Source organism: Artibeus jamaicensis, unplaced genomic scaffold (assembly GCF_021234435.1).
Source record: "Artibeus jamaicensis isolate MK-2021 breed Jamaican fruit bat unplaced genomic scaffold, CSHL_Jam_final contig_1028, whole genome shotgun sequence".
NCBI classification, from domain to species: domain Eukaryota; kingdom Metazoa; phylum Chordata; class Mammalia; order Chiroptera; family Phyllostomidae; genus Artibeus; species Artibeus jamaicensis.
In genome coordinates, this window is record NW_026521201.1 from 541,230 (window position 1) to 607,820 (window position 66,591).

The 66,591-nt window shown below is 38.4% G+C and overlaps 1 non-coding gene across 1 annotated transcript; it reads right to left on the reverse strand.

The window, feature by feature from the left end:
- Window positions 1–35,306: 35,306 nt before the first annotated feature.
- Window positions 35,307–35,411, reverse strand: LOC119034759 (U6 spliceosomal RNA). The gene has a single exon (XR_005079624.2). It is a non-coding gene; the product is annotated as a U6 spliceosomal RNA (small nuclear RNA).
- Between the last annotated feature and the right edge of the window lie 31,180 nt (window positions 35,412–66,591).

Consider the following 66,591-nt stretch of genomic DNA (forward strand, 5'->3'; position numbering starts at 1 on the left):
CCCACCATACCAAGAGGATCGCAATGACAGGTTACAACAGCACGTAACCTGTCATTGTTTATTTTGCCTTTCCACCTTCTCCTTGCTTGCACACCTTCCCCTATCTCTGGAAGAGCCAGAAATCACATCAGGAAAGTGGGAAAGATACAGAGAGGAATCCAACCTGACCTACCTCCTTTCCTGGGTTTCCAACCCAAGTGATGACAAAGCTGTGAGAGAATACAGAGCTAAAGTTTACCTGGATTAGACTTTCTATTAAACTAAACTTTTTACTAGCTTACAAAATTTTATTTTCATTTAATACCTGTTGGTACTCAGAAAAGCCAATGGAGAACTACCCAGAGTTTTATTGGTTAGTGGAACTGAAGGATTTGGGATGAATAGTCAAAACATTAGGTTTGAAGTTGCAGAAACACAATAATAATTGCTTTTTTATTTGTAGCCTAGAAGGTCCAGCTTATACAGTAAACCAGTTTTAACTCAAATACATGAGTGTTTCTCTGGTGCAGATTCAATTTAATCAGGGTACAGTGTGATGTCACAGTCATCTTTCCAGATTTTCATCCCTATAATCAGCTTTGCTACATCAAAGATATATTGTGTTGTAGAAACATTTCTGCAGGGTGCTGATGCTTTTTCCCAAGAAATGGGAAAAATAGACTGGTAAAATCTAGTTCACTCAAAAAATAAATACGTCTTCTAAGAGCCTCTAATAGTTTAATATGTGTTTTAAATCTATAGAATAGGATGCAGTATACAGCATTTTCAAATTCCTTTGTCCGTAGAATGTTTTCATTCCTCAAATTTCTGGCTTTCATTTAATAAATATTTTCTGAACACCTGCTATGTGCAGTCATGAGGGATGGGTCTTGGGGATTAATTGACCACAGAAGATATTGTTTCTTCTCTGAGAGACTTTATATTTTAATGGGTTGTTTGCCTCACTCCCTTGTTCTGTAGAACTCTCTTTGGAGAGATCTTCCTCTATGCTTGCTATTCTTCCAGACTTCTGCACCAAAATACTGTTCGTTAACACATATATACAAACCACATGAGAAGAAGTTGCCTTGTAAGACAGATGTTTATAAAACATAATAAACACTGGTATTCACAACCAAGCATAAAAAAAAATGCTTTGATTGCCTTTCACTCTGTCCTTGGTCAGTTTCAGCTAAGAATGGAAAAATTTTTATAAAGTCACAAAGCCATCCACCTGTTGGATCTCACTCCTCCCCCTGTATCATGCATCAGATCTTCAATTTTCCTTCCTCTGCTCACTCAGAAAGGATCTGACAGCAGCCATTTAAATTTGTTTGCACTTCCTATGAGAAATTTCCTGAAACAAAGTTTTCAGTTATATGTTGGTGATTGGTAGGCAGATTTTGGCATGTAACTTTCTTCTTCCTCATCAGCCTAACACACGCACACATACAAGCATGTACACATGCATGTGCACACACACAGACACTCAGTCTCTCCCTTGAAATAGGGCCAAATCCAAGGTCTTCTTACAGGTAAAATCAAAGTCCTGTGTTAAGCGACAGAAATTTCTCTACCTCATGGTTTCCTGAAGGATATTCTCATCTGGGTGTTTCTTATGCTATGGCTCTCCTCTATGCCTAGGCAGGTCTGTATCCGGTTAACTGTGGCATCTGAATCTTGATGAATGGTGTGAAGGAAAACAGGGAGAGTGCCACTGGGAAAATTCCTCCTGGATCCTGAGAAAGACCGAGGATGTTCAGCTTTCTGCATAAATTGCATTAGCAGGGACTTGGTACCTGAAGAGCTGTGAACTTATCAGCTGTCAAAAGGAAATGGCCCACTGGGCCTAGACATATATAACTTCCTCTTCCATTCCAGTCACCACGGGCTCCATGGAAATTTCCATTCTAGGAAGAAATCCAACTATTCAGCCACTATGCCGTGAAATGCAATCTCTTCCTCCACATCCTCTGTGAATTGCTGACTCCATTCTCCCAAGTCCTACACCAACTTCCAGTTCTCTGCCCAGTGTGGGCCCTGAATCTGGGGATCTCATCCATGAATCCTTGTAGGCAAGAGACAAAAACGTAGGCTGGATCATACACTACAGCTGGATTCATAATTATCTGAATCATCAAAATCAGTCTACAAAGTCTTTTTAAGTTATTTTAGGACTATGACCTCCTCAACATATTTCTCAAATATATCTCAACCCCTTCCACCTTTTGTCATTATATGTATGTATATGTATACACACACACATATAATCATTATATATGTATTTGTGCCTAGGCCACCATTACCTATGACTACAATAATAGGTGTCAACTAGTCATCCAACTTTTACTTTTGTCCTCTCCAACTAATTTTTCACATATAAGAATAAATGACCTTAAAAATAAATCAGGGCTTCTACTCTGGCCTAAATAGAGTAACAGGACTAACTTGAAACAATGGGAGGACTAACTATTTATAGATAGTAACAATTTATTTATATGTATAAATTTATATATAAAACAATTTTCAGATGTTGACCCAAAGGTAGTATAGGACTGTGGTCCAGCAAACAGACAATATGACTAGAAGTAACCGACCATCCCAGCTTGCATGGGACTCCGTGGGTTCCCAGAAAGTGAGACGTGCTGTGCTGAAACTGGAAAAGCCCCATCTAAATAAAGAAGTTTTTCATCCTAAAAGCCCTGTGATTTCACCAGCTGACTGCTGGTGGTCAGGAACTTTCTACCTATATAGGAACTTTCTAAGCTGTAGCACAGAACTATATGAGGTCTGTCTGGAAAAAGTCCAGCCATTGCTAATATAACAAAAACAGTTTGTGCAACATGGATGTAACCTGGCAGCCAAGGAACGTGAGCTAGAATGTGCATACATGAACGATGATGACTTCACTGTACTAGTAGTCACTGGGGGTGGAAGATGCCACTGAGTGAGCATGTGTACTGTGTGGCTGTGACATTCAAAATGACTGAGTAGAGCAATGGCTCTTCATCAAATTTTGCATTAAGCTTGAACATTCCTTCATGGAAACTACTTAGATGATTCAGAAGGATTTTGGGGATGATGCAATGAGAGCAGCACTAATAAAAGTGTGGCACAAATGCTTCAAAGGTGGTTAATAATCTGTTCACAGTGACCCACATTCTGGCAGGCCTGCAACATGCAGAACACCTGAGAATGTTGAACGTGTATAGGCTGCGGTCAACGAAGATTGGTGACTGACAGTGCAAAAACTAGAAGCTGATCTGGGGATTCCAAAAATGACTCTGTGCGAGATTTTAACACAGGATCTTGGCATGAAATGTGTCATGGCAAACTTTGTTCCATGGCTTCTGCTACCAGACCAGAAGGAACACTGTTCTGCACTCGCTAATGACTTGATTCAAAGCACTACCAGTGAACCAGATTTCCTCAAAAGGTCATGACTTTGAAGGAACTGAGGCATCATTGTCTTGTGTACAATGTTTCTTGTATCTTGTATCTTTTTCCATAAATGTATCTATTTTTCATATTGCACGGCTGGATACTTTCTGGACAGGCCTCATATATGCAAAAATGTACAAATATTTAGAAATTGACCCATAAATAAAGAGAAAAATCACAAAATACATTAGCAAATGTTTTGATCTGAGCAAAAGTAAAAACACAAAATAGCAAAATTAGTGTAATGTAATAAAAACACTATTTAGAGAGAAATTTGTAACATTAAATGGTTAAGTTAGGAAAAAAAGATTTATATATCAATAATCTCAACTTCTACTTTAGGAAACTTAAATACGCAAGAAATTAAACCCAAAATAAGAAAATAAATTAAAAATAAAAGCTACCCCAATCAAACATTTACTATGACCCAGGCATTATGTTCAGTATTTTCTAATCTGATTATATGTCATGATTATTATCCTGCTTTTCTGTTCATTTATGAATATATTAATTGCTGTTGGGATTCCATATTATATTTACATCCGGTGTACATCATAGTGGTGAGACACTTAGACAACTTACACAGTGATGCTCCCTTAGTAAGTCTGGTACCCCCACAGGCATTGCAAGATCATTGACTATATTCCCTATGCTGTACTTTACATCCCCATGACTATTTTATATCTGCCAATTTATACTTCTTACTCCCTTCGAGACTTGCTGGAGCTCACTAACTTTTCCAAGATAAGAGTCAGAGGTTTAATTTAAACTCAGGTCTCTGTGCAGCATCCTGCAGATTTAATTGAGCATCTTTATGCTGTTAAATACATTTTATCTTCAAGCTTGATATTTCTATGTTTTAAATATACATCTATCTATACAATATAAAATAGACATATCAAACTTTACATGTACGTACTTTATGTATATAACATATACATATTGTATATATTTGTTTACAATATACAGTAGAAAATATTAAAAAGAAAAACATCAAACTTTATATGTGTGTACTTATGTGCATTATATTTATATGTATATAATACAAAATGTACATATAAAACATATGTGTATGTATAATATGTATGTACAAATATATGTACATATACTCTGATTCTTTATTAATCTAGAAGGAGAGGGCCCCATTCTCCCAGCATTTGGGAGAAGAATTCAGAGATGAGCCATTGCCATCATCATCTCTGAAAATCGTTCTGCCAGCAAAATGATCCACCATGAAGGCCATCTGTGGAAACCCAGTCTGTGACTAGAGCCCATGAATAATCTCCATTTGTTCCTGCCAGTCTTTCAAGCTCTGTGTCCTTGCATCACAGAGACACAGACAGGCAGCTGAGAGTGTCACAGTGCACTCCATGGCCACCATTACTCACTTGTGTTGATATCTGCCCAGGAGATTAAATCCAGTCTCCTCAAAACATTGGGCAAACAAACTCGCGTTCTTTCCATGAAAAGCCAAACGCATCTCTCTCCAAGCACAAAGCACTAAAGAGTATTGCATGCCCGATTCCTGTTTCTGGGGCTGCTACATAATGACTGCGTCATCTTAGACAAGTCACTTTTGGATTCTCTGTTTTCTCATTAAAGATACTCAGGGTTGCTTCGTTTGTTTGTTATTTTTAGTTGTATAATAGAAGAAAGGAAGCATCTCTAATATCCTCTTGTAGGTGATCATTTTCTACCCCTTCTCTCCTACATAGCAATAACTTTGACTTCCTGCTCAGTGTGGCACCTGCATTACCTGTTCCCAGTCTCCATACAAGTCACATCATAGTATTCACCTGCTCCAGATTCCCAGGGACTTTCCATGTCACTATGGTAAACTCTTACGCCCTTACAATGACCTTACAAAGGCCCCACAACATAATTCTCCTTCATTCTCCATGCCCAAACTCCTCTGTTATTTCCCTGAGTTTATTTACTACTCCACCCCCTTGCATTAGTTTTCTAGGACCACCATAACAAAATGCCACAGAATGGGTGACTTAAACAATGGAAATTTATTTTCTCACCATTCTGGAAGCTGGAACTTCAAGATCAAAGTGTCAGTAGATTTGTTGCCTTCCGAGGTCTCTCTCCTTGGCTTGAAAACAGTGGCCTTCTCACAGTGTCTTCACATGGTCTTTTTTCTGGCATTTGTTCTATGTCCAAATTTCCTCTTCTTATAAGGATGTCAGTAAAATAACATTAGGTCCCATACTAATGGCCTCATTTCACTTAATCATCCCTAAAAGACCCTCTCTCCAACTACACTCATGTTCTGATGTCCTGGGGGTTAGGACATCAACCCCAATGTAAAACTTGGGGGAACACTCACTATTCAGCCAGTAACACCCTCAATCTGCTCCTCTGGAACCGGCCTTTTGTATGGATTTTAAATATACTCTTGCCTTTGCACTCCACCTCTGTGAAGTGAAATAGTGTCTGTTGCAATCTTGTCCCTTTACAGACGCTTCCATACGTAATGAATATGTCAGCCCTTGGCTAGAACACTATGTTTGTAAGATTTATCCCAAACTTCTTCTGGTCCACTTGCTTCTAACTCTTTTTCAGTTTGTTCCCTTTGCCTCCTGAACTTCGTATGACTTCATAGTTTGGCTTCCCTTGTTTCATTTAGCTCAATCAGAGTATGACTTTTATCTTCACTTCTGGCATAGCTACCATATTAGATCATGCTAATTCATTCATTCAAAAAAATGTACCAGGTTATGTGCCAGTCACTGTTAGAATCTAGGGATATACAGAAAAACATTAAGATTAGGATTAACAAGTACTAATGCATTCAGAAGTGATATACATAGGGTACTGTCAGATCCATGAGAAAGGACATTCAAATAAATAGGCATCAGGAAGTCTTCTAGAAAGAGATGACAACAGAGTTGAGGTTTGAAGAATGAATAACAGTTAATCAAGCATTTAATGGAAAAAGAATTGTCTAGGCAGTGTTAGCATCATGTGTGAAATTGTGGATGCATGAAACAGCGTGATAAGGACAAAAGAAAGGGCATACTGAAAAGTGTGAGATGATGTGCCTTTGTTGACATGGGGCTGGAGAATAAAAGTCTTATGTGCTGAGATACTGCAACTTGAAAGCTCTAGGGAACATTAGCAAATTCTGAACAAGGAAATGATTTCGTCAGACCTCAAATTTAGGAAGTTTAGTCTGCCATCACTAAAGAGGATGATTTATAAGAGCTGGTTCTGGACAAAGGAAACTAGTTAGGGAGATATTGTAGTAATTCTGCTGTGAAAAAAACTAAGAACCAGAATCAAGGCAGAGGCAACAGAAATAGAATGGAATGTATGGCTGCACAATAAATTAAGAAAATTCAATCTGCAGGACTGGTGTTGAGTGTAAACATGGGAGTCCACACAGGGAGAAAAATCTAAAAGAACTGCAAGGTTTCCAAGTTTGGCAATGCAAGAGATAATTACGGCATTCCTTATGAGGAAGAGAAACAAATTCAGTTGCAGACACATCAAGTGGTACCCACAGAAGAGAAGCTGTATTTACCATTTTTTGTAACAGGGCATGTATCTGGATCTAAGAAAACTTCAATCGGTTAAGGCCTGCCTGGTGGCCTTGCTCTACTTGTAAGAGTTCTCTGTTTTTCTAATCACACCTAGCAGTCCTCAACAAAAGGAAGAATGCTGGAGTTGCTTTTTTGTAAGACCAAGTATAACTAAAAAGATAGACTACAATCACAACCCCTCCCCATCACTGCAGCATCTCCTAGGGCACAGATGTCCCTTGGCTCCCCAAAATGTGGGTAAGGGACTCCATGTGACACAGCAAAAACACTGAACACATTACAGTTCCCTCGTAGTTATCTCATGATCCCTACTGCAAAACAAAATCTACTTATTAATGCAAAACTGTGGTGCTCAAAAACTAACAAAGTGTTTCCTTTTGACTTCAAAAATCTAGTGAAGGAGGCAAAGAGACAATATTTTTTTGGTTTTCATTTTATTGATGAAGCCACTGATGACTAAAGAGATTAAGTGACTTCTCCAAGGTCATCCTGAGTCTGTGGGGAACATCACACAGGTTGTTCACAAAGAGCACACTTACAAAGGATATATAATCTGTTCCCCATAACAGTTTAACTGCAATAGCAGTTTAATCTTCTAGGTAATCAACCCAGGCTTTTCCACTTACCAGTGAAATCGCAGGTGGAAACTATAGAACTTGAAACTCTACCTTTTGCATTTTTGTATTGATCCCATGTGATGGGCAGTGGTATTAAGGGAATACTCGGTAGCATCTCCTGTTTCACAACCAAGCCCTTCAAAGCAGAGTAACCCTCAGCACAGAAGGTGCTAAGTTCTCCTCTCAGCTCTACAGGGTCATTCCATCCAGTTTTCTCTTTTCTGTCTTACTGCTTAGGACTAACTGGCTTTCATTCAAATAATTATCACCATTATTATTTTTATCCACTCTATTAAGAATCCCCTAAATTTCTATGTAGTCCAGAATACCTGCTGAGATTATATTCTTAGGGTAGTGTCATAAAATATCATGTGTGAAACAGCAATAGTTCAGAAGTTGTAGTTCTCTGTCAGGTTCACTACTGTAATAACATAAATTGCTACACTGTGAGGCTTTTTTAGAAAGCTAAATATATAACATATATACGATTAATCCTGCATTAATTACTTGCTTTTGAGTGCTGTGGTTTCTCAGGATTGTGATTCGCAGGGTTTACATGAGTGTTTTTATTTAGTGTGAGAAATTAAAACGTGACTCTTTTGTAAAAAGGAGACAGGAGAATAATTTTATTCTCTGAAGAGATGTCAATATATTGGAAACAGCATGAAATGTCTTATCTTCATACTAAAATTTCCAGGCTGAAAATAATAAAATTACCTCTACTCTGTAAACGGTTTTACCCTAACAGCATTATATAATTATCCACAAAAGAATGTGTCACGTTACACAATCACTACCTTTCCCTCAGCTAGAGATTTCAAGGATAAATAGATGAGAAATGATGCCCCTTAAAAGGAAAATCAGAAGTTCATCTGGACAAACTTCTTTGTATCTAATAAAAATTATGTACTTCATTATGTGTGTGCGTATAAACTTTAACTTCTCCCACTCTCTTGACAAGGCCCAGGAGGCCCCTGCCGCATTCTCTGACCCTACCTGCTTTCACGTTCCCCAGCCACACCGTCATCTTCTCAGTTCACAATATTCTCACTCCTCGGGGCCTTTGCACACTCACACCCTTTTTCCTGCCTGCCCTTCACAACCGCCATGGTTTATTTGAGATGGTGCCTACTACTTTTTTCTCTATTACTTTACATTGTTAATTTATAGTGCTTATCAAAATTTACAAATCAAATTTTTAAGAGTTACTTTTATCTGTCTTCCCTAGCCCCATTTGTGCTGATACAATGTCTATTTTGGATGTTATGTATAGTCAGTCAGTGGCTAGTACCGTGGCTGGTATATCACTGGTGATCAATGTATGACTTATTGAATAAATGAATGAGAAATTTCTACTCAAATATTCTGTCGTATTCTTATATACTTACAAATTCATCTTATACCTGTATATGTTGAACTCAAGCATGTTTCTGTAAGTAGGGGAAACCTCACCCACAGAAACAGCTCACTAAGGCTCTAAGTAGAGGAGCAATAACTGAACTTTTTGAAACTTAGAATCCAATTCCTAATAAGTTTCATGAATGTTATTAAAATGGAGGCGAGGCATGAAACTATCGGTGTGATATGGTTAACAAATATAATCATGGAATTTATTGACTGTAAGAGCCATGCCCACTTGGTAGAATGAAATGTAGTTTCTATACCACTTCCCTACCTTCCTCAAATGATTTATTCCTTAGGTTAGAGAAAAGAAAAACTACAATTTAAACATAAAGGAAATCATTAGTTTTCTAACTTGAGTAGCATCCAATTTAATACTATTTCTTTTGTTTGGTTTTCATTCACAATGGAGAATAGTCCAAACTTTTTCTTTAAAAACAAAATTTATTACTGAGTTTTAGAAACCATTATTAAAATACTAAATCATTTCTGAGCCATCAGTAGCATGAGTTTCTCAATCCCAATAAAAAAAGTTAATGTTTTTTGACATACAAGACATGCATTAAAACTGTTAATGCAGACCCAGGTGTGTTGGCGGGCTGAGCAGGGTCTGGGTACGGACGGGGGAAGCACTCATGGTACCCACAGTGACCTCACCAGTACTGATTCCACACGAGCTCATTAGTGAGGCCTCCTCGTTGCCTTCCCTTTCAAATGCACACACCTGACTTGCTGTCTTAGCTGGGCCCATGCTGGGGAAGCTGACAGAAAGTAGTCATCATACTAAACAGGATTGACAGACTCTTTCTATGGAAGGGCAAGATAGTGAATATTTTAGACTTCATAAGTCACTCCGTCTTCATCATGACTACTTAGATGATACATAAACAGATGAATAGGTGCATTATAATAAAACTTGATTTATAAGAACAGGCCGGGGGCCAGTTTAGCCTATAGCTATAGTTTGCCAAGCCCTGTATTAAATGATCACTACAGAGATGGCTTGGTAAGGGGGAGTCAGCCACAGGGCCAAATCGGAGTCCGCACACATTTATTAAACACCACCTCAGTGCTTAGGCTTTCAGATGGTGTCATACCAAAATCTCCACAAGTGATCTGCACTTGGTAGGCGTGAAAGCTGAAACTGCCCGCTCTCGAGTGGTGGAGCCAGACCACAGATCCCTTCTTCTTTTCCAGGATTTAGGACAGCCTGGATTCAAATCTTGCCTCAGCTATTCCCTAACAGTGAGCTCTGTGGAAAATTACTCAACGTTTGTGTGTCTCAACGTTTTCACCTACCTCATGCATCAGTTATAAAGAGTTAAGAAAAAAACCACAAATAGTTCTTAGAACAGCATCCTGTGCTCGATGAATGTGGCCAGCCTTAAATGCAATTCTGTAGACACCTTAGGTTTCGGAGAGTTCTTTCAAAGGTTCCACAAATATTTGATAGGAACAGTGCTGTTAGAATACTTCTCACTATTTTTAAAGTATATTTTATTGATTATGTTATTACAGTTGTCTCAATTTTTTCTCCCCTTTATTCCCCTCCACCCTGTACCTCCCACCCTCCAGCATTCACCCCCACTCCCATTGTTCATGTCCATGGCTTGTACATGTAAGTTCTTTGCCTTCTCCTTTTCTTATACTATTCTTAACCTCTTCCTGCCTATTTTGTTTCTACCAATCATGCTTCTAATTACCTGTAATTTTCCCCCTATCTTCCTCCCTGCCCCTCCCCACTGATAACTCTCATGGGATCTTCATTTCTATGGTTCTCTTCTTGTTCTAGTTGTTTGCTTAGTTTGTTTTTGTTTTTTAGGTTAAATTGTTGATAGTTGTGAGTTTGTTGTCATTTCACTATTATAGTTTTTGATCTTCTTTTCCTTAGATAAGTCCCTTTAACATTTCATATAATAAGGGCTTGGTGATGATCAACTCCTTTAATTTGATTTTATCCAGGAAGCACTTTATCTGCCCTTCCATTCTGAATGATAGCTTTGCTAGATAGAGCAATTTTGGTTGTAGGTCCTTGCCTCTCATGATTTGGAATACTTCTTTCCATTCCCTTTTTGCCTGTAAGGCTTCTTGGGAGAAATCAGATGATGTCTTACAGGAACTCCTTTGTGGGTAACTGTCTCCTTTTCTCTTGCTGCTTTTAAGATTCACTCCTTATCTTTAATCTTGAGTACCTTAATGATGATGTGTCTTGGTGTGTTTCTTCTTGGATCCAACTTCTTTGGGACTCTCTGAGTGTCCTGGACTTGCATGTCTAGTTCCTTCACTAGGGGAAGTTTTCCTTTATTCAAATAAGTTTTCAATTTCTTGCTCCTCCTCTTCTTCTGGCACCCCTATGATTTTGATGTTGGAATATTTAAAGTTGTCCTAGAGGTTCCAAAGCCTCCCTTCATTTTTTTTTGAATTCTTGTTTCTTTATTATTCTGGTTAAATGTTTATTTCTTCCTTTTGTTTCAAATCATTGATTTGAGTTCCAGTTTCCTTCTCTTCTCTGTTGGTTCTCTGTATATTTTCTTTTATTTCACTTTGGATGGCCTTCACCTCATCCTTCATTTTTGTGACTGAGCTCAATCAATTCTGTGAGCATCCTGATTACCAATGTTTTAAACTCTGCATCTGATAGGTTGTCTATCTTCTCATTGTTTAGTTCTTTTTCTGGAGTTTTGATCTGTTCTTTCATTTGAGCCATATTTCTTTGTCTCAATGCACCTGTTACATTGTAAGGGGCAGAGTCTTAGGTATTTGTAAGGGTGGGGCAACCCACTTTGCTGTGTTGTGGTGCTATCTGTGGAAGAGGGTTCAGAGAGGGAACAATGCCACTTGCTTGCTTGCTCAGCTCTCACCCCACTCTCTGTCACTTCCCTCGGTTCCGGAAAGCAGACTGTGCCCTTTCAGGTGCTGGGTGGGTGGGGCTTGTGTACCATCTAGGTCCCTGTGGGCCTCTCCAATGGACTTTCCTCTGTGACTAGAAGTTTCTTCCCCCACTTCAGTCCCCACAGGTGTTTATAGCCAGAGATGTTGAGGCTTTAGTTTCTCACTCTGAAACTCTGGGTTGTGCATCTGTCTTGCTCCTCAGTTGTTCGTCCCGGCTATTTGCACACAAATGTGGGACTACCTGGTCCCCCAGCTGCCATGTTACCCACCCAGTTTGCTGCCTTGCTGAGCATCTTCTCTGCCCCTGCTGCCAGTCTCTGCCCCTCCTACCAGTCTAGATGAATGTCTCTTCTTTAACTCCTTGGTCATCAGAGTTCCATGCAGTTTGATTCTCTGGCAGTTCTGGTCGTTTTTTGTTTTTAAATTGGTTATTATCCTTCTTTTGGTTGTGCATAAAAGTGAAGCATTTCCACCTATGCTTTCATCTTGGTTGGAAGTCTATTTTTCACTATTTAAAGTACTATGGTGGAACTTATACTCATGTAATTTATTCCAAATTTAACGTACTTCTTCCTCTACGTATTAACTTGTGCTATCAGTTAACTTTTTGTGCTCAGGTATTGGATCAAAGCTTTTCCTATGATTTCTGTTTATTTGAAGATTTTGCAGAGAATTCAAGATAAGCTCATTAAAATAATTATTACCATGTTTAACTACTTAGCTATGTGAATTAGAATTATCTTGACCTCGTACAACCAAAGTAAAAATTTAATTGGAGGTTGAAGTGGATATAAGTTTCTCATTTCTAATTTTGTACTAATCGGAAAAACTTCACTTTTCCTATTGACTGATTCCATAATAAGTAAATATTATAACTTATTTAAAATCTGTATACTAAAAATGATTCACTTTTTTAAAATATATATTGAAGGTTCATAAGTTTTCATTTGGAACCAGAAAAAAACATAACCCTAAAAAAAACATTTAACTAATATTTAACTAGATCAGAGCTACTTTCTTACTTCAAGGCTTTTTTAGATCAAGGCTAAAAATTTTTAGCATGAGAATGGTACTTATATATATATTTTAAAAATCTCTCCTGGATAACAAGGACAAGGCAAACAGTTATGAAGTGAAGTTCTTCATTCTCCCTCACTCTCCCCCACCATCATCATTAGGCATTCGTGACCTTAAAATAGAATTTCTCTTTTGAATCTCCTGACAATCCTCTGTGTTTGCCAGGCAGGTAGTGTTAGTCTTATTTTTATAAATGAAGAAGCTGAACGAGACTCAGAGATTATAAATGATTTCCCAAAATCATACCATTAAGCAAGTGACAGGAGACTTACTACTACTGGTCCAGGGCTTCTTCCCACCATTAACGACACAGAAGTGATACTGGGATTTCAGAGTGGGACTTCGGGAGTTCAGAGGTCAACCTTACCATCTCCCACACTCATGCACACACAGGTTCATCAAGCATGTCTTAATGCTTGATTATTCTGCCGCATACTGCCTAGGCTCTCTAAGGATAAATAGGCAGCCTAAACACTTGTTTTTAACATATTTTCTGGACTCTGTTCCTCTTTCTACAAGAGTCATTTGAAATAACACTTTGCTAAAAATGAAATTTGCTTATAGGTCTTAAACTAAGTCCTGGTTATGATCTCCTAGAGTTTATGAAGACAAGGGCAATATTGGGTATTTATGTCTATAACACATATAAGCACCAAAATTCAATATCATATCTGTGATTAAATGTATGATGGAGTCTAGCACAACCCTAAACTCTTTTATATCTCTTTTCTTTTTGCTACCAGTACTTATGGGCTACTTATACAAGAATGTTGTAGCAAGTTCCCAAGGGATTATTTTGAAATTTTCATTCTACTTACCTCAGATTTTTGTCTGCCTGCCACCAACAGTGTAATCTCAAACCTTCAATAAGGTTCCTCTTGTGCCTCTCAAAACAAGACAAGATTCTCTTCCTAGGATTCAAGTTTCTTCATATTACGGGTGTATCATATTAATATCTATCATGCACTGTCTCTGTTCCAGTCTTGTCATCCTCCCCACAGTCCATAGACAGGGCGTGTTCACTGCTGCTGTGTGCCTTTATCACTGCTTGTTTCATTTCTCTCTATAGATCCAAATCCTACTCATGATTTCAGATTTAACCTGACCTTCATTTTCCATGAACTCTTCTCCAGTTATTTTAGTCCTTTAGAATTTTCATAGCAAAAATGTTGTACTTGATACATATTATTGTATGAGTTATTTCAAATCTCAATGGGAACTGTAGGTAACCATGTAAATTGTACCCTGGTACTTCCCTGCCTCCTTCACTGTGGATATCCACTAAATTAGAGTAAATGCTCACTAATATAATTTGTAGATTTATTAAATTTAAATCCTAAAGAATAGGAGCAAAAAATGTATTTCTGATACATGTTCCACCTATGGTCTCTGCTTATCTCAAGGAAATTTCCACTGTATTTTTAATGAAAAAAGAAACCTAAATTATAATTTTATGCTTTGTTTTGTCTCCTTGAGCACAGTCATTGTTATTGATATTTATAAATGAAATCTGCCAGTGAAGCATGTATAAACACCCAAGAATTAATTATAGCAAATATTTAACAACTGACTGCCTTCTATTGGTTAAACAACATGAGCCATTCACTAGCTAGTCAGACTCCTTTCACCTGGAAAGATCTCTATTGATTTCCTTTAGTGTTCTCTAGAAGACTTGGGAAAGTCTAATGGCATGTTAAAATATTTCAATGAGTGGGACATAATTCTACCTCTCACATATACTAACTAAAAAGAAAAACTAAATACAAAAAAAAATTCTCTTGAGTAAATTTCTCTCTGTGATTCTTTAACATTTATGTGTTTTTAAAAAACTACAGTATGAATGAAAGACAAATTTTACTCGTCCTTAAGAAGTGAGAAGAGAGGAGTTGGAGGTTGTTTTTTTTAATTTTTAAAAAAGATTTTATTTATTTATTTTTAGAGAGAGGGGAAGGGAGGGAGAGAAGGAAAGAAACCCCAATGTGTGGTTGCCCCTTGCACACCCACAGCTGGGGACCTGGCCCACAACCTAGGCATGGACCTGACTGGGAATCAAACAAGGGATCCTAGGAGCTGCAGGTGGTATTATCAGGAGATGTATTGTACCTATTACAGAAGATAAATATATACTTTTGTCTTGGAGCCAGTCTGCAAGTCAGGTTCCTTTAGAACAGGCAGTGGCTAGCCTGGTCTGGCTGCAGCCCATGTGCAGGAGGAGAAGGTGAGGAAGAGAGGGCTACCACTGGCATAGAGTTTTATCCACCCTTTTATGAAAATACTCTTTCTCCACCTGAAGTTGATGTCATAGTGATTGGAAAACAAGAACTTAGTTGACTGAACCGAGGCAATTTGTCGTATTCTGTTCTTTGAACCCAGAGATAATCAAAGACTTATTTGATTTCCCGGCTGACCTAACTTTTGAGTGGAAAATGAGTTAGGAATGTGAAATAACTGGATAATTTAAGCATATTTAAAAAATCAATATGCCTCTTGAATTGGTCAGAATTAGTTGATATTATTTTTGTTCTCTTTATTAGTAACTTAGAGATTTTTTTCTGTATTACAGACTACTTTGTTGCTGTGGGATTGAATAAATTGGATAAGAGTAAATGACTTAAACTATAATCATATTTTCCAATAGCACAGAAAAGATGTTAGGGCTGTAAACAACATACAATTATACCCTAGAGTAGGACTTGGCTAGGCAAATTGGGACAGAACTCTATGAAAAGTTAAATGTTTTCATTGAATTCCTAATCAGATATTGCTACTATTTGTGTTGCTGTTCATTAGTCATTTAAGCCTTGGTCATGTAGATTCTATTAACTCTACTCAACTCTTGGGGCAAAGAAGAAATGTTGAGTGCACATGCCGTTTAGGAGAAAGCAATGAAAGTTCAAAAACCTAGGTTCTAGTCTCAGTACATCCCTATGTAACCCTGGACAACATCTTCATCTCTCTGATCTATCATCAAGGGCAGGGGTGTCAAACTCATTTTCACCAGGGGCCACATCAGCCTCATGGTTGCCTTCAAAGGGCCAAATGTAATTTCAGGACTATATAACTGTAACTGCTCCTTAACAGTTAAGCGAGAGTCAGGGCTGCCGTTGGGTAGAAACAAGCTGCTGGGTGGATAAAACAAGGTGGAGGGCTGGATTGGGCCCACAGGGCCTTGCATTTGCCACCTGTGAGCTAGAATAAACAAAAAAGATTGAACCAGGATTGAATTCCAAACTATGTTCAGTTAGTGGGTGTAGTGGGTAAGAACAAAGCCTGCCTCAGGATGTTCACAGTCTCTTTTCGGCTTGCAAATGTTCACCATGCCTAGCTCCACCCACCGCGCTCTGCACACGACTCTTCCCATCACATCATTTAGTTCTCTGCTGAAATGTACTCCCTTAACAGTCCATTGAGACAGACAATGCTTTCTTTTGCTTTCTAATGCTTTCTAATGCTTTATTTTCCAATCACTTCCTATCCCTTACCCTGCTTCACTTTTCTTCTTGGCATTTATCACTACTTAAAAATAGATATATAACATTTTTATATATTCCCTATTTTGCTCGCTGTCTCCTGCCCTGGAATATAAGCATTATAGGAGCAGAGATCTATCTTGTATGCTGTATATATGCTTTAAAAGTACCGATGTGCAGTGAGCACTTAATAAATATGTATTAAAGGAATGAATGAATCATTGACTCCCTGTCTGACAAAGGCAACAATATCCTAGAAGGGAGTAGGGTTGCCTCTGTAGGAACATCCACTTTGCCACAGTCTCCACAACTCCTACTGTTTTCCAAGCACTGAGTTCATTTCATACTGAAGCTTCTTTTTTTATGCCCCACTTTTCCTATTGACGTTCCTGCTTGTTCAATGTAAGTATTTTCATTTACGACATGATACCCCTGGTTTAAGATGTTTCTGGGGGGTGGGAAAAGACTGCTGCTAAAAATAATTTAAAAACTCCTAGACAAGAGGACCTTTCAAATCTCTTCTAACTCTAACAACCAGTGAATTCATGCTTCACAGCCATTCAGATCTAAAAGTATGAAATACAAGATGCACGTATTCAACTTTCCTTCATCGCCTTCTTTAAATGCGCTTTTTTTTTTCTTTTTTGAGTCAATCCCCACGGGAGCAGACCATGTGAGCCCATTAAGGGAGCAGTTCATTCCCACCTGCCACCTCGAGCCAGCCAACAATCTCAGCTACACCACTCCATTCTTGATTATGGAGAGCCATTCCGATCCTGAGTGGCAGGATTTGCAAAAAAACAGCTGTTGGACTCCACAAACATTTGGAGGAGGGGAAAATATGAGGTAGGTTGTGACATTCTTCAACTCCCTTCTCCTGAGAGAAGCAGCTGTGATCTTCCCTTGTAAGAGAAAGTAAACAAAAGCTGGCAGTGCTCAGCACCATTCAGCAGCAAGCATTCAAATGGATTTTTCCCCACGGAAGTCACAATCCCAGCACTAAAGGCGAGGCTCTGTTCCCCACCCCACAGCACAGAGGGAAAGCCAGGTCTTTGCATGCTCTGTTCACTTGATCAAACAGTGTGCAATTCAACCCAAATGAAACAAACGAGAGTCAAGTCCCTTGACTCACTCAGCATTTCATTACTGGTTATCACGTGTGGTGTTGTCAAGTTTCAGCAACCTGTTGAATACACCAGGCAAAAAAAAGCCATTAATCTCTGAGAGACAAGCTCCCTTAGGTTCAGCAGCACGAGTATCTGTGCGTCTGGGTTGAACTGGCTAACGGAGAAGTGGATCCCTAAATAGGAAACTCCAGGTTTAGAAGTGCTCTCTCACTCAGCTGGGTGGCTCACTCCTTTTGTTTCCTCTTCCCTTTCATTCACTTAAACAGAAAACAGGGTATTCATGTATTCCTTTTCCCACCCCCATTCCTCTTAACTGCCAGGGCCATCTGTTCATATGAAACTGTTTTTGGTTGCACAGTTTTGAATCCAGGTGACGATCAAAATGAAGAAGTGATTGTCCCTTTATGTTTTCTCTGAAGAGATTAAAATTTTTTAGAGGCTTTGTGTTTGTTTCACATCTCCAGCTGGAATCCCGTGCTCACTGAATTGCAAGGAAGGGAGCCTGTGAGCAGCCACAGCGCTGATGGAAGGTCAGCGTGTCCTAACTCAGCTGGAATTAAACAAATGCTTTTAGAACGATGGGACTTGGATGCTTAACGTGGTTATATTTTCTATCTCTTCTCAGCTTAAGGCAGTTTGGTTGGCAAGTAAATGCACTGAAAAATGAAAAGTGAAAGAATTCTTTTGTGCCCAGATTTTTGTAATTTAACATATCCAGTATATCCATACACATATGGTTTTTAGACCAAGGCATAAGGAATTTGCCTGCAGGACTCCTTTATCCTGTGATGCCTCATATCACTCTTGTGTAACTATTTTTTTACAAAGCCACTGCTTCTCTAAGAAGTGTTCTTGAGTTAAACACGTGCCAAGTGAGAGGAAATGATCAATGGATCACTTCGAAGCATTCTCCCAATGGAAGCTCTTCATTTTTATTATCTTAAAGAGACAGATACAGGTGTTGAGAGAAGTTAAGACTTGACACACTTCATTCATCTTTTTTCCCTCTCATGTCCACAAATGAAAATTTAAGTTAAGGAACATTGTTTCCTAGGTCTCTTTCTTTATGTTCGCACATTATCATCACCTTTCGTTGGGGGAGCTGAAGGAACATGAGATGACCCTCCTCAAATACCTGGCTTTCAAATTCCGTTCACATCTCTTAAGTGAATTGGGTTTGGCCAGCAATGTCTCACTGCCGTGTGGCCCCTGGAAACATTATCAGCAAAGGCACTCACCTCAGGAGAAAACAAACACAGATGTCTCCTATAAGCCCATCTTCTCAACCATCTCTCAGACTCTGGCAGCCTTTCCTGAGCCAAAGATCTCTTCTCTAAAATCATTCACAGTCAGACTATTTTGTGACATTCAGAAATGGCTGAAATTCTTATAAATCCCAGGTGGGTTGGGAGCAATACCACTGTGAGTTAATAGTTTTCATGATCTCTAAAATTCAATAAACAGTATTTCTTAAAATGGAAATCAGCATACAGCAAGTTCAGCATAGGACCAATTCAAGGGGAATTTATAACTGAAGTACCACAAAGGCACTCATCACAAGACAGGTTCACCTGAGGGAGACCCCCCAGTAAGTTTCTCCAGCATTATTGCTCCAAGATCAGAGCATCTGCAAGGCCAGTGCCTGAGCCATTGTATCTGACCATCTTGCGATTCAGAAGAATGATGAGCACCATTTGCAAAGGGAGCCCTTGGTGCCAGGAGTTGGGCTTATATGTGGTACCTTTAATATTTAGAAGTATGAAAGGTAGGAACTAGGTGCATTTTTCAGATTAGGAATTTGAGCCATAAAAATGGGAAAAAATGCAATTTGATAGATACCATTAGAAAGATTAGTACAGGTAATATAAAAGAACCATCTTTCCAAAGAAGTCATATAGACTCATAGTGCCAATTTCTATGCACTATGGTTCAATACAATCCTGATAATGAGGATTGGGGGAGGGCTAAATTAATTCCTTGTTATATCCTAGATACTGTTAGGTTGGCCAAATAGTCCATATGCTTTTTTCCATAAAATAAAAACCACATTTTTCATTTTCACCAATAACTTTATTGATCTGGATATTTTGAGTATGTTGGTTGTCTCACACATAGTAAAGCATTGATTGTTCTCAATTGATGACTCGATTACATTGCTATCAACTTCAACTGGTCCACCTGACTGTAGGAAAATCCCCAGCACAAAACTTCACAAACCACTTCTGACACGTTAGATTAGTTACAGTGCCTTCTCCATACACTACACAACTCTTTTTTTGTTTTAGTTTTTTGTTACTTTTCTTGAAATAATAAAGCATAATATGCCAAAAATGTTGCTTATATTCTTCCATCTTCAATATTAAAATGGCTACACAAAACTTCACCAATTTTGATGGATGTTTTTTGTTATTATTGTTCAATCCATGCTGTTATGACAACTTTCACAACACATCTAATGAAATTATTTCAAATGAAGTTAAAGACAACCAAGCACTACTCGAGACATCTTACAGAAAAAGACAAATGAATTTTCTTGGCCAGCCCAATGTTAATGTGTTCTTATGAGTGTCATTTGTTTCATGTACTAAATACTTATTTGTAAACATTTTTGCCCTATCTCATGTGAAAATTTGTGGGTAGAAGTTTGTATATTTGGGGAATTTATTTCATGTCTCATTTTTTATTCAGGAAATGAGAGCCAGATGTTTTGGGACATTTGCTATTTATTTTAAATAGCTTAGGTTAAGATAAGAATTATATTGATTGGCTGCTGTATCTTCCTCTGGAGAAAGTGAAACTTTTCTGGTCCTATGTTTCATCATACCTTAAAACTTTAGAACAGACTCTAATAAAAGGAAAACTCTTTGAATGTTCTTTTATTTGTAGGTGGCAGCAATGGGAAGGTGCACTCAATTATATTAACAGAGTTCTCAGTGAATGTAAATTCCAAGTGAAGGCACCCCAGAGAGACAGGGACCTCGAGCTAAAACACTTTCTAGGAGTGCACATGACAGGTTCAGAGAGAGGCCACGGCCCTCCTGCACTCTGGAGCCAGATCCTGGGATTCTATCTCAGGCAGCAACACTCCAGGAGTAAGAGGAGCACACTGAGGCCTGCGCATGTGTATCTGCTGGCTTGCCTGCCTGTCTGGCATCTCTGCACTCCTCCCCTTCTGTACTCCCTTATGTGACATTCCAAGCCAAACAAGCTGTGCTTCTAAATATGACCCTAATTCATGCAACAGGCTGGAGGTAAGAGCAAAATAGACTGAGCTCATAGGAACAGTATTAGCATTGAGCCCTTTTAAAAATATCATGAAAAGATGTTTTAAAAATTCATCTAAAAACTTTTTAAAAGATTTCATTCATAAAGATTGTTGAAGAATTTCTTAGAGTTTCATTCAGTTCAGCAGGTTTTTTGGGAGCTGTGAATGCCCAGTTTATTACTTCTCCTTCTCCCCGTCCCTGAGCTTCAGGAGAACTAGAGAGTCTGGGCAAGGAATGGAGGCTCACACCTAGCTGCCCACACTTTCTCTTAGAGATTCCCACAAGGTCTCCCGCCAGGCTCTGCAGAAGTTTCCCGAAAGAACAGACAGCCCCCATATTTGTGAGGGAACTGGACTGTGCTTTGAAGACTTTCTGTCTTTACTTAACCTTGAAATTGTCTTCACTCTGATCTGTGAATCAAAGAAGTGATCTATTATACATTTAGGAAAACACCTCAAAATCTGTTTGGCACAGTTCCTGCTTTTTCACATAGTTTTTTTATGACTTAGGGGACTTGGAAAGAACTCTGTTAAACAACTGGGTCATGGTGAGTTCCTGCAGAACAACCCATTTCACACTAATGTCACTTTCTTTTCTTTCCTTCTTTTTTTCCTTTTGGTAGTTAAATCACAGCAATCCCCAATGTGTATTGTGTCTTGTTGTCAGCAAAGTACACAATGAACTGTTCCTGATGAAGAGTTATTTAGCAAATTTAAAGTCAACTTGGAGAGAAGGGGCTAATAGGTGCAGTTGAGCTTGGTCCTCAGTCCTGTACCTGACTGGAGATAACAAAACAGAGAAGAATAGGTGACATACCTGAATGACAGGATCAAGATTTTGACATATCTTAGGAGCCTGGCATGGGGGCTAAATCCAATATAATAAAACTTAGCAATATTAAGTAATTATGAAATTCTGCATTTAAATTAAAAAATTTGCCCTGGCCGGTGTGGCTCAGTTGGTTAGAGCATCATCCCATAACCTGAAGGTTGTGGGCTCAATTCCCAGTCAGGACACACACCTGTGTTGAGGGTTTGATCCCTAGTATGGGCATGGATGCATGCGAGCCCCAGTCCAGGCATGGATCCTCCATCTGTGTGCGTATTAAAAGCAATCAATGCTTCATTCTCTCATCGATATTTCTCCCCCTCCTGTCTTCTCTCTTTTAAAAAAAAATTTAAAAATTTTGATACCATCAATTTGGTAGGAAAGGCTAAGTTTAATACCAGTTAAAAATATATTGGAGATTTTTATTGTCCATCTTCAAATATGATGTAACCTCCAAAATACCCCACGTAATCTTAATCTGAATTAATAATAAAAATAACACCTAGTATGTGCTAAGATAACAAACTTATAGTAATGATATAACTATTTCTAATTTACAGATGGATAAATGAAGGAGGTTAAGTAACCAGCACTGGATCAAAATGGCTAGCAAACAGCAGAGCCGAGACTGCATTCAGTCAAGGATGGAGATGGTCATTAATGAGAACAGTTATCCAACTTTACACTGGCTATTTATATCACATACAAAGAATGATATTCATCTTAAGGGACCAAAATTTTATAAAAAAAACCAAAGACTATCTAGAGAAAGTAGATCAGGACAGTAAAGAGTCTGTAAGTCATGTAATAAAAGGCACAGTTAAGGAGATGATAAATATTTAACAGAAAGAATGAGGATTTTGGGCCCTGATCAGTGTGGCTCACTTGGTTGGGTGTGGTCCCACAAAGCAGAGATTGCTGATTTGGTTTTTGGTGAGGGCATGTGCCTGGGTTGCAGATTAGGTCCCCCATTGGGGCACAAGAAGCACTGATTGATGTTTCTCTCTCACATTGATGTTTCTCTTCCTCTCTTTCTCCATCCCTTCCCCTCTCTCTAAAAACAAATAAGTAAAATATTTTTAAAAAATGAGGATTTGGAGGGGTGTGAGCATTATCTTCAAATACTAAAAATCTAAGATCATGTGGAAGCTAGAAATTTTAACCCCAAATAAATTTCCAACAATAAAAGTTTTATTACAAGCAAGGAGAAATACAGCTTCTAAATGGATTGAGCCTTTTAGTCCCTAGAAGTCCTCAAGCAGATGCTAACAATGCTAGGGTTGTTTCTGAGTGAAATTCTGCCTTTGGATACATTTGGCCTAGTTGAGATCCATGGGTAAACTTCATAAGGTCTTTGAATCCCTGGAAATTGTGTACAAAATTGTGTGCGTGTGTGTGTGTGTGTGTGTGTTGCCCACTCCCCAAAGATAGTCCATGTATTTCTTAGATCCTCAAAGCAATTCTATATAATCTGAGAACCAATAAATAGTCCCTTCCAATCCTGCAATTTCATAATTCTGTTTTATAAAACTAGTCTACCTTTCATGTAAGTATAGCCAACAGAATAGTGTGATTCATTTAATGTGAGAGACAAAAGAGAATGAATGACTGGGGAAAACTTCAAGGTTTTGAGCCTCATAACTGAGAAGCTATTGGTACCATTGAGAAAGAAAGAAAATTAAGAAGCAAGAAGTCCTTTATCAGTGGAAGATAATTAAGTAGGAGTAAGTGGACGAACTAAAACCTGTCTAAGAGCCCAGTACTGAGTGTACTGAGTATATAATCTAAATATTCTTTTACATCATGGCAGAAAAATGCTGAAATATAGAGAGATAAATAGAGGAAAAGACACATTAAATTTAGAACCATGAAATATTATAACTCTGGTTTAGAGATCACTTATTTCAACCATTTAATGCTACAGTTAAAGAAACCACATCTCAAAAAAACTGAGACACACTCTCTACCCTGGTACCCTTGTGTCAGTATGAATCTATCTGTAAATTTAAGGGGGAAAACAGTCCAGATTCCTGAAAACATTTAAATCTTGAATATAGATAACACTTAAATTTTTTAGGAAAAAAGTAGCTAGTCTTAACTTCAAATAATACTCAAAGGTCCACTTTGTTATAGTATGAGGCAAAACCGTAACGCTGCCTTCTGAGAGTTTTGAAGTATGAATTCTACTGCTCAGCATGCTTTGGGATTTTTTCACAGTATTTTTAACCTTGATCTTCATATTCCGATTTACTTCAGAAAAATTACACGGATTTTTAAACTATAAAGAAAGAAGCACATGTCTGTGTTATTTAGTGTGTGTGACTTAGGCCCACAGGTCTTTGGGTTCCCCTTTAGATGTTGTGTTGCCAGTTACTAAGATGAGAGAGAAGCTAGCTCTAGCAGCGCTCATGCATGAGGCGGTCTCTAGTACCATCTCCCCCTCTGACGAAAAGATTCAATCTATTCTTTCTATGCCATGTGAGGATCTCTCAGGTCCAATTCTGAGTCAGCAGCCCTTTAATATATACATGTAACATTTTCCACTCCTTCATTTTTTAAAAAATCCATCTGACAAGGTTAAGGTGGGGTTAAGACAAGAAAAATTTGGATCTACTCCCATTTGAGACTTATTTCCTGAGAAAAATAAACTGCTTTTCATAATCTGAAACTTTATGGAAATTTAAAAACTTGACATGCAAGTTTTATATGTGGGGTGGGGGGGAATGTGAAATAAAATTTTGGTTGGGGAGTTGCCGAAATGACTCAGGTGTCGGCTACTATAACTTCAACTTTAAATATTAAACCCAAACACAGGCTCCATGTTCCAATTCATACTTAAGCTTTATAATATATGGCCTTGAGCAGAGGTATAATGATCCCTTGGGAGAGGTGAGATCCAATTAAAGTTTAAGTTTGCTGTCTTTAGGAAAGACATAAGCAGTTATATATTCTTTGAGAGGGTCTTGGGAAAATACACACCTGAGCTTTAAATGGCTACTCATTTGACTATGAAGTTGTGTTTCAATTCATCTGGGAGTCAGAGCACAGGAAAGAATTCAAATAATGACACTCTGAGATTTCCTGGTGTGTTACCAGGGAGAAAAGAGCTCCTGGAGCCCGAGTGCCTTACACATTTGCACATACTACCAACCACTTATAAAAACAAGACTATTGTTATGCATGAAAGTCATTCCTTTTAAGGGAAGCCTAAGAGAGAGTTGAAGTGTGGCTGACATTTCTACCACAAGATACATTTTTTAGAATATCATGTTTAAGTTCTCTTAGTTAAAAAAAGAAAAGGGAAAAAATCTACAATCCAGTACTGAAAAGCAATTTCAGACATTCCACACAAAAAATAACTCACAGGAAGACATTATACTTCAAAACACAAAAGCCATTGGTAGTCTTTTCTAGTTCTCTTTTACTGCAGTAAGAGGATAATCACCTCTAATTTGAACTCCTATATATTGTTTTTAAAAGACAAAATACACAATGGATTGAACAGAAAACATGTAAACTAACACATTCTACTTCATTCATTCGTTGGCTAGTAGGATGAAATACCCCAACAGTGTACCAGAGCTTCCCCATCCCCACTTCACTCCCTGATTCTTTTGCTTGCTTCTTTTCACACCAAGGGACTGGTGGACTTTGGACAACATAAAAGGGAAAAGCTCCTATGTGCCTCAGAGCTATCTCCATCTCACCGTCATACCACCTCAGATTCTAATTAAAATCAATATAGCCCTTTCAGTCTGGGACTATAGACATATTGATGCAATAAGGTCAATGATTTTATCATATATCTGCATTTAGGTACTAAATGTCATTGTATTAGGATTTAATTATATAGTCCATTTATTTTTTTCAACAAAGTTGTTGAACAGCAGTGTTAATTAAGGCAATGCAAGTTTATATAATAAATAAACCCCAAATTCAGTAGCCAAATTTTAATACCAGAAAGATTTCATTTTCCTTCAAGAAACAGTACAATAAAAAGTGACTTGTAGGGTTCAGGGAGCCAGAATTTCCTCCATCCTGTGTCTCTGCCATCTTCCAGAGCCTCAGAGTTCTCTGCATTTATCCAGATGAGGGAAAAGAAGCTTGAGAAGTCATCTAGATGCAAGATGGTTGAGAAATGAATTTCCCGATGGCCACCTCCTAGTCACACTTCACACTCTGGAAGTGGTTAGTCGCAACACCTGGAATAAGGTACTGTGCTGAGCATGAAGGGATCTAGTGTCCAGTCACAGGCACTTCAGAAAACTTTTCCAAGTGCCCTATTTCCTTACCAGTAATAACAGTTAATTTATATTAAAAGCTTGTTGCATGTCAAGCTCACTGTGGCTCCAGAGGATGTGTAGGTGGGATTTCTGGACTGAGACCCTGGTGTGTCGGTGTTCATACCCATGGCCTCATTTCTTGGCCTCTGCAGTCTTCTGATCACTTGAGGCTGGGGCTTAAGTCTGGCTCTCCTAAAAGTTCCTACACCAAGGCAGAGCCCACATCAGACAACAAATGAATGTGTATTACACTCAACAGAACCTTAGCAGCTACTGCCGAGGTAGCTATTGGTCATATTGAAGGCTCAATTTCAACTTATAAAAAACTGTACTTCAAAACACAGTTACCTATAAAAGAAATTTTTGTAAAATGTGAGTTATCTATACTAAAATATTGATTAGTCACTTAAAAAGAAAACCTGAATCACTGGAAATGAAAATGTTAATTTATTTGAGTAGATAGGCATATGAGTGTTAGTGGGGGGAAAAAACTCACTGAAAAAAGTACTCACAAAAGAGAGCAAGATGCCCAAGGTAGGCCAACATAACACTTTAACCAGAATGTTCTACCATATTCTCCCTGTGGATACCCTCCAATTTGCAGGGGAATCCAGTAGTCAGATGAAGGAATAACAATCAGTGCACCAAGGTGAATATTCTTCTGCTAAAAAAGAAGAGCCAGACAGATAACGACTTCAACAAAAAATAAAAAGTAACCTTGCAGAAATTTTAAAAAGCATGAAAATAAGTTTCTAGCACTTAATAAAATGGTTTTTAAATTTAAAAACTTTAATTCATTTAGGGGAAGGATGGTTCTAGATGAAGAAGGCTCACTAACATTGCGAGACCATAGAGTATATGGTAAATGTCAGATAAATAGTTTGGCTCTAAAATTGAGCCAGCTGATCATTAGACTCACCTGGGATGCCTATTAAACAGAGATTTTTCAAATCACCCAGCCCTTGTAAGTTGAAAACTTTGGAAGTAGAGACAACTGCATTTTTGTTTGAAGTGGGCACTGGTTTTGTTTAATGAGCACTGGTTATAGGGAAGTGTTGAGATTGGAGCCTCCTATTGAATGAGTTAGGTCACCAAGTCCACAGGAGGTGGTTGGAAGGAAATGGAGTGGGCTGTGAAGGGTGGGGAGCATTTACAGATCATGGCTTTCCAATAGGAAACAAGGATTGGTGGATATTTAGTTTGCATGATCCCAACTTTTCATGGAGTATAACCACCAACATTTGCCATGGTTGTAGATCAAAGAGCAAGTCTAAAACTTTCATATGTATGAGTCTAGCTTTAAATAACACAAAACACATTAGAGCAATAACAAGTTGAAATGCTTCAGTTTTGCAAATGTTAAAAAGCCTAGGTTCATCCACTTCACATTTCTCTCACTGCATGTATGTGTTTAATAACTAAAATACACGGGTTAAATTTTCAGTTTTACTTTTCTAACCCCAGACAGTAACAATGGTCCATTTTGCTCCCAATGTTCCATTTCAAGAAAGATGGATCACCATTTGGCAAGGATTAAGGGAGCAACAATAGAAATAAATGGTGTGCTTGGAAGACAAATGTGGAGGGGTATATGCAGTTTGATGGAATCACCCTTGCATATTTTCCTCCTACATTTTCTGAGCTACTCCCACTGCAGGAGACAGCACAGTGTTTCTTGGCTTTTTCCCTTCAAATGGCTGCTTCAGAGTCAATGATGTGAAATAACAAAGGACTCATGGATCATGAAACATGGTTCCCAATAACTTCCACAATGTTATTCCCTTGGAGCTGTTTTTTTCCAGGAAGTTGTGATAAATTTAAACTAGTGGATTCAGAGATGGTCACCTTCACTCTTATTCCCTGAAAGCAGCCAAGCTCTGTGAGGCTGACCTTCCTACAGTTCTGAGACCCACAGCATGACTATTTCCTCAAGAAAAATGAGTCCAATATTTCCCTGACTCAGAACCTGGAACACCAGTCCTACACAATACTCTACAACAAATGAAAAGCATTCTGCCGTCAAATTTGGGATGAGATGGGGATGCTGTCCCCTCTCAACCTGACAGAGGACATGTTAGCATGTTTGACCTTCTGAGGGTCTTGCAGCAGAGAAACCATCTTAACTGAATAACTTAGGATTGCTAAATCTTGTTTAACAAATTGCATTAGTTTACTAAGTCTGTCTTTACAAAGTACCCCATATTGGATAGTTTAAACAGAAGCATTTTGTCTCACAGCTCTGGAGGCTAGAAGGCTGAGATGAGGGTGTTGGTAGGGCTGCTTCCATGGAGGTAAGGACCTGTCCCACACCTCTCTCCTTGGCTTGTACATGGCCATCTTTATGTTCACATGACATTCTTCTTGTGAATCTGCCTGTGCCCAAATGGACACCAGTTGTATTGAATTAGGGTCCATCCTGATGACTTCAATTTAACTTGATTACCTCCATAAACACCTCATCTCCAAAGATGTCACACTCTGAGATACTGGGTGGCAGGGCTTACATATAAGTTTGGAAGGGGTGAGCACATAGTTCAATCCATTACACCCCTGGGCCTCTTGTCCAAATGTCACTTATTTGTAACCTGCAGCACACGTGTTCAGAAGTGTTACTGCGGTACCACACTCTACCTCAGGAGTTCCCAAGTGTCATGTGCAGGTTATACACAGAGACACTGGGGGTGCTTTTTAAGATTTTAGATTTTTGGTTCTCACCTCCACTGGTCAAGATCCACTAGATCTAGGGAGGATCTCAGGTATGCACTGTTGTATTGGGTTGGCCAAAAAAGTTTGTTTGTTTGTTTGGTTTTTTGTAAGATGATTCTAGTAGCACTTCATTGTCTTCAACTTTGTTTGAAACAACTTTGTCACATTGTATTGTGACAGCTATCATATCGGTGTGCATTTAACAAAAAATTATCAAAATTGGTGAATTTTTATATAGTCATTTTAATATCAAAGATGGAAAAAGAGACACAACATTTTTGGCCTATTATGCTTTATTATTTCAAGAAAGCTAAAAACAACTGAAATGCAAAAAAAAAGTTTTGTGCAGTGTGTGAAGAAGGTGCTGTGACTGAATGAGTGTATCAAAAGTGGTTTGTGAAGTTTTGTGGTGGAGATTTCTCACTGGACAATGATGGTTCCCCATCAGATAGACTAGTTGAAGCTGATAGTGATAAAAAATCAAGACAGTAATTGAGAACAATCAACATCATACCACACAAGAGAGAGCCAACATACACAAAATACTCAAATACCATAATTTTGGACTATAAGATGCACCCCCCCAAATTTAGGAGGAATAATGGTTGTTAATGCTGCTGTTGAGTTCTGTTTACATTTACATTGGTGAAATATTATGTTGTTTATGTTATTAAATATTTTACCACATTTTTTGCTTCAAAAATATTTACCTATTTTCCTCCTCTAAAACCTAGGTGCATCTTATGGTCCAAAAGTATGGTAATAAATTTATTGGTGAAAATAAAAAATGTGTCTTTTATTTTATTGAAAAAACCATATGGACTTTTTGGCCAACCCAATAAAACCTTCCCAGAAGATTCAGACATATAACCATATTGGATTTCTCCAGCAAGTTAGCACTGCCTTATTATTTTTAGACTTGATTTGGATCAGAAATCTCAGAATAGCTGAGGTAAAAATGGAATTGTACTACTTTCTAAAGTAGCATGAACCTATGAATGTTTCCTCATCTCTGTTTTTACCATATCTTGTCTTTGCCTCTGTCATGTTACAAACCCCGTGATGTGTGTAAAGAGACACTGGTCTTTTCATCCTCAGTGCCCGCACAGGAAGTTCTCGATGTTGATATATATCCATTCTTGAGGTATTTCATCTATTCCTATGATTTTAAATCATCTCTTGTAGCTTTTCCCCTCCTTTGACCCCAGCCTCTCATTTTGGGGATACTTTATAGCCTCGCTTCTGTGTTGGGACTCCTCTCTGCCCTCTTGCCCTACCCCACCCCCAATTGCCACCATTATTTCCAAACTAGTATTTTTTTCTTGAACTTTCCTTCAAACTTGACATGGCAGCCTATTAAACATTTCTTTAAAATACCTTGGCTTTCCACAGAGACATTGATCATACTTGTAACAATTAGTTCAATGGCTGCTTTCCTTGCCAGAATTAAGCTACATGTGACAGGCTTCATGTCTATCATGTTCATTTTTGAAACCACAGAAATGTAATGGAGTACGAGCTCAAATGTTGATGGAGGAGTTGTGCACTTTTGGTGATGACATGCCACTCTGCACCATTAAACTGAGAGTGTCTCTAAAGTGGAGACTAAGTTTAATTCATTTTCTACTTTTGCCTGAAAGGTAGGATGTTTTTCAATAAATTTTCTTAAAATTGTTAAGGTGTTTGTTCATTTGTGTATTTAGTTTTGCCTACATAAAAGAAAGCACAGGATAGAAATTTAGGACATGGGTAGATGTTGATGAAAATATAAAAATAGATTTATTTTTTCTTATTATTACAATCCAAACTTAAAATATATTTATAATTTAAAAAATTAGAAAAACAGATAACATTTCATGAACTCAAGACAGCCCAGACAGCTAATTGCTTCTGAAAAACAATAGATAACAATAAATAAATGAACAGTTTATAAGTCAGTTTTCGGACTGCCAAAAGATTATTTTAAATACAGCTCTGGTGGTCACCTTCTTTCTGAAAAATTGGAGTTGTAGAATGGTGGTTCTGTCCGGTCATTGTTTCTAAAGATAGAGAGACACCCAAAGGACACAACAGCTGCAGCGCGGCAGGACCAAGGCAATGACCACGCTTCCGTTTGTGGAAGTGATCAGAGCGCTACATGGCACACGTCTCTCTTCCTGAGTACGCCCCTCGGCTTCTTAACTTTCTTGTGATATTTTATTCTTTCATTAGCAACCTGCAAAGGACAGTTTTTTCTTTCCAGGATATTGAAAATTGGTGTCTTGGTAATTTGCTGTCCCTTCTTTTAGGCAATTAGGTAAGATAAGGAAAACAGGCACCTATTTTTCTGGGGAATGTGGAAAGGTGTTTTTTTTCTTGTCTCTTTCCAATATCTTCAGTGTAAGTGGCCACAGGAAGTGGAAAGAAATTTTACATTAGAAAAAATTGCCTCCTTAGAAGGAAAGGGGTTGTAATCTCATTTGTTTTTCTTGAAGATTAAATAGATTTCGACATCCTTCATGAATGCGCATAGTATCAACTGAAATCTCTTGGCAATAAAAAGAACCTAAACAGGGGGCTTTCTCTTAGGGAAATTGGGTCCAGAGTGGCGATGAAGCCTCAACCTCAGGGCTTGGGGGTTCTGGCAAGAAATGGCTAAGGTGAGAGGCATCTCATGATATGTAAATATGACAGCCTTAAGAAGATGGTTCAGCTTTTTGAGAGACCAAGTTGACTCTTATTTGCATAATCACCAAGACCCTGACCCAGCAAGACCACCATCACACCAGCAAATACTTGTACACCAACTTCACAGGTCTTCCACCGAGATGTCATGGACCCCTCAGCCTGTCTATCCCTGGTGGGTCAGAGTCCCTGCTCTCTCACCACCTGGGGTTTCCAAGCAGCACTGGCTCACCTTTGTTTTAGATCGATTCCTGGGATTCTGAGTTGACGCGAAGAGAAGAAAGTCTCAAGGGAAAGAAAAGTGAAAGTTTCAATGACTGATTATTTCTTTTTTAAAATGTTAGCTTTCTTTTTTTAATACTCCAGGCTGATGAATGGACTGTTTCAACCACAAGTGGCAAAGAATGTATTGGCAGTGTAATAGTTTCTTATTACCACCATAACAAATTACCAGAAGCATGGTAACTTAAAAAAATACAAATTTCTTATTCTACAGGTTTTTTTGAATTAATTTATTTAATTGTTGTTCAAGTACAGTTTTTTGTCTTTTACTCCCATTCCAGCCCACCCCCCCCCAATGCTCCCCACCTCCCTCCCATTTCTACCCCCCTTAGTTTTTGTCCATGTGTCCTTTATACTTGTTCTTGTAAATCCTTCCCCTTTACCCTGAAATTCCCTCCCATCTCCCCTTTGGTCAATGTCAGCCTGTTCTCTATTTGAGTATCTTTGGTTATATTTTGCTTGCTTGTTTGTTCTGTTATATAGGTTCCTGTTAAAGATGAGATCATATGGTATTTGTCTTTCACTGCCTGGCTTATTTCATTCAGCATAATGCTTCCAGTTACATCCATGCTGTTGCAAAGCACAGGAGATCCTTATTTCTTTCTGCTGCATAGAATCCCATTGTGTAAATGTACCATAGTTTTTGGATCCATTCATTTATTGGTGGGCATATTTAACTCACTTACTGATGGGCACCTAGGTTGCTTCCAACTCTTGGCTATTGTAAATTATGATGCTATGAACATTGGGGTGCATAGGTTCTTTTGGATTGGTGTTTCAGGGTTCTTAGGATATAATCCTATAAGTGGAATTGCTGGGTCAAAAGGCAGATCCATTTTTAGTTTTCTTAGAAAATTCCATACTGTTTCCCATAGTGGTTGTACCAGTCTGCAATCCTACCAACAATGAACTAGGGTCCCCTTTTGTCCACAACCTCTCCAACACTTGCTGTTTTTTGCTTTGTTTATGATGGCCATTCTGACTGGTGTAAAGTGGTATCTCACTGTGGTTTTAATTTGCATCTCTCTGATAGCTAGCAATATTGAGCATCTTTTCATGTGTCTCTGAATCCTCTGTATGTCCTTCTTAGAGAAATAACTGTTCAAGTCCTTTGCCCAATTTTTAATTGGGTTATTTGTCTTCTTAGAGTGGGGTTGTGTAGGTTCTTTGTATATTTTGGAGATTAAACTCTTGTCTGAGGTATCATTGGCAAGTATGTTTTCTCATACAGTTGGTTCTCTTTTTATCTTAATACTGTTTTCTTTAGCCATGCAGAATTTTTTAATTCTGATGAGATCCCATTTGTTTATTCTTTCCTTTATATTCCTTGCTCTAAGGGACATATCGGTAAAAATGTTGCTGTGTGGAATATCTGAGATTTTCTTGCCAGTGTTCTCCTCTAGGACTTTAATGGTGTCACGGCTTATATTTAAGTCTTTTATCCACCTTGAATTTATTTTGGTGTGTGGTGTAAGTTGGCGCTTGAGTTTCATTTTTTTTTGCATGTACCTGTCCAGTTCTCCCAACACCATTTGTTGAAGAGGCTATTTTTACTCAATTTTATGTTGCTGACCCTTTTGTCAAATATTAGTTGACTGTAGAGAGTTGGGTTGATTTTCAGGCTCTCTGTTCTGTTCCATTGGCCTATGTGCCTATTTTTATGCCAGTACCAGGCTGTTTTGATTACAGTGGTCTTGTAATACAGTTTGGTATCTGGTATTGAGATCCCTCCTACTTTGTTCTTCTTTCTCAAAATTGCAGCTGCTATTCAGAGTCATTTTGTGGTTCCATATAAATTTTTGAAGTGTTTGTTCTATGTCTGTGAAATATGTCATTGGTACTTCAATAGGTATTGCATTGAATCTGTAAATTGCTTTGGGTAGTATGGACATTTTGATGATGTTAATTGTTCCAATCCATGAACATGTTATGTTTTCATTTGTTTGTGTCTTCCTTGATTTCTTTGTTCATTGTTGTGTAGTTTTCTGCATACAGGTCTTTTACCTCCTTGGTTAGGTTTATTTCTAGGTATTTTATTTTTCTTTTTGCTATATCAAATAGGATTTTTTTCTTGATTTCTGCTTCTGCTGCTTCATTGTTGGTATACAAAAGTGCCTTTGATTTCTGGATATTGACTTTGTATCTTGCTGTTTTGCCAATTCATTTATTAGGTCGAGCAGTTTTTGGGTAGAGTCTATAGGATTTTCCATATACACTATCATGTCATCTGCCAACAGTGACAGTTTTGTTTCCTCCTTTCCAATTTGGATGCCTTTTATTTCCTTTTCTTGTCTGATTGCTGTGGCTAAAACTTCCAATACTATATTGAATAGAAGTGGTGAAAGTGGACAACCTTGTCTTGTTCCTGATCTTAGTGGAAAAGCTTTTAGTTTTTGCCCATTGAGTATGATGTTGGCCGTAGGTCTCTCATATATGGCCTTTATTATATTGAGGAGTGGCCTATTATGTATATCACTTTGCTGAGTGATTTTATCATAAATGGGTGTTGTACCTTATCAAAAGCTTTTTCCACATCTACTGATATGATCATGTAATTTTTGTCTTTGCTTTTGTTTATGTGATATATTACATTTACTGATTTGCAAATATTGAACCATCCTTGCATCCCTGGGATGAATCCCACTTGGCCATGGTGTATGATCTTTTTAATGCATTATTGGATGTGGTTTGCCAATATTTTGTTGAGGATTTTAGTGTCTATGTTCATCAGTGATATTGGCCTGAAGTTTTCTTTCTTTGTTGTGTCTTTATCTGGTTTTGGGATTAGGATGATGCTGGCTTCATAAAAAGAGTATGGGAGTCTTCCATCATTTTGGATTTTTTGGAATAGTCTGTGAAGAATAGGGGTTAGCTCTTCCTTAAATACTTTGCAGAATTCTTATGTGAAACCATCTGGTCCTGGGCTTTTGTGTTTTGGGAGTTTTTTATTACTGCTTCAATTTCATCTGCTGTTATTGGTCTGTTCAGGCTTTCTGCTTCTTCTTCATTGAGTCTTGGAAGATTATATTTTTTCTAGAAATTTGTCCATTTCACCTAGGTTTTCAAATTTCTTGGCATACAGTTCTTCACAGTAATTCCTTACAATCCTTTGTATTTCTGTGATGTCAGTTGTAATCACTCCTCTTTCATTTCCAATTGTGTTTATTTGGGTCCTGTCTCTTCTTTTCTTGATGAGCCTGCTTAAAGGCTTGTGGATTTTGTTCATCTTTAAGAAAAACAGCTCCAGGATTCATTGATCCTTAGAATTGTGCTTTTATTGTCTATGTCATTTAATTCTGCTCAGATCTTGGTTATTTCTTTCCTTACTTGCTCTGGGCTGTCTTTGTTATTGTTCCTTGAGTTCTTGTAGGTGTAGGGTTAGGTTGTTTGTTTGAAATGTTTCTGTCTTTTTTAGATAAGCCTGTATTGCTATGAACTTCCTTCTCCAGATTGCCTTTGCTGTGTCCTAAATTTTGGGTTGTCATGAATTCATTTTCGTTTGTTTCCAGAAACTTTTTGATTTCTTCCCTAATTTCATTCTTGACCCATTTGTTGTTTAATAGTATGCTATTCAATCTCCATGATTTTGAGTGTTTTGCATTTTTTCCTTTGGGGTTGGTTTCCAGTTTCAGTCCCTTGTGGTCAGAGAAAATGCTTGGTATGATTTCAATATTCTTGAATTTGTTGAGGCTTGTTTTGTGTCCTATCATGTGGTCTATCTTTGAAAAAATATGGAACACTTCACAAATTTGTGTCATCCTTGCACAGGGGCCATACTAACCTTCTCTGTATGGTTCCAATTTTAGTATATGTGCTGCTGAAGTGAGCACTATTATTCTAAAGTTCTAAAGTTAGAAGTCTAAGGTGGATCTTCCTAAGCTGAAACTAAGGTGTTGTTGGGCCTGCTCTCTTTCTGGAAGCTCTAGAGAAGAATCTGTTTTGTTGCTTTTTTAACCTTTTATTTATTTTTTTGATATTTCATTTACTTATTTTTAGAGAGGGGGAGGGAGGTAAAAAGAAAGGGAGAGAAACATCAATGTGTGGTTTCCTCTAGCACACCCCCTACTAGGGACCTGGCCCACAACCCAGGCATGTGCCCGGACTGGGAATTGAACCAGTGTCTTTTTTGTTTCACGGGCCAAACTCAATCCACTGAGCTACACCAGCAATGAAGGTCAAGGTCTTTTCAGCTTTTAAAAGCTGTTTACATTCCTTGCCTGGTGGCCCCTTCCTTCATCTTCAAAACCAACAATGTAGCATCTTCAAAATCTCCCTTTTCCTTCTTCACTCCCCTTGCCTTCCCCTTTCCCTCTGTGTCCAGAGTCACATTTCCTTCTCTTTTTAACTGAGTCTACTGCATCCTTTTTATAAGGACCCTTGTGATTGCATTGGAGCCACGCAGAACATCAAGATAGTCCTCTCCATCTCAAGGTCTGTACCCTTAATTACATTAGCCAAGTCCTCTTTGCCATGCCCTGACTGATGTAACCCAGTGAATTGGGTGTCATCCTGCAAACCAACCAGTCACTGGTTCAGTTTCCAGTCAGGGTACATGTCTGATCTGTGGGCCAGGTCTCAGAGTGGGAGTGCGTGAAAGGTAGCAAATCAATGATTCTCTTGCATGTTTGTCCCCCTCTCTTTCTTCCTCCCTCTCTTTAAAAATAAATAAGTAAAAAGGTTTTTTTTTAAAGTCTCTTTTGCCACATAAGAAACATAGTCACAAGTTTCAAGAACTAGGATATAGACATCATTGGTGGGGAGCATTATTCTGTCTCCTGTAGGTTTCCTTCAACGTCTTAGCAATGAATGATCAGCACCCATCATTACCTTAGCAGAAAGCAGGGTTCTTTAGAAGGGTACTCGCTGGTCAAGACAGGGAAAAGTGGAATAAGACATACGTGTGAAATGTTGTTAGCGCAATGGACAAGACTTGGGGACTCTGAGTTCTGGTTTAGATAGATGGCAAGGATGTAAGTGCCCTTAACTAAGGTCAGAAATAAATGAGAAGATTTGGGGGAGAAAATGTGATTTTAGATATTTTCAGTTTGAGATATAATATAGCATAAATTAATCCAGTGCCAGATGCAAATGCAAACATCTTTACCATATCAGGCCATGTGCTATCAAACATTCTGTAAGGGTCTGGTATATATGCCCTTATATATCATAAGCTAATAGGGTTCAGATAAAGATGTATCATGGCATTTAGTCTTCAGCCATGAAGACTGACATGTAGGTAATTTGTATGTCAGTGCATTTCTCAACTCTGTTTTGATCCCACATCAACCAAGATGCAGAATTAATTTTCACTCATTTCTACAAAAATGTAAAGACAATGGACCTAATGTGACTTCTCTGGGGTTTTTTTTCCTGAAAATTGCAGGGTTACGAGATGCTGTCACAGTGAGTGTACAGAGTTCTTTCACATCCCTCCCCTTTTTGTGAAGTTACTCCTTCATTACTTGAAGGTATGGTCCAACCAACACTCAAACTCTATAAGTTTGCCTCTGAGATTTATCTTGAGGCCACTGACACACCCCTCCATGGGCTCTGGGTGAATGCAGGGGTGTGTGTGGAGGTATGTTGCTGAAAAAAAAATTAAAAAGGAAGAATGGTTTTGGTTTAAGAGCCTGTGTGTTCAGGCTCCATGTGCACACCCCTCGAGAGTTCTGGGAGTCGAAGGGAGCTGTAGAGTGTACCGCGTGGAATGAGAAACTGGGTGGCAAATGTGAATCATTCCTGGGAAAATGCCTTGAGAGATCTCGGAAGCAAGGAACCTGTGTTTTTAAGGCTTTAGTAATTATTTTGTGGTTTTGGTTTCTATTCTAAGTATTTGCACTTTTGAGCCAGATTTTTAATTCATAATTTTATATTCTCACTAAAGGAGCCATCCAAATTTGATAAGCTTCAAACTTGACAAAACCTATCTACTCTGATGAAATGGATTTATAAGAGCACTTACCAAACAAAGATGGACCTTCTCTATGAAGACTTTCCTGCAGACTCTTAGATAACAATATGTTTGGGTATAATTTACTCCTGTGCTTATACCATGTTGGCCAAAATTGTCCATGTCTAATTCATTTTTGTGTCTTTGGTGCTCAGAAAGTTACCAAGTGTTCCATCAGAATTTTTATAAAAATGTATTGATGTATTAGATAAAGGGATGGTACATTAAAATTAATTCTTATGTATTATAAGGTCTAATGAATAAAATTGGGGACCAAGCATCAGCATCACTGTGTACTTGCATTTACCATAATGTCCCCACATGGAACAGTATCAGAAGAACATCGCCACAGTTGAAAAACCAGAGTCCATGCTGTGAGACAGCTGGGGAGGGTTCTCAACACTTGGCTGCCTGGCTGCTCGGCTGCTCTGCCAGTGACCAGAACGGACAGTTTAAGGTGAAAGCTTGGTTTACGTCACAGGACAAAGCAGGTGTCCAGTCCAGCTTGATCGATAAATCTAAATATTTATCAATAGCTAATGTTTTGAACTCCCATCTGCCTCTTCTATTTCTTTTCACATTTTATAGTGGGGAGGAGCATATTTAGTTATCATTCTTAAACCAAAACCCTTCTTCCTTTTTAAATTTTTTTTCAGCACCATTTATTACCCCATTACTTCTTTACCTCCACACACACCCCTGCATTCACCACACTATTGTTCAGGTCCATGAGTTCTCTCTCTCTCTTTCTCTCTTCATTTTTTCTCAAGCAAAATAGAAACAGACTCACAGATAGAGAGCAAGCTGACAGCTCCGGGTGGGTGGAGGGACTGAGCAATACCATTCCTCCTGAAACATAGGATGCTATGTTTCCTTTCTTAAGTCAGGAAATTCCTACTCTGAGAATTCCAGAGAAAGATTTGTCCAGACTTGCACTGACTTCAATGAGGCGGAGAACCCTCCAAGCTTATGAGTTGGCATCTGAGTAGTAGCAGAATGAACAAGAAGGCAAAGACAAGGGGCCTCTGAGGTTCAGGCCAAATGAAATGAAGAGAAGGATAGAGGAGCAGCTCAGAGGAGGAGCAAGCAATGGAAAACTCAAGAAAAATTAAAGAAGCACAGAACAGAACCAAGGACCCAGAGGATCATGGGAGAAAAAGTGAAAGTAAGCAAACAAAGTTTCTAGAGTCCAGAGGAATGGCCAGGCCCCCAAGGGCAAGGAGGGAGGGGAAAGGGAGACAGCAAGTCAAATCTAAGAACAGGGTAGAAAAATAAGGAGAACATTTTGCACGACTGTGCACTGTAGGGGGTGGGGACGCAAATTTATTCATTATATTAATGGGTTTTGTAATGTTTTTCATCTAGGTCCTTTGCAGTTTTAGTTTAGAAACTCTTTAAATAGCTCTAAAACAAGTTCATAAGCTGGGAGTTACAAATCAAAAACAAAACAAAGCCATCACAAACAAGTGGGAGTTCTCACACTTCTAATCAGAAAGGCTTGCAATGTATTTTCACATCTTGTCCCTAGGGATGATGAGAAGCTTTTTAATGATAGTGTTTCCATAAAAGCCTGATTTAATACAATCACCACCCAGACCAGATATGGAGGAAATAAAAGAAACTTCTTTCAAATCCAAGTTCTTCCTTGAAATTTAAAATTATATTTTAAGACAATGGTTCATATAAATTTTAAAATAAGAGGACAAACTTAGAAGCAGCACAAGAACATATTTAAAGAGAAGTAGGGTAGCAAAGTACACAAATGTGTGTATTGGTTACATCTCACAAAACACATCAGGTCTCATTAGCATGTGAGATTTGGGCCCATTGCTTATGTGCCTTAGAGACTCATGGTAAACAAACTACCAGGAAAAACACCATACTCAATTAAGTGCTTGGGGTAATTGTACATCCTCAGTTTTACCATGTACTTGGAAGCACCCAAACTCTACCCTCAGTGCTGACTAAAGTGGCGTAAGTCCCAGAAACCCCATTGCCATTCACAATGGCGGTTGGCCCTAGTCATGCGCATGATGACAAACATTCAGTTTAACAGCAAAACCTTCCTTTGAGATCTGCTTGAAATTCTGTAGTTGGACATGTTTATATTCACATGACAATAAATGTAAGCAAACCATCTATGGTAAAGACCTCTCCAGAAAAACAAATTTTATCTTTTTTTGTAGGAAACAAGGCAGCTACAAAATGAAGTTAATGCCTTTGGCTTGTTAGGCTGTAAAATTATCTGGAAACTTTTTAGCACTGCCCTAAGAAATCATTTAATTTGGGTTCTTTCAGGGTATATCACCCCTACAAAACTGCTTTGGGCACATGCATTTTAATGATGCTGATTAGATAAGAGGAACAGATACTCTAGATTGAAACCTGTCTCTATAAATGGAACAACTGTATTAATTTAATTTAAATTAATTTAACCAGTGGATTTATTTATACCCTGCCTTTTCCCAGAAAGGATTTAAGGCGACTTAGGAGGTGTGAAGGTCTGAAGGTACAGGCACTTGTGAAAGCCTGAGATTAACATCTAGGACATATAACGTATCCAGATAGTTTTCAATTATCAGCGTGTTAATCTAAGCTCAGAAAGAGCTTTTAAATTGCAGTGAAACATCAACTAGCTTGGAACCTACATTTTTAGTAAGTTGTTTTGTCATTTGAAGGCCTGTACAATAAACCTATTGTTCTTTTTAAAAAATAAGAAAGAAAGAAAAGGAACCTTCTGCTGTTGCTTTTGTTCAACTTATCATCTTATCATTCAGCAGCCTGTTCAGGATTGTATGTGGGAAAGTATGTGTGTAAGATTCAGCCCTGTACTTCACACAGGAATTTCTTGGAAAAACATCCTTCTTAAATGTATATTTATGTAAAAACATAAGAGAAATTCTACTTTTATCATGAAGTTGGCTTTTTAGTCAGTATGCTTCAAATCCAGTGTTTAAAATTATAAAAATTCAAAGCAGACCCTCTGTGTGGATGTTCTCACTCCATTTTTATGACATCAGCCTGCTTACCTGAGATTATCAGTGGGCTTTTGCAGTAAGGGGAAGAGAGTACCATCTTTAAGATGATCTGCTACACTTCAACACACCTTCATTTTTAGGACTGATTTAAGGGGTTACAAATATATTTCTACTGAATTATGCAAATACAACATGAACACAATAAGGATAAGAATACTCACAAAGTTTACTAAATGTATCAAAACATATCTTTTGAGGGCCCAAAACAGAACTGAAAACAAATCTCTACTGAGTTGTAATCTCAACACTAAAACAGACTCATTCTGAAATCCTGTTAATGGAATAACCCCAATTTGTATTCAGATTCCATCTGGGAGATGCAGTGGGCCAAACATCTCACAAATGAAAAATAGTCTTTATATAATATTTCTGTTTGTACAAGTAAGGGCTAAAGCATTTATAAATGTGATAATTGATCAGATGCTACTGGACATTTAGAAGCCTCACAGAGTTTTTTGTTAAATTTGATGACAGCTGGTTAATTAAAAGCCCATTCTACTACTACCACTTGATTTTCCTTGAACAATTCCATAGCCAGCACTACCCTGAAAAACAAAATGAATAGATATGATCTCAATGGTATGTAAATAATTATTGCAAACACGATAATTCCAACAGGGTTTATTCCTATCCTGTATCATTCATCTTGGCCATGGCCCAGGTTTCTGTTACTAAGGGAGAAGGGGAATGGCTATTGGAAAGCAAGTAGTAGACTCCATCCTCCAAGCTACCCAGACATATATATGTACTCATTCCCATGCATAAAATGAGCTTCACCCATTTCCTGCATCCAGTGTGAGGCCTCGAATACCTACATGCTTTCCTATCAGGTTCAGATCTAGCTTCTATAAGCTATTAATCCCATTACACCAAATAGAAAATGGTAATGAAGGGAGCAGAGAAACTGCAGAAGAGGACAAGGGAATATGCAGTGGTTACTGTCCCCCAGCAGTGATCAGATTCTGCAGAGCAGAAAGAGAACTCCCCATGGCAGGGCCATGGCAATGAGGAGATTCAATGCTCACACTGTGTCTGTAGCTCCAACAGTAGATACTCCACGAGTTCTTTATCTTTCCCAGCCACAGTGGAGGCAGACATTGCAGAGTACTTCTTTGGTGTCTTAGTGTGGGATGTCATAACAAAATATTATCAAATAGGTGGCTTAAAAAACAAATATTTACTTCTCACATTTTGGTGGACTTAAGAAGTTCAAGATTAAGGTCCAGCGTTATCAGTTTCTGGTGAGGACCCTTCTTGGTTTACAGATGGCCACCTTTCAGCTGTGCTTTCATGTGGTGAAGGGATGAGGAGAAGAGAGGAAATGGGGAGGAAGAGGGAGGTAGGAAGAGTGAGAGAGGGGAAAGAAGGAGGGAAGAAAGAGAAGAGAAGAGAAGGTAGAGAGGGAAGGAGAGGGAGACTCTGTCTTTCTTCTCTTCTTATAATTATTCTAATCCCAGTCTAGGGGCTCCACCCTCATGACCTCATGTAGACCTAATCACCCCCAAGGACCTTCCCCACCTACCTCCAAATACTGTGACATTGAGTTAGGGCTTCGACATATAAATTCTGAGAGGACACCAACATTCAGTCCATAACACTTGGGGTTACTTAGCTTTAGCAGTCTACTTCCATGTGTTATGTGTTTAGGAATTCATAGAAATTTATTTCAGGATTTTATAGACACAAGCTATTTCAAATAGGCTTGGGATTTCTTTGTCCATACAGTTCTTTCAAAAAACTTTATAGACTTCCCATCTACTTGCTGCTGGTAAGTTTCTATGCAGGTAACCACAGTCAAATATCTCATCTAAACACAGTTTTTAAATCTGAAGGTTTTCTTTCATCTACAAGCCTCTGTGCTCTGTTATTCCCAAGTCCTCCAGTGAAGGGGAGGTACCTTGAATCTATTTGAAACAAGGGTCTCAACTGAGAAGAAGACAACCTAAATCCCACCTTGCCAGAGCTTACCACTCTTGTGTGGCTATCTCCTGCTAAGGATGCTACTATCTAAACTGCTTTAGACTGGGATGTAGGAGTTATTAATTTGCAACTCACTAGCACTCCAAATTACTGGACTTATGAAGACCCAAATCACAGACTTCAGGCAGAAAACATATACCTGAGTAATGCAGCACTTTTTAACTCTTCTGCAGAATGGTTAACTCCAGCCTGAGGTTATCTGTCGCTTATAGAGCAGGCAACACACAGTGGTATACTGAATGTTATCAGCAATAAGTCCTCATGCAACATGTTTCCTTTCAGGGAAAGTGGGAATTATGATGTGTTGCTTGCAGTTCTGCCCATTGAGCTTCCCTTCTCTACTTTCCTTCAGGGTTACTCTTGCAGTTACAGTAGTCCTCTTCAAGCTGCCATCAGCCCATGGTTTATAGAGTCATCTGGAAACTCAGACTCAGTATTTTCTTCTTCTCCTCTACTGAGCTTATCATGTACAGTACCTGATGAATCCTTAGGGATGAGTTAAGGTACAGCTGGTAGGAAAGAAGGAACAGGAACCCTATGAGTAGGATTCACCTGCTCATTCACTCACCAAGACTACAGAGGCTTTTGAACTCTCCTTAAACCAATTATCAAGCCAGGTGGCTGATGGAGTGGTGATTGGCCTGCTTGCCTTTATGGCCCAGATTTGTGCTGTCTAACATGGTAGTCACTAGCCACATGGGGCTACTGTGTATTTGAGTGTGGCTTGTCTGAATTGAGTTGTGAAGGAGGCATGAAATACACTCTATACTTTGAAAAGTTAGTACAAAAAAGGAAAATATCTCAATGATTTTTTATTGGTTACTATTACTTGAGAAATTTGATGAAGCTGTGAATTCAGCCTATACTACAAATAGAAGGTTAGGCACATGGAAAGAAAGAGAAATAAGAAAATTATTCTTCAAAGAAGAATCAACAGAACTTGATTAAATTAACATCAAGGAAATGGAGGTGATAAAGAGGAAGCCTACATGATAAGGGAAGTAAGGGAGTCAAGAGAAGGACTGAGTTTTAGGGAAGTGGGTGAGAAGAAAAGGAAGATGAATTTGAGCTACATAATTGAAGTAGAAGTAACATTGAATGTGGATATGTAGCTAGAAGTCAGAAGGGGTCTTGGCCAAAGATAATGACTTGGGATTCATCTGCAGAAAGGCGATTAGAATCTTGAGAGCTGAGTTTCCAAGGAAAGATGAAGCAAAGCAATTTAGCAGACACTTGGTTTCCAAAGTCATTCCCCACCTTGACCTTCCTAACTGAATTCTTGTTTGGTTCAGTTATCACCCTACCTCCTCTCAGCCATGCACTTTAAAGTTGTTCCCCCATTGAAAAGGTGGATTTGATTAGTCTAAGCCAATAATGGTTATCCTGATCTCTCTGTTATGAATGTGCATGGGACACAAATCTAAACAATGAGATTTGAGAAGTTCACTCCTAAGGAGGCCTGAGAGGAGATTGTCTCCTGTTGTCCTCCAGAAGTTGTTCTTTCTCTGTCTAGACATGAAACCTGGCCCCATTCTGGCATCTTGGGCCCCTGAAGAGTCAGGCTTCCCTGAGCATAAACAGCCTGCAATACAACCAGAACCAAACCTTGGAAAATTATTCAGATCCAAAGGCCTGGGAGAGGAAACAAAACCCATGAAACACAGAGAAGTCACATGCTAGGAAGACAAAGAAAATCAAATCAGGCTTGAAGTCAAGGTATTAGAGATTTGCAAATAAGTCAGGGATTGTTTAAATTTTATTATATTTAACTTCTATTGTATTTTTTCCATCACCCTTTAGTCTCCTATCCCCCTCTCCCCAGCAATCAGCAAACTGCGGTCCCTGTCCATGAGTTCTTTTTCCTTTTTGCTCAATTCCTCCACCTGCTAACCATCTCCCCTCCCCAACCCTGCTAGTTGTTATCCTGCTCGCCATCTATGAGTTTGTCCCCATGAAGCCAGGGATTTTGACAGGATTTGGTAGCTGAGGTAGAGACAGATGCAGCTAAACCTGGGAGGGATCACTGAGAAACAGTCATCATTTCTAACCAGCATATTCAAACAGCCACACTTGATGGTTCCTGAGGTGATTCTGGGGTCAGCAGAAGGTTGTATCTGAACTATTAAACAAACCCTGTTTTGAAAAAGTAACATATGTCTATTGGGTACGTTGTTCAAAAATCAGCCTCAATATAGTTATTATTCAGATTCACCCTGTTAGTGTGAAAATATGGGTTGAAATGGACTTTTGCTACTTGAAATTAAGCGTGATCACCCTCGGCAGCCACGGGAAGCCCTCCAATTCAGACCTCACTGGTGAGAGACTTCGAGTCGGGGAGCTGGGTGCAGCAGTCAGAAAAAGAGAAGGAATCCTTTCTCTGGGACTTCCCCTGTTTGCAGCCAGAATCCCACATGAATGTTCTTTCTCTTCCATGATTCTTTTTTCCTGTTCCCAGCATATTCTCTCACTTCCCCTCACAGTCGCAGTTCTGTCTCCCTTGGAGAGTGTAGCTAGACCCTTGGGTGAGAGTCGCATGTGACTTCATGAGCTGTTGAAATTAACTAAAGCTCATTCTTTCCCAATAAATCTCCCCAGAGCCACCACTCAGCAGCTGTGAATTCCCAGTGTGGGATGCGGCCGAGGCACTAAGAAAAGCTGGCTGTGTTCCTTAACCTTGTCCATTCTCAGTCCCAAAGAATCAGTGGCCCTGTACTAGGCCAGTCAAAGAGAATTATATAGCTCGTCTCCTCGAGACTCTCGAAAATGTTTCCCAGAAGTTGGGCTGGGTCTGCACTGAGAAAAGGTGAGGCTGTCAGGAGATATGGTTCAGAATACAGAGATCAAAAACAAACCTTGCTAGCTATTAGACAAGATTCAAGACTTCAGAAAATGCAAATAGGATTTCCAAAGGTGGTGTGGGCCAAGACTAATCAGAAGGGGAAGTAATAGTGGGTCATGCAGTGAGTGGGTACAGCCATTCTTTTCTGGTTTAGTGGTGGATTTGTGGGTGCTCCCTCAGCTTTTTCTCCTGGGGGCCGGGTGCTGGGGGCTGCAGACGGAAGGGATACTGAGAGTTGACTGCAGGTACATGAGGCATTTCTTGTCTAAAGATGCCTACACTCTGCCGAACTTGTTTTTTGTTAAAAACATAATTTGTTGTGTTACAGCAACTGAATCCCTTCCCATCTCCCATGGAGGTGGGGTTATTGGCTTTCAGGGTGAAGTGCCAGCTAGGGCTTTGGGGGCATTAATGTGCCAGCTGCTCCTGTCCCTAGGCTGGTTCTGCACTTTGTTTCTGTGTAAGGGAATCGGGATTAGTGGGTCTTTTGTTAGGGAGGAGGAGAGGGAGAGAAGCATCTCGTTTGAGCTCCCTATGCACGGGCAGCCTAGCGGGCAAGGCTCAAAGCTTTGATTTGCTTCTCACTGGCTGACTTCTTTCAAAAATAGAAAAGAAAGGATTCATGCTTCAGGCTGCTCTGTTCGAAGCTTGTGTAGCAATGGATTGGAGTGACTGGCATTTCCAGAATGCAGTTTACAGCTACCAAGGCAGGGTTACATTAGAGCAATACACAGATAAAACATCCCCAAGCTGTTAAGTAGAGTTTGGAGGAAGGCAAGCTCCATTATCCCATGGCAAAGGGCATTATTGGGTGGTCCTTGTCTGAGGGCTACACAGAACATGTGGATTCCTTCTGATGCTTTGAAAGAGTGAACATTATTTTGACTCAGCTGAAAGTGCTGAATGCCTACAAGTGTCTAAGTCCCACCCCCACTGGCCAGCTTGTCCGAGTGCAGTGACCTGCCGCAACAACACCAGTGAGACTCTCCCTCAGTGAGCAAATTGCCGGCCTCTGACAGAAAGGGTGGCCTCAGATGGAGCAACTCCTCTTAAAGTGGAATTGCTAAACACACACACATGCACAGGCACCACAATTTCTCGGTTGTTGTTTTAAGACTGGGAGCAAAATTACTAAGCAAAATTTCCCAGTGAACACTTCTCTCTTTTATTTTTAAAGACAGAGAAAGACAAAGTGAAAAAGGAGCCTCCCTTATCGTCCCATCCTTCCCCCTCACAGCCCAAAATCAAAACACTCATTCTGATGACTGAGGATGGAGCAGGGGCAGAAAAGGTCAAGAAAATTAGGCGTTTCTATTCACTGGCTCCGTGAGGAACTATTGTTGCTCAGCAGCTGTGCTTGGTTCACCAGAAGCCCCGCCTGCCTGTAGACTGGAGAGCAGAGTGAGTGACGCCAGCAGGCAGTAACATCTAATATTTTTACACCTCAAGAAAGATGGACTTTGTTTCTCAAAGAGAGCAGAGATCTTGTTTCTGGGTTGCTGTTATCAGAAACTGCTTTTAACCAAATACAGTTGGACTGAGCTTGTGTGTGTGTGTGTGTGTGTGTGTGTGTGTGTAGGAGGGGAAGGTAGAAGAGAGAGGATAAAGTCACAGTCTACTCACCCCTTTATTGTTGTTTTTATTTAATGTAGAAAAAGCTGAAAAATTTCAGGCAAAGGAAGAGCAGTAAAGTGATTGAGAAAGACTTTGTGACTAAGAGAGGATTGCAATGGAAACTATGTAAAAAGAGAAATTAAACCAGCTGTCTTCTTTAATTTTGGCTCCTTCCCCCCTTTTACATTTTTTCTTCAGCTTAAACTAGGGAAAATGTACCCAGTGTTTTTCCTAGTATTTAGCCCTAACAAAGTTTTTCACTGGACTTAGTTTAGTGGATCGCTGGGGACTGGGCATGAACATGACATTTCACCCCTGGGTCAGAGGCTACTTCCTGCTCTGTCTCATAAGTAAAAGTTCTTGCTATTCCAGGGGTCTCCAGGTGCCCTGGAGTTGGAGCAGGGTGGGGGATGGCAAGGTGGGAAGTGGGGATTGGGGGAAACTCAATAGACTATTCATTCCTCTCGTTATTTTGTTGTAGGAACACTTCCCCTCCCATTCTTATACTATATCCAGGAACTAAATCTCAAAACTTTATTCCAAAGTACCTATTACTTAATACATTCCCACAGTTTATTAATCTACTCATGAATTTAATAAACATCATTTAAGCACTGTCTTACTACTAGATGTGTGTTAAGTGCTAGGGAAATAAAGGTAAGTAAATATATACCCTGCCTTGTACGTCCTCAAACAAGCAGGAGAAGTAGATGTCTAGACCAACAATCACAGCAATTACAGTAAGTTCTATGAGACAAAAGAACAGGAAAAACATAACCCTGCTGAGGGTGGGCAAGGAAGGCTCCCAGGACGCGGTGATATTGGAATTGAGTCTTGCAAGCTAAGTAGGAACATACCAGAAGACCAGTGAAAAAGAAAACATTCGGGGCAGGAAAAAACAGCTGTGGAAGAGCCTTGTTTCCCTCTTGTGTAGGTGGGGAAGTCTACAACAGCAAAGACAATAAAATTGAGTGGATGAGCTCACATTGCCCCATGGGGTTCAGAATTTGAAACCAAGGAGCCCCCGAGACAGCATTTAGGGATAAACGTAGAATTAAAACTAGTGGAAAATAACACCCACACACCATCCTGATGGGACCTACTAGAAAGACAAAATCCAGTAGTAGCAAAGCAGAAACTGGAAGCAACAGGAGCTTGGGGCTGCGAGTAGGAGGGAGTAGGAAGGAGAGCCCCACGGGAAGCCCTAGCACAGAGCCACGGGGGACATTTAGAGGCAGCCTAGGGGCCTGCCTGAGGTGGAGGAGGTGGTGTTAAAGGCACAGAACTGTTCATGGAAGCAAGGCAAGGCATACCAGAGTCAGAAATTCAAGGCCAGCCATCCAGACTGCTGCATGGACAATTGAAGAGGGTGCTAGAAAAGAAGTGGTCAGAGGCTACATGATAAGGAACCTTGAAAAGTAGGCTCAGTGGACTGAGCACCACCCTCCCAGCTGGGCCTCCCCGTGGGGTGGCATGGGCACCCCCGGTCATCCGGGTGTTGTCATGTGGCACACAAACAATGCCTCAAAGATTCCCACTGGGTATGTGCTCATTGTATATAAATTAGAAACACCTGAAAATAGCACGTTGCATCCAAAACTGTACATGTACAAAATTGTTTAAGGCGAAGCTAACATAGATAATACCAGATGAGTTCATCATAGAAAACCTTGAGAAAATACGAAAAGATGGGCTAGGCAGATAAGGCATATATTGAGCAATGGTATGTAAATGATCGAAGTTTGAAAACTTTGCCAGTAGCCAGTAGGGAGCCCCTGGGAAATTTTAGGCATTGGGTTATATTTTAACATGTTGTTCTTTGGGGCAGGAGGGAGTATAGGTACCAGAGGTGTTTGTCAAGGGGGGCTGCATTTGTCTTCCAAAACCAGTATAAACTCTGCATGTTTTTTAAGTTCACATTTTAGTATGAATTCTAATTTAAACCCTGAAGTAATTAGGCCTTTCCTGCCAGAACCTCCCTTTAATAAGTTGAAATACTCATGGTTTTATTTTAATCTCAAACAACTTGATGTACACACTTAAGTGAATAATTTTAACAAAAATGTGCAGTAGTCAAAATGATTCCCATGATGTGGAATAGTAAGATGCTAAACCGAGTCTATTGAACATTAGGTATATTTTTGTCTTTGTCATTATTCAGTTAATTTGATTTACATAAGTTTCTAGTACCTTTTTTAATATGTCTGGTATATTATTTATTAATCACATTTTTTTATTTTCTATATTTTATGATGCCTTGACATTTTGGGGCCTTGTGAACTGAAGAAAAACTGCCCCTTCTATGATTAGCTGATTCCTAAAGATACTAAATACTTTGCCTGCAAGCACAACTTTTGTATGTCAGCCAACCTATCCTGAGTCCATTCTTCCATCCATTTCCTTTTATCAGGTGCCCATAGTCCAGGACACTATTCCCCTGCCCTCAATCACCCCAAGGCCAAGTTCCTGTTGGCTAGAGTCCACCCTATATTCCAGAGGCTGCCAAAATTAGTCTTAACTATCCAGTCTTACGCCTGCTCAGCTGCTCACCCTGCTTTGCTCTGCCCTTCCCACGAAAGCCAGACTAAAGGCCATTACCTGTGCTTCCTCACCCCTGCTTCCTGACTGACCTGGGTGCTTCTCCAGGTGGCTGAGCATGGCGTGGTATGTCTCATCCTATTAACTGCAAGCAATAAACTCTACTTGACAAAAAAAGTTGCCTGTGTGTTTACTCAGGTATTTTACCATACCTGAGTAAAACAAAATCCTGGGTACATTTTAAAACACACTAAAGAAACTCAATAAACAAATATTTGTTGATTGAATGAATGAATGAATGAATGAATATCTCCACCCACTTAAAAGCTCTTTTACCATATCAGAATTGTTCTCATGTGAGTAAAACCTATTTGCATCAGCTATCTATGGTAACCATACTCTCGTGCAACTGAGGACTAGATTTGTGAGAAATCTGAGCTCAGAGTAACTTAGACATTACAAGACACTATGAAACTGTACTCTGCAAGGCAGTGTTGCTTCCTGGATCCAGAGAGAATTCCAAAGAGGACTTTCCCCCAACTATCACACTTGTTTTGCTGTGTCGTTTTGTATGAGATGTTATTGTTGTATGCCAGGATAGATTAACTGCTGTAACAAATAACCCTAAATCTCAATTACATAAGATAATAAACATTTATTTTCTAATCACCAAAATCCAGTGCAGATGTTTGGAGTTGGACAACTATCCTGGCTGCTTCCATGACTTAGTAATCAAGGATTCCTTCATCTTATGATGCTGCCAGTTTCAAAATGAGGCCTTCAAGGTCACTAGAGAAGGTAGAAAAATCACGAAAAATGCGTATCAGCCTGAGCTGCCTCTTCCCAGTAATGACTTTGTACTTGAGAAAAGGAACTCAAACCTTTGGCAGTTAGCTAACTTTTTCCACCAATTCAAGATGATACCCAGGACAGCATTCTGGTGATGGAGTATCTATGGGTTGGTCAAGAGACAATGTAAACTGACAGTTCTTTGCCATTTGTAGATCATGAATGTCATTAAATCTATGGACTCTCTCCCTAGAAAAATATATAAGCATAAGCACACACATTTTCAAGGAATTTCAGGAGCTTCCTGGATTCCCAGAAGCTCATCCACTGAAGTCATTAGAGGGCCTATAACCTTGGCATGACCCAGATTACTTAGCTCAGAGGTATATTTTGAACAGTGTTGTAAGTCACAAACCACAGGCCACCGTAAATTATTTTTTCTGCTAGATTAGGATATGATTTTTTAAAACATAATTGCTGAAACTAGAGATCCTGAAATCAATAGTATGCCATTCAACTTTTAGATGTCAGTTTTGCACTGAGCAGGAATTCCTATTTCTACTACTGCAAAAGACTTATGTTGCTATCTTGCCATACATTTGAAATCTCCAATCTATTTCACTTGCCAATCAGAGTGACATCTAAAAATTAAGATTTACTCATTCTATCTTAGTTTACTATTCAGTGGCCGAAACTCAAATACTTAACATGGCATACAGGGCTCTGAGTAAACTGACCCTGTCTGCTCCTGCAACACGTGTGACTTTGCTTTTTGTAATCCCTCCCAGCTGGCCTTTCTTTCCATTCCTCCCACCTCAGGGCCTTTGCATATGCCTTTGAATTTTCTTAGAATTGGGTTTTTTTTTGTTCTTTGTGTAGTTAACTGCCACTCTTTTTTCATATCTCAACTTAACTGTCATTTCCTCAAAGAAGCCTTCACAGAGACACAAAGTAAGTCATGTCCCCTGTATACCCTTAAATTGCATTTAAGATGTTGTAGTTTGTAACTATGTTTGTTATTTCATGGTAATTTGATTTGTCTGGATCACTCCTAACCAAAGGTGAGATTCACTGGAGCTGAAACTGTGAACACCCAGGGTCACAGGTCAGCATTTGTCTCAGTGTGTAGAGTATAGTGGATATTGAATATTTGTTAAATGTACGGATAGATGAACGAATGAATGTTTTACTCTATATCTTGAAAAAATGCTAAGTGATAAGGGGTCTGAAACCAAATTATTTTCTCATTTTTGAGACTAAGTCAGGTTTTGGTATGAGATTAAGGGAGCTCACATTTAAGCAATAACTCTTACTGTGCTGCCTAGCAGCCTCTGCTCTTTGATAGTTTCTTTTTTTTTTTAATTTTATTTAGTTATTTTTCAAGTACAGTTTTTTGTCTATTTTTCCCATCCCAGCCTCCCCTGCCCCTTGCTCCCCACCTCCCTCCCATTTCCACCCCCCCCTTAGTTCTCGTCCCTGTGTCCTCCCTATTTGTTCCTCCAAATCCCTCCCCCTTTTTCCCCTTAACTTCCCTTCCTTCTCCCCTCTGGTCACTATCCCCTTGTTCTCTATTTCAGTGTCTTTGTTTTTTGGGTTTTTTTTTTCTGCTTACTTGTTTGTTTTGTTGTTTAGCTTCCTGTTAAAGGTGAGATCATATGGTATTTGTCTTTCAGCACCTGGCCTATTTCACTCAGCATAATGCTTTCCAGTTCCATCCATGCTGTTGCAAAGGGTAGTAGCTCCTTCTTTCTCTCTGCAGCATAGAATTCCATTGTGTATATGTTTCTAACCCAATAGGAAATACAAGCAATAAAAACAATTGTTCACCATGATTTTATATTAACCCAAGCTCGAGGGCTCACTGGTGGAGTCAGAAGAGTGGAAGGGGACTGTTGTAAAAGAAATGATAAGTAAGACTATTGGGCTAATCAAGGAAGATTTCCTGGGGAAGATGGTCCTTTGGTGATTGTTTGAAGGCCTCTTTATGACCCTTCTTTTAAAAATTATGTTTGGTACTATGAGTGCCAACAAAATATTTTCTTCACAAATCTTGCTCCTTGGTTTTTCTGTTTTGTTATCACAAGGATAAAGTTGTAAGTCATGAGAAAGGCTGACAGAGCATAGATCAAGTCTGTTCTTCTAGTCTCGCAGCACAGAACAAAACTCTAAAACTGTGTCTCTGATAGATTGTATTATTTTTCAAAATATCCACTGTGCCTCCATGTGGGAGGACTTCACATTCCTAGCAGGCTGGGCTGTGCAATTATCTTTGGCAGATGACACAGCCATGACAGTGACATGTGTGGGAAATCTGGGAGCTTTGGGGGGGATTCCACCATCTCTCTTTTCCCTCTGATACAAAGACTGTGATGCTCTCAGATAGGACTCTTCTATCAACCTGGATGCAAAAGTGGGGGGAGGGAGAGACAAAGCCACAGTCGACCTACAGCCAACATTAACATGAGAAAAATAGTAGCTTTATCTTTTGTAACCACACTGAAATTTGAGGGTTATTTGTTATTGCCACATAACCCAGCAAAAGATGACTGGTATATTTTCTTCACAAAAATTGTGTATAATTCAACTCCAACTTAGACCTAGATACCTAATAAAAGAATAATCATGCCCATGTAGATGAATCATCTGTTGTAATTCAAGCGCACAGCTTTAGGAAGGTCCAAGTGCTACATAAAGTATGCAGAAAGTAATTCTCAACCACTGAGGCCAGGGGACTAGTTTTCACATGCAGAAAGAAACCCTTTGCTTTATGAGCTCTCTGCTGAAAGTTCTAGAAGAATCCCACTTTAGATATGGAGAAAAATGAACAGATTCCTCCTACCAACTAGACATGGATTTCCTTTCCTAGGAAGAAAAATCAATTGGAAAAAAGTTTTATCTGTTGATTTGTACTGGAACAAGAATCTATACTGGAACAATTCGGAGCTCACCATACTATTTTTAATAGCAACATCTCATAGAGAAATATAAAGGAAACTTACTAAAGACAAAACTGGTTTATACAAATTGACTAAGTTCTTGCTTAATAGTCCCTCTTCCCCCTCTCTTCTTTCCCCAATTCTTGCTTAGTTTCCCTTCTCTTTTTTTTGTTGTCCTTGCCTCAGATCTATTCATGGTCATCTTTGGAATGCAGAAGTAATAAATATAAATACATATCGAGATCAATAGATTCCTATTGAAAGCAAAAGATAAATATATGTTTATTTCTAGGAGTTCAGTCTATAACTCATAATATTAAAAGAACTTGTTTAAACCTAAACACCTAAAGTTTGAAAACCTTCCAAAATCCACTTAAAATGTAAGGGGCTTAATACTTTCTTTGAGTTATGCATGCCAACGTGTATTCCCATTTCTCCATGGCTGGCTGGCCATGAACAGCTTCAACTCAACTGCATAAGCTTTCCTTGAGTGCCTGCTAGAACTATAGATTACAGCTTTGTGTAGAATTTTTATTTAAAGGTATGAGTTACCTTCCTGAAGATCTTTTTAGCAATGAGCTTTCTATTCCAAAATCAGTTCCATTTCTTGATTTGAGCTGTGGCATACATTTCTGATTATCACTCCCTGTTGTCAAACAATATTGTCCTCTCACTGAATGTGCTGAGTATTTTATTTTTTTTATATTTTATTTATTTATTTTTAGAGAAGGGGAAGGGAAGGAGAAAGAATGGAGAGAAATATCAATGTGTGGTTGTCTCTCATGTGTCCCCTACTGGGGACCTGGCCTGCAACCCAGGCATGTGCCATGACTGAGAATCAAACTGGCAACCCTTTGCTTCACAGGCCTGTGCTCAATCCACTGAGCTACACCAGCCAGGATAGTGCTGAGTATTTTAAATGTTCAGTAAAAGGTGGGTGCGCAAAAGCTAGATTTACCATTTAGTCTCTCAAGTCCCTTTCTGGAAGCTGAGCACTGATGCACAACACAGACACTTCAATGTTAAGTTCCTGAAACACATCTACAACAAGGAGTAGGAAGTTTTATGTTTATGTGCCATGGTATCTGAATTCGAAAAGTTTTCTGGTAATCTGAGGACTTAAAGAGTTTCTCCCAACAAATATTTTGCTTTATTTCTGTAGCTTTATGATATAGTGAAAAGAGTTCCGGATGAGGAGTTAGGAACTTAGGGATGTTTAAAATGGTTTTATAACCAATATTTGTGCAACCTAACAAATGTAAACAGTTTACAATTTCATGATTGTGAATATGAAGACCTGCTCTTCATTCTGAATTGTTCTAGTGCAATCTAGAATGGTTAAAATCACATTGATCTCCCTGAGAATGCAACGCCAATTATGTACACATACAGAAGAGCTGATTTTCCACAATGGCTCTATGGTTTAAAACCATCAAAAGAAAGGGAGTATTACAAAATGCACCACTCCCAAAATACTACAGTCCATCAGCTGAGCAATGCATAAAGCATGTAATGATGATAATTTCCGGGTATGTCAACTGAGAAGCAGGCAAGCTGGTTGTTAAGTTGCCTCACCATACGAATAATGACTGTGTGAGTGTTTAGGTAGGTCATTTCCTCTCCCAAACCAAACTTTGAGGGGAAACAAAATAAGTTTCCTGAGCTTGTTTTTTTTCTTTAAATGCCGAGTAAGTCAGTGTCTTAGGATATCTGTGCTATTAAAATCACAAACTACACAGTTCATGACTTTAGAGAACACCAAGTCACTGAAGGTTAGAACTAAGTGGAACTTTTAGACATCTCATAGCTCATTCTATTCATTTTTCACCCATTTGTTCAACATCATAAATCTAGCAATAACAAATATGTAGAAAGGATGTTGCCCTAGTCTGTTTACCCCTCAGTCCAGGGCTTTTCTGTCTGCCATGTCACTTAGATGACAACCACCGTTTCCCAAAACAAGCCCCCCAAAGCCAGCAGTAACAACCGTGCAATGTGAAACTTTCAGTTAGAATTCAAAACTATGCACCCTCCCTTTGAAATTTGGAATTGAGCAGCAAAAATAAAAAAAGTTTAATAATAATAAAAATGATAATAGAGAAATTTGAAGTATGGTCATTCCCAACCATGCTATAGGGAAAAAAAGACTTGCTACTCCTATATCATGCTACCAAGAAAACTCCATGATTTCTTTTCTGTTCAGAGTAGCCTTGCAGCACTCTGACCCATTCTGAGTACTCCTGAAGGAACTATTTGTAAGGTATACAAAAGGAAGACATGATTTTATTGTGGTGTTATCTCTAAACCAGAAACACTGACCTCATTTGACTTTTCTCCTTATCAAATAATGTTAGAACCATAATTTTCTTATTATTAAACTTGAATTATACCAGAACTATTGCTGAAATGTATATATCTTATGACTATAAAATGTGAAACTGAGTCCTGTAAACACCCTTAAGAAAATTCGAACATACATAACATTTGTTAGGTAAAGTGGCCACTGTTAGATCAAGAGACCACAAACTCAGCACTGCCATGTATCTACACAGTTTTTGCTGCTCTTGTATATTTGCTTTTTTAGAAATTGCCATCACAGCAATGGCTTCACACAATTAAATATAATCTTATTATTATAGCCACACCCTGAGTTTCACCAAAAGCCTTATCACCTTTTTTTAATCACCCATATTTTTCTTCAGACTCAGTTCCTGATTATTTCCTCCTATTAAAAACAATGAAGTTTGTCTTCAAAGGGCAATGATCTGTTACCAATCGAGATCACTGAGAAAGCACAGCAGTCAGGTTCTTGAGCACATTTTAAGAACAGTTGACTGGCCATGGCACGAACGTTAGAATAAGCACAAGGCCTTCCAGTCTTTACTGCAAGAGGAGACCACTTTCATCAATATGAGCACATTCTGGCACATTTCTTAAAATTTAGTCTTTTTGACTTGAAAAACCAACATAAATTTTACACTTCCACAGACATATCTCAAAATTTTTTCTATAAGGTGGTTTGAAGACAAAGCAGAAAAATATTTTGTTCCACATTCTGGACTATTATCTCTCTTGTTCCTCATGCAGAAAGGGCAGAAACATTTAAGCTGTAATGATTTTCGTCTGCCCAATGAAGCCACAGTGCCAGCAAATCTCAATTTATCAATGCTGAAAATATAAAATGTTGAACGTGTAATGTGTGGAAGAGTGCATGGTGGGGTGGACAAGGGTATTTGTGGTTTAATTATTCTCAGTAAAAGAGTTTCTTCAACTTACTTCCAAGGCAGCTATTTTAGCCAATCTGTGCTGGAGACCTTTGGGACACTTGGAGAGGACAGAAGTCCCTTCATTTCTACTTTCTCACTAGCCTAGAGCCTCCTTGCCCTCTCCAAATGCCTTGACTTAGCCTGAGCTGCAAATATCAGCACTGCATTAGTAAGTAAGTTACCCTTTCCACCTGGAGCTAGGGCTGCTACCCAGACAGGACGAGAAAAGCTGTAGTCATCACATGAGAAAGAATGATTCTCTCTTCTTCTTAGAATTGCACCCTGAAAATCCAGGGAAAAGTAAAGGGTCAGGAAAGTGGACCCATACTCTAATTTGGTGAGCGATGGAATGTAAGAAAGATTATCAGGTGGGTTCCTGGAACCAGGCCATATGGCATTGAATTCTGGCACTGAGCTCACTTTGTGACTCTAAACAAGATCCATAAATTCTGTGCCACATTTCCCCCATCTACAAAATGAGAATCATAGGACTGACATCACAGAGTTATTATGTCATAGAGTTATCAGAAGAGTACTTGGGGCATAGTAAGAATTCAATCATTATTAACTAAAATCATTACTAATGACTATCATCTATTGAGAGCTTACTGTGTTTCTGAGTGCCCAATATTTAGCATGCATTTCCCTAAAATTCTTTCCATGAATTTCTACTTCTCCAAAGTGAAAACAAATCTTAACTACCTATTTAATGGTGATATTTACAAATTTCTTGAATATATAAAATAAAAATTTAAAAATCGCATGCCCTGGCTTGGTGGCTCAGTTGGCCATTCCATATATCAAAAATTGCGGGTTGGATTCCTGGTCAAGGCATATGCTTTGGTTGCAAGTTTGATCCACAGTCAGGGAAAATACAGGAGGCAACCTGATTTCTCACATCACTCTCTCTCTCTCTCTCTCTCTCTCTCTGTTTCTCCCCATTCCTCTCTCTCTGAAATCAGTAACCATATCCACAGGTTAGAATTTTTTTTAAAAGTACAGCCTTCATGCACCTTCACTACATTTGCATTCCATTTATTTTCAGTGTCAAAAAGATAACTCACATCCTATGAGAAAAGACAGGACAGAAACCAGAAGTCATGACAACCCATTCTGCCCAACTTCTAAACATGGCTATCGAGCTAAATAGCTCCATGGTGGTGAGAACGACGGGACACCCTGCCGAGGGAGCCACAGTCACGACGACAGTTGTGAAATGCTGGTGACTTTGCTAGACATGGTGGTGTGAAGGAGACCAGAGCTGGTGCTCCTGGAGCTAGCTGTCACAGATGGAAGGGACGGCCTAGTTAAGCTGCTTCAGCTTCAGTGGGGATACCTCATCCTTTTGTAAATGAAAGAGCAGCCGTTTCTTTTCAACCCTCTTAGTGTTTTTCTGTGAGCTGTCTCAGCTCAGGAGTCTGAATCTACTTCCAGGTATTTTTCGTTTGTGCTACAAACCACTAGAAAGACAATAGGAACTCAGGCCCAAGAACCGATGGTGAATTACAGCATCTCAAAATTATCTACTGTCCTGGGAAGCCTGCTTTGAAATTATATTTTTTAAAGTAGAATTTGGAAGGGACACACAATCCTTTTTTGCATCACCAGAAAAACAGCTTCTCTGTAATCCCTTAATAAGTAAAAGGTCTCATGAATTAATCTTCCTTAGTCGGGTACCATTACTGGTATATAAACTCCATAAGTAACCCAACTGCAATAAATAAATTGAAATGATGGTAATCATAATATTATAATAACTACACATTATTGCATTATCAATGTATTTCATACAGTACTTCAGAAACTGCTTTCTTATATACAAGATCTCTGCCTTCCTATTTCTACCATTATTTCCCACCAATTCTGATAAGCAAGCACTCCAATACCTCTGAGAACTATCCAGTGGGATTATTTTGAACGACCTCATTATAGCTATTGAGGAAGAGACTCATTGTAATTAAGATTAAATTAGGATAAAGCTGTTTTCAGAGATTGATCATTTCACCTTGGGCTCTATGACAACCAAACTTGATGTCTGTAACCTCACCCAGACCTACAGCAGGTACATTCCCATACATCTGCCACAGTGTCTTAGTGTATCTTAGATACCAATCATACCAGTTTTGATTGTTTTCAAAACTTGGATGCCTGTTTTGTAAGTTTTTTCTCACATTGGCCCACAATTATATTTATCTAAAATAGTTTATATATTTGCAAATGATAGTACTTACAAGTACTGCAAGCTTCCATTGAGAAAATTAACCTGTATGCCATCACTGAAAATGTTGCTTCCTCCCTCTGGGAAGTATCTTGTTGAATACTTTAGTACTCTGCTTTACCCCCTCATCGTCTTTCATTAATGCAACCTAAACTAGATTGCTTCTGCTCACCAACAGCTGTAATCCCTTGTTCCTCCTAGGCACATAACTAAAATACATTTTCAAACTTCATTTTCTACCATAGAGTGGTGCCTATGACTGAGATCTTGACAACAGAACATGGTCAAAGGTGATGGGCCATTTTCAGTCCTAGGCCAATAGAACCTCCCACTCATGATCCTTGTTCTCTTTCCCCAGCTAAAGGCAGAGGGCCCTGCAGACCTATAGTAGGTGGTGGAGCCTTAAGATGGAAGGACTGGGTCCCTGAATGACAATGTGGAACAAAGTCTGCTCTATCTGACTTTGCCATTCCACATTTAACTATGATGGAAGCAAGAAATAAATCCCTTTTTTGTTACGATACAGCGGTTTAGGGATTTATCTGTTACAGCAACTATCAAATACAGTTATTTTCTCACTTCTGTCTTTCCATTTTCATAGTCATATTTTCCTTTTCTTCCTTTTCTACATTTTCTTCCTTTTCTTCTTCTCTTTCATGTACTCTGCAAATACTGTGTGCCCAACATATGTGCTAGGAATAGAGTATGTTCCATAGTCACTATGTTCAAAATAACCCAAATGAACAATTGACCACCGTACAATTTGACAAGCATTACTATTTAGGCATATTACTTTAGGATAGATGTCAGAAAACTATAATCTATCTGTTTTAGTAACTTAAATTGTATGAGAACATAGACATGCTCATTCATTTACCTGCAAGAAGGCAAGAATAGCCAAGAAAGCCTCATAACATGCAGTATTCATGCTGCACTGTTTGTTGAGTAGTAATGACAGAGACTGACATATAAGACCTAGAATATTTTCTGGTCATTTACAGAAAAATTTTACTGACTCTTGATCTGAAAGATTTCAGAAAAGATTTTCAAAGGAGAAGACACAGGAGGTGAGTTTTGGTAGAGGTCACTGTGGCAGAAAGAAAGAAGGAAGAAGAAAGAAAGAAAGAAAGAAAGAAAGAAAGAAAGAAAGAAAGAAAGAAAGAAAGAAAGAAAGAAAGAAAGAAAGAAAGAAAGAAAGAAAGAAAGAAAGAAAGAAAGAAAGAAAGAAAGAAAGAAAGAAGAAAGAAAAAAAAAAAAAAAAAAAAAAAAAAGAGAGAGGAGGAAGGGAGAAGACAGAGGAAGGGAGAAAAAGAAAGAAAGAAATACTTCTGGGAAGAAAAATAATAGCCAAGCAAAAAAGATATGTTTGAAGGTTACTCAGACAGCATTGAGAAAACACACAGGGGAGAGTAATTGTCCCCTCAGATCACCAGTTACTAGTAGGAATGAGCAACAGGAAGGAGTATACTGAAAGGAAGTGTTTTGAAACAAGGAAACCTGTTGACCTCAGACACTTCATTCTGTCTGTGTGCCAAATTTTAATAGAATAATTGATTATATTACATCAACATTGAATAGCTTCAAGCTCAGCTACAGATAAATGAGGTTAAGTCTTCAGTCATCACTTCATAGTATAGACCAATAGGATTTTCTAGACAAAGATTCAAAGGGAAGTGTGATCCTGTGATAACCTTTACTCATTCCTTCTGTAAAAATCCCATTGACAAATTATGAAAGTAACTGTATCTTACCAAAGAGAAAAGCATGAAGACCCCAAAATTAAAAAATAGAAAACACACGTGCTTATGTACTCCTTGTCTTGGTCTGCTCAGGTTGCCATAACAAAATACCATAGACTGGATGATTTAGAAAACAGAATTTTATTTTCTCACAGTTATGGAGTCTGTAAGTTTGAGGACAGGGTACTAGAATGGTCAGTTTGTGGTGAGAATGTTCCTCTTGGCCTATAGACAATCATCTTCTCCCTGTGTCCTCACATGGCATAGGGAGAGAGCTCTGATGTCTCCCTTTTCTTATAACAGCACTATTCCCATCAGCAGGGCCCTACCTTCATTACCTACCTAAACCTAATTATCTCTCAAAGTCCTCTTCTCCAATTACTGTCACATTGGGGATTAGATCTTCAACATATGATTTTGGGGCAACAGGACACAGCTCAGTTCATAGCACTCCCCAAAGAATGAATACAACTAATCAATAAATATAAAAACATTCATTGATTATTTACTCATTCAATATATTTTGAGTGCCTATCATATGCCATGCATTCTTCTAAACTTGAAGATGCAACAGTAGATAAAACAGAAAAGATTTCTTCTCTCACCAGGTTTACTTTTTAGTGGTAAGAGACACAGTGGTCAGGTAGACAAATAATCCAGGAGAATAACTTCAAATTTTTACATGCAAAAAGAGTCTGGGGCTCCTTTAGAATAGGGGATGGCATACAAAGTTACACTGGAATTGTAACAAGAAGACAGCTGTGCAAAGATTTAGGGATGAAAGATTCTAGGCAGAGGAAAAAGCAAGGTTAAGTTTTCAAGGTAAAAAAGAGCTTGGTCCATTTGAGAAACTGAAATTAGGTCTGTGTGGCTGCAGTATCAGCATTGAGGAGTCAGGGAAGGGGGAAAGGAGAGAGAGAAAATATGTGAAAGCTAACCAGAATTCAATAAACTCAATGGACCTCAAGCAGAAGAATGCAAGTCAAATAACAACACTGTGGTACCTTATGGCCAAATTGCTGAAAACCAAGGATAAAGAGAAAATCTTACATGCAATGAGTGAAGAGGAGATAATGCATACAGATAAACAACAAGGAAGATATTTTCTTACTTTTCATCAAAAGCAAAGTAACTCAGATGGCAATGAAACATCTCTGAGGTCCTAAGGAAGGGAGGTTGTCAGTCTAGAGTTTTATAACCAGCAAATATGCCACTTAATTATGGGGAATTGCAAGAGATGTTTTCATATTGTCAATGTTGACAGAAGTTATGGCCAGCAGAGCCCCACTACAGAAGATGCTAAAGGAGGTTCTTTAGGCTGAAGGAGAACAGTGGAGGGTAGAGTCTCAGATTCACAGGAAACAATGAAGTACACCAGAAACAATAAATGTGGGTGTTTTTCTTTATTATTTGATAACAAGTTGACCACTTAAAGCAAAATGATGGCAACAGGTTGTAAGATTTGTAACGTGTAGAAGTAAAATATGTGGGGATCACAACACTCAAGGCTGCAGAGGGTGGATACAGGTATATTGTTGTAGAGCTTTTGCCTCACATAAGAGACGATGTCATGTTATTTCAACACAGAGAGTGGTTAGGTGGGGATATGTTGAATATATTGTGGTCCTACAAAAAGAACTAGAAAACAAAACAAAGGGATAAAATTTAAAACAATAGCCTGTAGTGACCAGAATAAGCTTTTGACCATGATCCACAATAAGAAATCTCCCATAGCTATCAATACAGGCACGCAAGTGCTCCACAGCACTTTCACACACAAATATATATATATATTGAAAAATTATTCAAAGTAATACTTATGATTACTAAATATTATAATGTTTACCCCTTTTCATATTTTAAATAAATCATAGCTTATTGAATTAATCTTACTATCAAATTCTTACAGTGGGTCACAACCTGAAGTTAGAAAAACACTTTCCTGTAGGATCTTTTATGCATCAGATCATTTGCTTTGAATTTTTTAATATACTTTTGTTACTTAATCGGTGTTCACCAAAGGTTCCATGAAGAAGGTAAGTATTTCTAATTTTAGAAATGAGGAAACAGGCTTGGAGGTATTAATATTCTCAAAATTGTGAGTCTAGCAAGTGGAAAGGGGAAGATATCAATATGGATAGATATATAATAAGCACAATTGCTGTGTCACTAAGCACTATCTCACACTACTTCCACCTGGCCATGAAATTTGGGAACCTGAGTATCATGGGAGGGTGCATTAATATACGCATTTTTCTTAAGATTAAAGACTAGTTTTTGTCAGTAACCTGTAAAAAGCTTAAGAATCACAGTACTACACTGCCCTAATTTACAGTTTGTTTTTTTCATACCAGATGACAAAGTTCTGTTCACATTAAAAGGGTCTGAACAGACCCTTTAACCAAGTCCAGTCACTTGACCATGATAAATATCTAACGTTCAAGACTTTATATTCTGAACTTTTGTTTGTATATACTATTTGTGAGTGGTGGCAACAGAAATCTACAAAACATGTAAATGAGAAACTATAATCTACTGTGACCACTTTCCAGTTCTATGAGTCTATAAACCTATAATTCTAATCAAGAGCCCAGCCACCTGCTCTTCTATAACTAAGCCACAAGATAGGCAGCTATCTAGACTGCTCTGAAAGATACACAAAAACAGGGATTCCTTTGTTTCTTTGTTAGTCCACCCTGAATTTTGCTGTTAATTAGATTCTTTTGGTGCAATTTAACTATATTCCTCTTAGTTTATTGTCTGTTATACAGACAGAATAATCTAGCTTTCCTCAGGATAATAGGTTTTCATATACTTATAGAATTGAAAATAACTATTTATTCATTATTTAGATTTTTCTCTCTAGACTAAATAAATACAATCCTTTAAATCTTTCCCAGTTGACTTAACTTTCTCTGTAATCATTTGGAAGTGACCCTCAGGAGACCCTCTCTAGTTTCCCTCCGTGCATTCTCAAGGGTGGAACCCCACAATAGTTGCATTTCTCTAACAAGGGCCTGAGCAATGCCAAGTATGGCTGGATGATCTCCCCTTTTTTCCTGCTGTGCTCTTGCTGACAGAGAGTTGAGTATTACATTAACATTTTCAAAAGCATTATAGCCAGTTTTCTGGATCATCATAAACTGAGGCTTAATCTCACTCACATAAATTTCTATAAGCCAAATGAACCAACACCCTACCTCCCCTGTTTTAAAAAATCTGCTCACTTCTAAGGAATTTGGATTTCTTTCTTCCTGACTTGAATTTTCTTCCTCCTGTTTTTTAAAGAAAATTTTAATGTGACATTATTGGTTTTATTGCTTTTAAGAGTTCTCTTTATATTAAGAATTTTAACTTCCTAGAGTTTGTCTATATAATTTTTTTAGGTTTATATAAGATCAAATATATTGCCAGTGTTTTTCACTCTTCTTATTTTCCTTGTTTTTATGGAAAGTTCTTTTCAATCCCAAGATCTGCCAATAACTATATTTTCTAATACATTTGCAATATTTTACCATTTTTTGCAATCAACTTTTAAATCATATAGCATCTATTTTTGTATTTATTCTAGGGTGAGATATGGTTAAAGTTGCACATATGTGAGTAAGAGAGAGTTTGGCAACTTTCAAACTTTATGTCTTCTCCATTTGTTTACATACTTTTAAAATAATATATAAAATGCTTATATAATGATATGTTTCAAGGTTATCTGTTTATATATTATAAAATATCAATACTCTATATCACATATGAAAGGCTCTTAAGAAATAAACATTCTATAAAAACTGAATGAAGACCATTCATAAAAGGAAAAACAAAATTTCATATAAACATATGAAAAACATTTATCTTTATAATTAAATAAGTAAAGAATAAAATTGTATACAACATTTTATATTGAATCAGCAAAGTTTTTTTTTTCAAATTTATTATAGTGTTAGGGCTGTTGAGATTGTTTTAAAATATATGCTTTCAAACACTGCTGTTGGAACTGTTTTTTCCAACATTTTCTTTTGATAATTTTCAAACCTTCAAAAAATTAATTTGCATCTCTCTGATGGCTAGTGATGTTGAGCATCTTTTCATATGTCTATGGGCCCTCTGTGTGTCCTCCTTGGAGAAGTATCTGTTCAGGTCCTTTGCCCATTTTTTAATTGGATTGTTTATCTTCTTGGTGTTGAGCTGTATGAGTTTTTTATGTACTTCAGAGATTAAACCCTTGCCCAATGTATCATTGAAATGTATGTTCACGTATACAGTCAGTTCCCTTTCCATTTTGTTGATGTTTCCTTTATTCCTGCAGAAACTTTTTAGTTTGATATAGTCCCATTTATTTGTTTTTCCTTTATTTCCCTTGTTCTAGGACACATATCAGCAAAAATATCACTATGTGGGATATCTGAAATTTTCCTGCCTATGTTTTTCTCTAGGACTTTTATGGTGTCACAACTTATATTTAAGTATTTTATTCATTTTGAGTTTACTCTTGTGTATGGTGTAAGTTGGTGATTTAGTTTCATTTTTTTTACATGTACCAGTCCAGTTCTCTCAAAACCATTTACTGAATAGGCTATCTTTATTATTATATACTCATGCCCCCTTTGTCAAATATTAATTGACTACAGAGACTGAGGTTTATTTCTGGGTTCCCTATTTTATTCCATTGACCTATGTCTGTTCTTATGCTAGTACCACATTGAGATATCATCTCACACCTGTCAGAATGGCCAATTATTAATAAATCATCAAAAGCTGGTGTGGTTTTGGACAAAAGGGAACCCTAATGCACTGTTGGTGGGAATGCAGACTGATGCAGCCACTGTGGAAAACAATATGGAATTTTCTCAAAAAAACAAAAAATGAAACTGTCTTGTGACCCAGCAATTTTGCCACTGAAAATAAACTCTAAGAATCCCAACTTATGAATTCAAAAGAACCTATGCACCCCTATGTTCATAGTGGCCCTTTTCACAATAGCTAAGTGCTGGAGACAACCTAAGTACCCATCTGTAAATGAGTGAATCAAAAACTATGGTACATTTATACAATGGAATGCTACACAGTAGAAAAAAAGAAGGGACTCCTACCTTTTGCAACAGCATGGATGGAACTGGAGAATATTATGCTAATTGATATAAGCCAGTTGGTGAAAGACAAATACCATATGATCTCACCTATAAGAGGAATCTAATGAACAAAATAAACTAACAAACAAAATAGAACCACAAGCATGGAAACATGGAACAGACTGAAAGTGACTGACCAGAGGGGAGGAGGAGGACAATGGTGGAAAGAAGGGAAAGGTCTAGACAAAGAACATGTATGAATGACCCATGGACATGGAAGACGGTGTGGCAATTGACTGTTGGAGCAAGGAGTTGGATGGGCAGAGGAGAGCAAAGGGGGAAAAATTGAGACAACTCTAATAGAATAACAATAAAAATGATTTTAAAAATTAAAAGTATAATACAATGAATACCTATATGCCCCCTACCTATACTCATTAATTGTTAATGTTTGCCACATTTGCTTTCTCTCTCTCTCTTTCTCTCACCATATATGCATATGCATATCTGCATGTTTATTTATACACATATATGTGTGTATATATATATGATATACATAATTTACTTTTGCTGAACCATTTGAAAATTAGTTGTAGACATCATGATCCTTAAGGCTCAAAGATTTTAACCTGCGGCTGGAAGTGTTTTAAACATGAACAATATCTTTCTAAACCAATTTGGAGAGATGCATGAAAGCCTTCAAGATATAAAGTTAATATAATAATTTCACGCCAAAACATTTGTTCAAAAATATTGTATCCCCATTCCTCAATCTGAGCCTCTTTTTTATAACTTTCAGTGCAACATTTGTTCTTGTTTTATGATTTAACAGAAAACTACTCAAGTAATTACAGAGGAGACATAAAGTTAATTCTAACTTTTGTCATTAATGGAGTGCTTATTTTGTGATAGCTTTTTCTCAGAAATTTGTTCCCTCATTTATTTATTCCATTAATACACTCTCAGCACTTTACCAAGACAGGTAAGGTGTGAACTTGCTCTCAAGGAGTTCGTCATCATGAGCGGCTTTTGAGGGC